Genomic DNA, 72,089 nt, shown 5'->3' with positions numbered 1-72,089 from the left:
AATACCGGATCCGGCCGGCCCCAAGTGTTCCGGCAAAACGGATCCGGCATTGTGGTCTGCGCATGCTCAGACCGCAAAAAATTTAGAAAAAAATTAATGCCGGATCCGTTTTTCCGGATGACACCGGATAGACGGATCCGGCATTTCAATGCATTTGTCAGACGGTTCAGGATTCTGATCTGTCTGACAAATACCATCAGTTTACATACGTTTTGAGGGATCCGGCAGGCAGTTCCGGCAAAGGGATTCCTCTGCCGCAAGTGTGAAAGTACCCTAAGCTGGATACTGCTGTTCACCATTGACTATAATGGGATCCAGTGGGATCCTGTTTTGTCTATAATGGGATCCGGCATGATCTGTCCTGCTTTCTGGCATAAGAGCTAGTTTTCATCCAGACAAAGACCATTACATGCAGCGTTTTATGTCTGGCTGAAAACCAGCACTCATACTGGATCCCATTATAGTCAATGTGGTCCAGATCAGATGAACTCCAGCAGAGAACAGCCTGCCAGATCAGTTATGGAGGTGTGATCCTACTCTTAAGGCCCCTTTCACACGGGCGAGTTTTCTGCGCGGGTGCAATGCGGGAGTGTGAACGCATTGCACCCCGCACTGAATCCGGACCCATTAATTTCTATGGAGCTGTGCACATGAGCGGTGATTCTTCACGCATCACTTGTGCGTTGCGTGAAAATCGCAGCATGCTCTATATTGTGCGTTTTTCACGCAACGGCAGGCCCCATAGAAGTGAATGGGGCTGTGTGAAAATCGCAAAGCATCCGCAAGCAAGTGCGGATGCGGTGCGATTTTCACGCATGGTTGCTAGGAGACGATCGGGATAGGACCCGATCTTTATTATTTTCCCTTATAACATGGTTATAAGGTAAAATAATAGCATTCTGAATACAGAATGCATAGTAAACTAGCGCTGGAGGGGTTAAAAAAAATAAAAAATAATTTAACTCACCTTAATCCACTTCGCGCAGCCGGCATCTCTTCTGTCTTTATCTGTGAGGAAAAGGACCTGTGGTGACGTCACTGCGCTCATCACATGGTCCGTCACATGATCTATCACCATGGTAAAAGATCATGTGATGGACCATGTGATGAGCACAGTGACGTCATCAAAGGTCCTATTCCTCAAAGAAGGAGACAGAAGAGATGCGATCAAGTGGATTAAGGTGAGTTAAATTATTTTTATTTATTTTTAACCCCTCCAGCCCTATTGTACTAAGCATTCTGTATTCAGAATGCTATTATTTTCCCTTATAACCATGTTATAAGGGAAAATAATGACATCTACAGAACACCGATCCCAACCTGAACTTCTGTGAAGAAGTTCGGGTCTGGGTACCAAACATGCCGATTTTTCTCACTCGCGTGCAAAACGCATTACAATGTTTTGCACTCGCGCTGAAAAATCACGCATTTTCCCGCAACACACCCGCATCTTATGCGGGCAAAAAACATGACGCCCGTGTGAAAGAGGCCTAAGGGCCCTTTACAAGGGCTGAGAATTGCACAGATTATTGCTAACAAGCATTCATAGTAATGCTGGTTATCAATGATCGGGCGGTGTAAATGAGCATACAAAAATTATCATTTACCGGAAGCAGATTGTGCGTGTAAACACGATCTCCTGCCGGCAAACGAGTCCTTATGGGGAAGAGTGATGGCATTAGTGATCGCTCCTCCTCATACTGTGGAGGAGATCACTGCATGTACATACAGCGGTCTCCTCTGCTAGTGATCATCAGCAGATTGCCAGGAAGGAATGCTTCTTTCCCGATAATCTGCTGTAATATTGCCCCGTGTAAAGGGACCTTTAGGTGAATGTTCTGAGAGGGAATGAAAAGAACATTCTATACATTGTGTGTACAGTGGATATAAAAAGTCTACACACCCCTGTTAAAATGGTCAGGTTTCTGTGCTGTAATAAAAATGAGACAAAGGCCTCATCACACGACAGTTGTTTTTCTCGGCCTCCGTTTCGTTTTTTTTTGCGGATAGGATGGGTCAGCAAAAAAAATGCTGATAGTTCATCCGTTTGTGTTCCGCGTCCGTTGTCCGTGTTTCCCCTTCAGCAAAAAAAATTGTGCATGTCCTACTTTTTTCACATTTGCGGACAAGGATAGGCATTTATTACAAGGGATCTGTGGAAAAAAATGGATCCTCCAAAAAAAAACGGATGCCGCATCAGTTTTTTTTGGCAGACGCACAATTTGCGGGCGCAAAAAACAACTGTCGTGTGCATGAGGCTAAAGATAATTAATTTCAGAACTTTTTCCACCTTTAGGCCTCTTTCACACTACCGTTTTTTGTTTCCGTTTTGCGGGCCGTTTTTTGCTTTCCGTATAAGGTCCGTATTCGGAACCATTCATTTCAATGGGTCCGCAAAAAAAAGGGAATGTACTCCGTATGCATTCCGTTTCCGTATTTCCGTTTTTCTGTTCCGTTGAAAGATAGAACATGTCCTATATTTGGCCGCAAATCACGTTCCGTGGCTCCATTAAAGTCAATGGGTCCACAAAAAAAACGGAATGCATATGGAAATGCATCCGTATGTCTTCCATATCCGTTCCGTTTTTTGCGGAACCATCTATTGAAAATGTTATGCCCAGCCCAATTTTCTCTATGTTATTACTGTATATGCCATACGGAAAAACAGAACAGAAACGGAAACACAACGGAAACAAAAAAACTGAACAACGGATCCGTGAAAAACGGACTGCAAAACACTGAAATAGCCATACGGTAGTGTGAGAGAGGCCTAAATGTGACCTATAAACTGTACAACTCCATTGAAAAACAAACTGAAATCTTTTAGGCCTCTTTCATACTGATGTGTGTGATCCGTGGCCGTATTGCGGCCCTCAAATCGCGGTCCGCAAATCCGAAAATATGTGCTTCCGTGGGGTTGCGTCCCGTACTTCCGTTCCGCAAAAAGTTAGAACATGTCCTATCTTTTAGCGGAACGGGCGGATCGCGGACCCATTAAAGTGAATGGGTCCGTGATCCGATGCGGCTGACCTACGGACGGCGATCGTGCATTGCGGCCTGCTATTTGCGGGCCGCAGCACAGGCACGAGTCACACACGTCAAGTGTGCACACCCTTAAACTAATACTTTGTTGAACCCACCAATTAAATACACCGGGTAGTAATAAAGTGAAAGGAGCCCTAACACATTTTACAAAATTCGATACCCAAACAATAGAACTACGGCTCCAATTATAAGTACAAAAATTCTCTTTATTAAATAAACACATTCACATTGTCATAAAAACAGCAGTAAACAGGTATGTTGTAGTGAGGAAAGACCCAAGGAGGACCGGGGGATCGACACACATGGGCTCACATAAGTTAGTAAGGAGCGTCGCAACAAAGCCAGAAAAAGTAACTCTGGATGGTTGGGTCCAATGAGATTGGAGCCATAGTTCTATTGTTTGGGTATCTAATACTTTGTTGAAGCACCTTTTGATTTTATTACAGCACTCAGTCTATTTGGGGATGAGTCTATCAGCATGGCACATTTTGACTTGGCAAGATTTGCCCACTCTTCTTTGCAAAAACACTCCAAATCTGTCAGATTGCGAGGGCATCTCCTGGGCACAGCCCTCTTCAGATCACCCCACAGATTTTCAATCGGATTCATGTCTGGGCTCTGGCTGGGCCATTCCAAAACTTTAATATTCTTCTGGTGATTCCTTTGTTGATTTGGATGTATGCTTTGGGTCGTTGTCATGCTAAAAGATGAAGTTCCTCTTCATGTTCAGCTTTCTAGCAGAAGCCTGAAGGTTTTGTGCCAATATTGACTGGTATTTGGAACTGTTCATAATTCCCTCTAGCTTAACTAAGGCCCCAGTTCCAGCTGAAGAAAAACAGCCCCTTGGCACGATGCTGCCACCACCATGCTTCACTGTGGGTATGGTGTTCTTTTGGTGATGTGCAGTGGTGTTTTTACGCCAAACATATCTTTTGGAATTATGGCCAAAAAGTTCCACCTTGGTTTCCTCAGACCATAACTCCTTTTCCCACATGCTTTTGGGAGACTTCAAGCCCGGCTTGGATGTTTTTCTTCATAAAAAAAGGCTTCCGTCTTGCCACTCTACCCCATAGCCCAGATATAAGAAGAATACGGGAGATTGTTGTCACATGTACCACACAGCCAGTACTTGCCAGATATTCCTGCACCTCCTTTAATGTTGCTGTAGGCCTCTTGGTCGCCTCGCAGACCAGTTTTCTTCTCGTCTTTTCATCCATTTTGGAGGGACGTCCAGTTCTTGGTGATGTCACTGTTGTGCCATATTTTCTCCACTTGATGATGACTGTCTTCACTGTGTTCCATGGTATATCTAATGCCTTGGAAATAGTTTTGTACCCTTCTCCTTTTCCTGCTTCCACCACATCAACTTCAAGAACGGACTGCTCACTTGTTTCCTAATGTAACTGACCCCTGACACGGACCCTTGTCACCTGACGATCTATGTAGTTCAGTTCACCTTGTTTTAATGTTATGGCCCATTGGCGTATATGGTTGTGGTGTGTACATGGGGTTACCAGTTGGGCATTGTATGGTGGGACTAAGGACTGTATTGCAGTAACTCATGAGCACTGTATGGCGACAACAACCACATCCAGGTGTAATATGGTGTCAGTGGAGAAATGACCTAAATTACTGCTAAAAAAACTCTGCCGCAGAGTTTACATTGGACCATTGCTAAATCCACAACAAAATCTGGAGACAGATTTTACCGCGGTCAGACGTAAACTGGATTCTCATCGCAAAGGGTAAAATCTTTTGCAGTAGAAATTCAAAGCATCATTTGACATGATGCAGAAAACTATCTTGAAATCTGGGCAGACTACATCAATAGAGAAATAGTCTACAAATAGCATCCAAAAGTGTTCAGTATAAAAGTAAAATAAATGTAAAAAAATATATATATATATATATATTAGGAATGTTATTGGATCGCGTGACATCCAGTAAAGCAAGGGTTAACATACTGATTACTTAAATGGACAGTGACATCATATTCTGGACTTTTGGCCCCTTGAGAGCAGAACTGTTTGTCCCATCCATGATTTACTATGTTTATGTATTTGCTCATTTAGAGATGACTCCTTATGGGCTCTGTCCAGGCCGTGCACCCGCCCAGTGTGGTCAGTGATGAGCGGGATGGTTAATAGGGACAGTCACAATTGGGCTGGGGCCACACACGTGTCATCCGACATAAGGATTGCACAACATCGCATCTAACGATCGTCAGTGGGGAGTCGTGATGTGGTTGGATTTTTGGTCGCACTACCGTAGACCACACTGCAAGACGCGGGCGACTGCGACTCACTTGCGACTTTTCTGAAATTTGATTGCGTTTTTACAGCCACGTCCAGCAGGACATGTTGACGGTTCCCTTTAAGAACTCATAAACTGGCAAACCCTGGTCTCCAGCGCCCCCTCCCTCCTTTCCGGTGGCACTTCCCAAAATGGAAAATGCACCTCTGTGCCAGGACTTGTCTTATCTTTGGCTCCTGTGAATGTGTTTCTTTAGCAGGGAATAGGAAGGCTTTGAGTTTCTGAAGTCACCCAGCAATTTGAGGAGTGTCGGAGCAAGATGTTAAATACTTCCCCTGTGCCCATCTTATAATGGGATGAATCAGATTCTGTGTGTGGGGCCTTCTGCTGCGCTCGGCCCCACATCTGTCAGGCTCAGGGTGAATAATGCTTGGTGTCGCGGGCTGGCGATGGTAACATTAGTTAACAAGATTATCACATTTCATAAAGCACAAAGACAAATAAGAATGGATGACGGCTGGAGGGTTCTTTTCTATAGGAGCCAGATTCAATCCAAGAGAAAATTAATTGGGTAACTTTGTAACTGAACTTGAGTGTAACCCTTTCCTCCTCGGCCTGGAAGCGTGGCACAGGCGCCGGGTATTTCTTTTTAACCATTTGAGGTTGCATTTTGGGGGGGGGGGGCTGGAATGAAACATATGGAAAATGAAGCTTGGGGCGACAGGCAAACTTTTGAATGATCTCTTTAAGTGGTCCTTATGGATGGGAAATTAGCTGATTTACATATATTTTTTTTACAGAGATAAACTCATCAGATAATACAGTTTTGCAAGAGATAAGCGGTGCAACATGTGTCTGTTAGCTGCTTATCCATTTACGCAGGAGACGTAATTGGCCATGCTTCTGTTGAGACAGGGAGAAGCAATGATGGAAAATATGTATTAAATGTAATACGTTCAACTAATGATAATTCAATTGACTTGTGTCTGGCCAGCTTGAAGGGGTCCTCTGGTAGTAAGATATTGATGACCTATTCCAGGATACGTCATCAAGATCTGATCGCTTTCGCAACCGATCAGCTGTTTGAAGAGGCCATGCTGCTCCGGTGAGCATCCTCACAGCATAGGAGGCACAGCGCTGTACAGTGTATAGCGGGCCATTGATTTGAATGGTATTGAGCTGCACCTAGATCATGTGACCCATGAACGAGACCTCTCTGGCCTAGAAAGAGCGCCGCAGACTCTTCAAATAGCTGATCGTCAGGGGTGCCTGGAGTCAGACCCCCACCCATCAGATTCTGAGCGATCCTGAGGACAGGTCACCAATAGCTTACTCTTGAAAAACCCCTTTAAAGGGGATGTCCCACCATAACAACTCTTCACCTATCCACAGGATTGGTTATAAGTATCTGATCATGTTGGGATCCCTTCCAATCATGAGGATGGGGGTCAACAAGTCTCCGTATAGGACTGCCGGAGATAGGCAAGTGCTGTACTCATACGTGTCTGACCATCACTCCATTCACTTGGGGAACTCAGGGCCACCCTCATGGTCAGTGGGGTTCCAGTGGTTGCACCAATCAGGTACTATACTGTGCATATATATATGCGTGAGGCAAATGGTGGCCACACCAGATACTGAATGGTTTTCTGCCCCCCCCCCCCCCCCCATTAAGACAAAACTGTGCACATTTCAGAGTTTCCTTTTATTGTGGGCAGTCTAAGGCACACCTGTGCAATATTCATGCTGTCTAATCAGCACCTTGATATGCCACACCTGTGAGGTGGGATGGATTATCTCGACAAAGGAGAAGTGCTCACTAACACAGATTTAGACAGAGTTGTGAACAATATTTGATAGTAATTGTGTATGTAGAAAATGTTTCAGATCTTTGAGTTCTGCTCATGCAAAATGGGAGCAAAACCAAAAGGGTTGCATTTATATTTTTGTTCAGTGTAAATATACACACACAAACCATATATACACACACACACACATATATATATACACAGTACGGACACACCTTCTCATTTAAAGAGTTTTCTTTATTTTCATGACTATGAAAATTGTAGATTCACACTGAAGGCATCAAAACTATGAATTAACACATGTGGAATTATATACATAACAAACGAGTGTGAAACAACTGAAAATATGTCATATTCTAGGTTCTTCAAAGGAGCCACCTTTTGCTTTGATTACTGCTTTGCACACTCTTGGCATTCTCTTGATGAGCTTCAAGAGGTAGTCCCCTGAAATGGTTTTCACTTCACAGGTGTGCCCTGTCAGGTTTAATAAGTGGGATTTCTTGCCTTATAAATGAAGTTGGGACCATCATTGGCGTTGAGGAGAAGTCAGGTGGATACACAGCTGATAGTCCTACTGAATAGACTGTTAGAATTTGTATTATGGCAAGAAAAAAGCAGCTAAGTAAAGAAAAACGAGTGGCCATCATTACTTTAAGAAAAATTGGGAAAACTTTGAAAGTAAGGGCTATTTGACCATGAAGGAGAGTGATGGGGTGCTGCGCCAGATGACCTGGCCTCCACAGTCACCGGACCTGAACCCAATCGAGATGGTTTGGGGTGAGCTGGACCGCAGAGTGAAGGCAAAAGGGCCAACAAGTGCTAAGCATCTCTGGGAACTCCTTCAAGACTGTTGGAAGACCATTTCAGGGGACTACCTCTTGAAGGTCATCAAGAGTGTGCAAAGCAGTAATCAAAGCAAAAGGTGGCTACTTTGAAGAACCTAGAATATGACATATTTTCAGTTGTTTCACACTTGTTTGTTATGTATATAATTCCACATGTGTTAATTCATAGTTTTGATGCCTTCATAGTCATGAAAATAAAGAAAACTCTTTGAATGAGAAGGTGTGTCCAAACCTTTGCTCTGTACTGTATGTGTGTGTGTATATACAGTCAGGTCCATAAATATTGGGACATCAACACAATTCTAACATTTTTGGCTCTATACACCACCACAATGGATTTGAAATTAAATGAACAAGATGTGCTTTAACTGCAGACTGTCAGCTTTAATTTGAGGGTATTTACATCTACATCAGGTGAACGGTGTAGGAATTACAACAGTTTGCATACTATATACTGTATATAGTGTATGTGTATATATATACCCAAATACTATATATATATATATATATATACACACACACACATTATACACACACTTTTACTTTTGTTATCTTCGGTCATGAAGCCTGGTTAGGTGAAGGGTCCATTACCTTGCTGCCCCATCCCAGGAGGACAGAGCTTCTTTTTTTTCTTTCATGTTTTTTTTATACAGGGAGAATTTCTGGGGGGAGCAGAAGACAGGTCTCCTGGATTCATCCTGATTCGCTTGCATGGCTGTATTTAGTTACAGCCAACAGACGCTCAGCTTTAGGACTTATTCACACGACCGTATGTATTTTGCGGTCCGCAAAAAATATGGATGACGTCCGTGTGCATTCTGTATTTTGCGGAACAGAACAGCTGGCCCCTAATAGAACAGTCCTATCCTTGTCCGTAATGCGGACAATAATAGGACATGTTATATTTTTTTGCAGAACGGAAATACGGACATATAGAAACGGAATGCACACGAAGTACCTTCCGTTTTTTTTTTTTTGTGGACCCATTGAAATGAATGGTTCCGTATACGGTCCGCAAAAAAAACGGAACGGACACGAAAAGAAAATACGTTCGTGTGCATGAGCCCTTACATTGCGGGGAAATGACCCTGACGTCAGAACGTGACCTGACCTTCCTCATTCACCCCTCCCTCTCCCTCCAGTATTCTGTTTGTTCTGTAACAGCCTGCTTATGAAGACTGGCAATACACTGCAGGCTTTTAAGAGAGTGGGTGTTTTGGATTGACAGCCAGGGGAGCCTTGGAAACGTGGGGCCCGGGGCTGCCGACCCAAAGGCCCCTATTATAATGATTCGCCATTGGTGAGCGGGCCTGCAAAGGTCCTGTGCGGAGGCATAATGGAAGCTGCGCAGCGGCGCGCCCGCGCAGCTTACAGGGAACACTGGTGACAACCCTTTCGGAAGCGGTCCTGATAGCAATATGGGTTGTCACCCAGCTTTCCCCAAACCAGAAAGTTCAATAGAATTTTTCAATCTGATAGAAAAGGGTACTATAGGGAATCAGGAAAAACGTCCAAATGGGTAGGGTGGGATAATCCTCTGCTGGATCTACTGCAATGGTTGTAGTCCTGGGTTCAAATCTGACCATGGGCAGCATCTGTGCAGAGTTTGTATGTCCTTCACATGATTGTATGGGTGTCTTCCGATTTCTCACATCTTCCAAAAACATACTTCAGATAAGGGTCAGTGAATGAAGACAATGTAGAGCACTGTGAAATATGTTGGTGCTATATAAAAGAATACAACAATAATTGTGTCAAATCCTGACCTCACTGGAAGATCCTCTGCTAGACCAGTCCTACTGTGGTTGCAGCTCTCCTGTAAGACTACCAGTAGCCCCAGTATGTTCCAGTACCCATAAGCCCTGCTGATGAGAACCTTCCCCAGCAGGACATGATGGCTCTTGCCTCCAGCAATGTTCTCCTCTCACAGGACAGATCTGGCTCATTTCATCTTCATTAGAGATGAGATTTGTTAAGTATGTTTATTGCAATAAAATAAATCACTTTCAGTCTTGTATTATTATCCTGCCAGTACTTTCCCAGTGCTGGGGCAGAGGCTATATATGGGATACACTTCAGACTGACTGGGAACAAAACAAATTTCCAAAATTTCCAGAATAGCATCCAGGAGGGGGTGTGGATCCCAGGTCACCATCCCCTGTGTCCTGTACATCATGCTAGTGGGAGCAGGGTGTGGGAAGCTGGAAGTTGCAGGTACATTGATACAATCTCAAGTGTCCCACATTGTGGTGGGATTCCTCCAAGCCTCCTTGTCTCCAGCTTTATTTACTACAATCAGGATGTTTGAGGCACTTTCCTCACTGGCAGCCCAGACACATGGAGGAAGGAGGGCAGTGTTTACTCTCTCAGACGGCACATTCATCCCCCAGTCATGGCCTAAATACCTTAATGGAGATATATGGGGAGATAGGAGCCCTGCTTAGGGAGTGTCACTCTCCATGGGTGACACTGCTATGTGATATGGGATGAAACAAGCTGGATTGTCTGGGGGTGAAGCTGCACTTCAGGGCATCTCCCTAATCTCATAGTCCTCCCCTGGTCACTTCACCAACCTAGCTGAAGGGTCCAGTGCACATGAGGCCTGGAAGTTCTGAGGTCCTGCAGAGCCAAACTGGGTTGGGGGTAAAGAGTTTTCATGGTGCGCTATTATTTTTTAAGCTTCATACAAGGACAGCAAAATACAGATACCTTCTGTGTGCATTCCATGTTTTTCTCAGTTCCTTCAATAGAAATAGCTATTCTCATCCCCAATAGGGACCAGGATAGGATGTTCTTATGTATAACAAGGTCTGCATACTATGGAAAAGCTCCAGTGATGGAAGTACGAGGCTGGGGGCTGCATAGAAATTCAATGACTGGAGGAGGATGGAGGCTGCATAAAATCTCAGTGACTTTAGTATGAGGCTGCAGGCTGCATAGAACCTCAGTTTCATGATTATGATGATGGAGGCTGCATAGAACTTCAATGAGTGGAGTATGATGATGGAGGCTGCATAAAACCTCAGTGACTGGAGGAGGATGATGGAGACTGCATAAAACCTCAGTGACTAGAGGATGATGATGGAGGCTGCATAAAACCTCAGTGACTGGAGGAGAAGGAGGATGGAGACTGCATAAAGCCTCAGTGACTGGAGGAGGAGGAGGATGGAGACTGCATAAAACCTCAGTGACTAGAGGATGATGATGGAGGCTGCATAAAGCCTCAGTGACTGAAGGAGGATGATGGAGACTGCATAGAACCTCAGTGACTAGAGGATGATGATGATGATGGAGGCTGCATAAAGCCTCAGTGACTGGAGGAGGATGATGGAGACTGCATAAAACCTCAGTGACTATAGGATGATGATGGAGGCTGCATAAAGCCTCAGTGACTGGAGGAGGAGGATGAGACTGCATAAAACCTCAGTGACTAGAGGATGATGATACAGGCTGCATAAAACCTCAGTGACTAGAGGATGATGATACAGGCTGCATAAAACCTCAGTGACTAGAGGATGATGATGGAGGCTGCATAAAGCCTCAGTGACTGAAGGAGGATGATGGAGACTGTATAGAAACTCAGTGACTAGAGGATGATGATGGAGGCTGCATAAAGCCTCAGTGACTGGAGGAGGATGATGGAGACTGCATAAAACCTCAGTGACTGGAGGAGGACGATGGAGACTGCATAAAACCTCAGTGACTGGAGGAGGACGATGGAGACTGCATAAAACCTCAGTGACTAGAGGATGATGATACAGGCTGCATAAAGCCTCAGTGACTGGAGGAGGAGGATGGAGACTGCATAGGACCTCCGTTTCATGAGTATGATGATGGAGACTGCACAGAACCTCAGTAACTAGAGTATGATGATGGAGACTGCACAGAACGTCAGAGAGTGGAGTATGATGATGAAGGCTACACAGAACTTCAGCGACTGGAGGATGATGAATGAGGCTGCATAGAACCTCAGTGACTTCAATATGATGATGAAGGCTGCATAAAACCTCAGTGACTGGAGGAGGAAGATGGAGACTGCATAGAACCTCAGTGACTAGAGTATGATGATGGAGGCTGTATAAAACCTCAGTGACTGGAGGAAGATGATGGAGACTGCATAGAACCTCAGTGACTAGAGTATGATGATGGAGGCTGCATAAAACCTCAGTGACTGGAGGAAGATGATGGAGACTGCATAGAACCTCAGTGACTAGAGGATGATGATGGAGGCTGTATAAAACCTCAGTGACTGGAGGAAGATGATGGAGACCGCATAGAACCTCAGTTTCATTAGTATGATGATGGAGACTGCATAAAACCTCAGAGAGTGGAATCAGAGAGTGGAATATGATGATGGAGACTGCACAAAACCTCAGTGACTGGAGGACGATGATAAAGGCTACACAGAACCTCAGTAACTAGAGTATGATGATGGAGGCTGCACAGAACCTCAGTAACTAGAGTATGATGATGGAGGCTGCACAGAACCTCAGTAACTAGAGTATGATGATGGAGGCTGCACAGAACCTCAGTAACTAGAGTATGATGATGGAGGCTGCACAGAACCTAAGTAACTAGAGTATGACGATGGAGGCTGCACAGAACCTCAGTAACTAGAGTATGATGATGGAGGCTGCACAGAACCTCAGTAACTAGAGTATGATGATGGAGGCTGCACAGAACCTCAGTGACTGGGGGATGATAATGGAGGCTGCAAGGAACCTCAGTGACTGGAGGAGGATGATGGAGACTGCATAGAACCTCAATGACTAGAGTATGATGATGGAGGCTGTATAAAACCTCAGTGACTGGAGGAAGATGATGGAGACTGCATAGAACCTCAGTGACTAGAGTATGATGATGGAGGCTGCATAAAACCTCAGTGACTGGAGGAAGATGATGGAGACTGCATAGAACCTCAGTGACTAGAGGATGATGATGGAGGCTGTATAAAACCTCAGTGACTGGAGGAAGATGATGGAGACCGCATAGAACCTCAGTTTCATTAGTATGATGATGGAGACTGCATATAACCTCAGAGAGTGGAATATGATGATGGAGACTGCACAAAACCTCAGTGACTGGAGGACGATGATAAAGGCTACACAGAACCTCAGTAACTAGAGTATGATGATGGAGGCTGCACAGAACCTCAGTAACTAGAGTATGATGATGGAGGCTGCACAGAACCTCAGTAACTAGAGTATGATGATGGAGGCTGCACAGAACCTCAGTAACTAGAGTATGATGATGGAGGCTGCACAGAACCTCAGTAACTAGAGTATGATGATGGAGGCTGCACAGAACCTAAGTAACTAGAGTATGACGATGGAGGCTGCACAGAACCTCAGTAACTAGAGTATGATGATGGAGGCTGCACAGAACCTCAGTAACTAGAGTATGATGATGGAGGCTGCACAGAACCTCAGTGACTGGAGGATGATAATGGAGGCTGCAAGGAACCTCAGTGACTGGAGGAGGATGATGGAGGCTGTATTGGATTAGAGGATGAGAGTGGATAGATATGTACATTATGCCTTTTCCCCAATCGTCCTCTGTGTTTGCCCTGTGACCTCCCTGACCATGTTACATGTAGAGCTAAAGTCGCAGGACCCAGTGGAGAATAGTCGCATTGTCGGAGGTGGATGAGACCGATCCCTGTGCCTTTCCCACAGATCAAAGTCGGAAACCTCTTGGGAATATAATCATGAAATGCATTGAATAGTAAATGCTATTATTGTAATTTGTGGGTGTCAAACATTTCTGCTGATGATGAGGATGATGAGAGTAATGATGAGAATGATGAGGAATCAGAAACTGGAGCCTAAAAATGCTGTGAGCTCATATACTGTATGATCTGCAGGTACAGAGGGTCAGGCATCACATCACCACATAAAGGTGCCTGCCTGTGCCCAGCCAGCTGTTCTCATGCTCAGCATGTTGGGAGTTGTAGTTGCAGGGGCGCATGTTAAAGAGGATTAATATAACTGTGAATAAGTGGCCCTTGCATCTCTAGCTGCAGTCTTTCCCCGCATATTGAGAGTTGTAGCTGGAGGGGCACAGGTTGAAGACTGGATAGTTTTGGGACTCCATGCTCCTCCAACTGTTAAAGAACTAGAAGTCTCAGCAATCACTCAGCTACTCACAAACAATATCTATTCTCTCCATCTAGTGATGTAGTGATATACTGTGTATATATATATATATATATATATATATATATATCAATGTTTTATTAGTGTGAATTGTAACAGTATATAACTACTATTATTATTATTATTATTATTATTATTTTTACACCTACGAAATAATATATGGTTTTATGTTTATTCTAATCAGTCTTATAAATAACATAAGCAGTTTAGACTGCAGACAGGTATAGTGATGTCTATTCCAGCTGCTGCTCTCTATGACCCAACTGCTGCGGGAAATACAACATCCAGGTATTCAGGTCCCATAACAAGTGCAGTGTCTGTGGGGTGTACCATATGCAGGACACTATGTGTACCAGTGTGCCTATTCTGTAAATCACACATCCACATATACACAGCACAGCAGAACCAGGAATGTAGGTATATTATGGGATGCACACAGTGTATGTGTACAGTATATACTGCCCTGCTCTGCACCTCTCCCGGCTGCATTATACCATACTGAATTACTGGGATAGTCTGTGTAGGAAATGTATAACAATAATGTAAGTGCCAATATTATGCAAACTATCAAAACCACCACCAAATAGCGAGAGAGAGAGAGAGAGAGAGAGAGATATTAGATTGATAGATAGATAGATAGATAGATAGATAGATAGATAGATAGGCATGAGATAAAAATATAGATATAATCACATAGAGACATTTTTAAAATGACATTTGCTTAATGAAACAAATAATACAGATCGGTCCTGTGTTCTACATATTTGTATTTTCATTGCAGGACTGAGGTTATATTAAAAAAAAAAAAACACTGTAAGGAATAATGGCTGCTAAGATAGATAGATAGATAGATAGATAGATAGATAGATAGATAGATAAATAAGTGGGAGATAGATAGAGATATTAAACATTTACTATTATTATTATTATTATTATTATTATTATTATTATTAACGCCTGACGTTGCATTGTTCAGGTATAGAAAAATCACATCTGTATTTGTGTGACTCCTACTTATAATTATGATGGTAATAATAATAATAATAATAATAATAATAATAGTAGTATAAGAAGTAGTAGTAATAGTAATAGCATCTGTAGGAACATATGGCGCAGAATATCAATGGATCTGCATGCTTTACATTCCTCAGAAATAGTTGTAATATCACTTTTTATGTGAATGGGAGATCAGTACACACACCTGTATACATCACATAGATGCACACCTGTCTATATCACACACATATGCACACCTATATATATCACACACATATACACACCTATATATATCACACACATATACACACCTATATATATCACACACATATACACACCTATATATATCACACACATATGCACACCTGTCTATATCACACACATATACACACCTATATATATCACACACATATACACACCTGTCTATATCACACACATATACACACCTATATATATCACACACATATACACACCTATATATATCACACACATATACACACCTATATATATCACACACATATGCACACCTGTCTATATCACACACATATACACACCTATATATATCACACACATATACACACCTATATATATCACACACATATACACACACCTGTCAATATCACACACATATACACACCTGTATACATCACACACACATATATATATATACATATATATATATATATATATATATATCTAATGCTCCAGGCAGCTGTCTCCAGGCCTCTCCTGACACTTAGGGGCTTTTCTGTGGTCTCTTTCCTGTCCCTTCCCCCTCTGTCCCAGGGAAATTGCTAGACATGTTGCAATAATGACCTGGCATTGAGGCTGGCAGCCTCCTGCTGAAAGGCCCGGCCAGGACATAGCTGTCTCCCTAATCAGCCTCCTCCACCCCCTGCTCTCCCTTTACCTCCATTCTCCAGCCTCAGAATAGGGAACACACTGGTCACATTCTCCATCCCTGGGCTCAGCAGAGGCTTAATAATAACCTTGCTTCGGGAATCAATGGGGTATATAGAGGAACGTCAATCTGGCCTCTGTGGAGGGTTTTGTCCCCAGCACACACCTATTGTCCCTGAATGCAATAAAAAGCCATTCTCCTTCCCACCTTCCTAGCCGCTCAGAGGCTTCCATTCACTGCAGCCTGCCCCTACAATGGCACCTCCCTGGGCCTTGTTCTTCTGTGTCCTCCATTCACACAGGCTGGCACACTCACAATCAGCCCGAGTGTGGCAGCTCTGCCCTCTCCTCACACTACATGACAAGAGGGACACAAACCCCCAACTCTGGAGAGGAGCAGCCCAGGAGGACTCAAGGGCACTACATTCTGCTGCAACTGCACGAAGGAGGCCGGGGGCTTCCTCACTGTCATGAAAGTCCAAACACAGATCAGATGACCAGGCTTCATGTGTCTCCCTGAATATATATATATATACTGGCTAGTAGTCTATTCACCTGGTATGTGGCATCACATATTTCTCTGGTATACCCAGTGCTATTCTCTCTGCTGTGTCATTTCGTTTTGTGCAAATATAAATATTAATAATATATAACATAAGTATATAAATATTTAGTATAAACAGATTGGTCATATGGATGTCCCTGCAAGACACAAGTATAGGAGTTTAAAAAGATACATATTAGATAGATAGATAGATAGATAGATAGATAGATAGATAGATAGATAGATAGATAGATAGATAGATAGATAGATATTAGATAGATAGATAGATAGATAGATAGATAGATAGATAGATAGATAGATAGATAGATAGATATTAGATAGATATGATATAGATAGATAGATAGATAGATAGATAGATAGATAGATATTAGATAGATAGATAGATAGATATTAGATAGATATGATATAGATAGATAGATAGATAGATAGATAGATAGATAGATATTAGATAGATAGATAGATAGATATTAGATAGATAGATAGATAGATAGATAGATAGATAGATAGATATGATTAGATAGAAGATAGATAGATAGATAGATAGATAGATATTAGATAGATAGATAGATAGATAGATAATAGATATATAGATAGATATGATTAGATAGAAGATAGATAGATAGATAGATAGATAGATATGAGATAGATAGATAGATAGATAGATGATAGATAGATAGATAGATAGATAGATAGATAGATAGATATGAGATAGATAGATAGATAGATAGATAGATAGATAGATATTAGATAGATAGATAGATAGATAGATATTAGATAGATAGATAGATAGATAGATAGATAGATAGATTTACTTTCGTGTATATATAAATATTAATCATATATAACTTTGGTAAATATTCAGTATAAACAGATTGGTCTACACATAGAGGGGAATTAGTTGGGCTGTACTCCCCGTCCAATTTGTGAGGTGCTTCAGTGGAGTGGATATAATCCAAATAAACAATGGTAAGAGATGTACCACTGCACACTCAGGGTTAACATGCAAGTAAAAAAAAAATTATTGGGACATATCCTCCAATGAACACATAGGTAGATAAGGAAAAATGCCTATTTGTATGACTCTAAATCTTGACGTTTCGGTCAGTCCAGACCTTGTTCACAGAAGAGAGTTAGAAGAGAGTATGGAGGACCCCAGTGGTACAGCTGGATGCCCTGCGGGGGAGGTTGTAGGCCTCCATACCCTCCTCTCACTCTCTTCTGTGAACAAGGTCTGGACTGACCGAAACGTCAAAATTTGGAGTCATAAAAATAGTCATTTTTCCTTATCTACCTATGTGTTAATTGGAGGATATATCACAATAATTTTTTTTTACTTGCATGTTAACCCTGAGTGTGCAGTGGTACCTCTCTTACTATGGTCTACACATATAGACAGATCTATGGATGTCCCTGCAAGACATACGTATGAGATAGATAGATAGATAGATAGATAGATAGATACATTTATAGAGTCGCATAGGTGTAAACTCCCCGACAATGTAACCTTACAGATGGAGACTTGTACCCCTGGTCGCACAGTGCCCCCTGCACACACAGACACACACAGTGGATATTGCACCTCGTTTATTCAGGGTCTAGTGCATTCACCTGGAGATTGTCAGGAAGTAGAAGGTGCTCTGTACAGTAATAAAACAGGCTTTTGTACAATTAGTGTTCGTTCTTTTCTATGATACAGACAACGGTAACAGAGAATAATGTACACATAGGGCCCTGAAACCTACTGCTCTCCAGCTGCTGGGTAACTACAACTCCCAGCATGGCCTGCCTGTGCACCCAGGGAGCTGTAGCTCCCCACCAGCTTGGAGAGTCACAGGTGACAGATCAATGCTGCATAATGTAACTCAAACAGGAATATACTGATAAATAAGGATTTCCAGCAACACACAGGGAAACAGGGGGCAAGGGCTTACTACTGGTACATACACAGATATGGATGTAGCAGAGTTGACTTTGTCACTTAGCCCTGCTTGTCGGCATACATATGGTAGGTTCATATATGTTTATGAATTTAGAATCGGTCAATATATACATGGGGGGGGGGGGGGGGGGTGTCAGAGTAGTGGTCTGCAGCTTGAGTCACAAATTGCAGGCCACTTCTATGGGGGAGGGGTATATATATATATAAATCTTCTCAAATCTTCTCATGATCTCTGGAGGAATTGACTGCTTGTACTTGTGGAATACTTTGGCTGCAGGCAAATCTTCAACTACTGTAAAACGACTACAAGTCCCAACATGCTCTGCTAGGAGTAGTAATCCAGTAGTCTATTGCTGTCTTAACATAAATAAGTGTTTATTTGACCAGAATGCTGACATTGACAGGTGGCACCTTCTGAAATCTGGGGTAGGATGGGCACAGAGGGGGTTGCACTTCTTTACTATGCCTGCAGTTATTGCTGTCTATACATCATGTGCAGTCTTGGAGCAAGAGATATAAAGGGTTAAGGCTTCACCTGGATCCTGGTGTGGTTCATACAAGGCTCTTTGCAATATATCTGATATGCTGGTGACACTCCACAGGCCACACAGCAGAGAGCACTGGATCCCGAGGATCTCTCCTGTGATCAGATAGATAGATTTATATATTTCCTATATCCAATAATACATCATAATGTCTGTCCCAGCAGTCCTACCAGGCACAAATCCCTTGTAGTGTCCCTTGGCAGGATGGCAGGGATGCCCCTGTGTGGTTCTGTGGCTGGGAGGCATTGCCCAGCTGGCTCAGGTTGCCCATGTTTACAAATGGATTAGTCCCTGCATTGTGCTGGATGGAAGGGATGCCCGAGTAGTTGCAGCTGTAGTTGCTGTTGTAGGAAGAGCTGTTGTTGTAGCTGTAGGTAGGGTAACTATTATAAGAGTAGGGGCTGGCAGCTACATTATAACCACTGTTATAGCTCTGGCTGCCAGCAAGGCAGGGCTTGCCATCCCTCACCAGCACTGGCACTGCCACCCTCCTGGGTGGTGGAGGTGGGTGGTGGCTGCCCATCTCCAGTGACTTGTCTTGCCTTTGTCTTTTGCACTTGTATCTCCTGTTTTGGAACCAGATTTTCACCTGGGTAGAGGTGAGTTTCAGGCTGTTAGCCAGGTGTTCCCTTTCTGGGGCTGACAGGTATCTTTGCTGCTTGAACCTCCTCTCCAGCTCAAAGACCTGGGCCTGGGAGAAGAGCACCCGGGGCTTCCTGCGGCTCCTCTGCTTGGGCCTGTCCAGGTCCTCCTGCTTGTCTTCATCATGGGGGGATTTCTTCAGAAAGCAAGCTTCTGTGTGGAGAAGACAACCATGAAAACCCTGCTACACTATACAGATATATATATATACACACTACAGACACTGAGGCAATAATGTATCCAGATATACACTGCAACATAGCAATCGTCTGATATACAGAGGGCTGGATAAAGGAAGTGAAAGCAGAACGTGAAGTTTGTGGTCCTCATAAAATGTTGTTATTATTGTTTTCACTCTTTGTTGTTGTTTGTTTTGTTTTTTTTACTTTATTACAATGTATTATTATTATTATTATTTCTTAACTTTAACTTTATAGTATTAACATTTTATGATTATTAATAAAAATACATTTTATTTTGATATTGTTTTTTATACATATATATATACGCACACACGCACCTGTATAGTAGTATATCATATTTGCCATAAATCTTTATTATAGTTCTGTTGTTATTTCACTATTCTCTTTCTCTGCACGCACACACCTTTGTATTCCTATATTATATTTGCTATATATATATATGTTATAATTATGTAATTATTAAACTTATTCTCTCTATACATATACACACATCCATTAGTAGTCGTACCTTTAATAATTATGTCGTAATTTCACTTATTCTCTCTCTCGATATATATTATATTTGTTTTATATCTTTATGTTATTATTCCTCTTATTCTCTTGCTATATACACACGTTTTATATCATTATTATAATGTTACTATTGCTACTACCTATCTACAGGCTTTTGTCTTTGTTACTCTTTTTTTTATATTAAATTGCACTAATATTGTTTGTATACTACTTTCTATATTATTTTACAGTATACTACATTTTTACTGCAGAAACCTGACCTTCCCCTCCCCCACAGGACTGGAGCACTTTATCTAGGGTTTGGGTTTATAATAATTCAGCAGAACACAGGACGATACATTAGAGGTGACAAGTCCCTAATAATGACTCTGCAAACAACAATTAGTAGAATTCATCTCCTCCATGCTGCGCTTGTCTGGTTGAGCAGCACAGAACAAATAGACACAAGGATGAGACTGATCCAGAGTGTCCGGGTGGTAGTACCACAGGCCTCATTATAGCCACAACTCTGCTACTGATCATAATACTATTACTACTGACTCTTCAACACTGCCGCAATTATACTTATTTGATAACAGTATTACTACTAAAAACAATAATGCTACTAATGTAAAAAGTACTACTATTATTGCTGCTGCTACTCCTCATATAATAAATCCTATCACTTCTTATAGTACAAGTAATACAATTTATAATGAAAGCGATTATAATGTTATTACCGATAATGATAATAATATTAATACCATTTCTAATTTATTAAAAATTCAAATAAAAAATGAATACTACTTCGATGACTCGATGACCACTGTTAATATAAGTACCACTGCAACTACTAGTACCAATGTTACTATTACCAATACTACTACTACTACTACTAATAATAATGCTATTACCAATATTAATAAAATTACTGCTACTAATATTACTTCGATAACTACTACTACTACTACTATAATAATAATAATAATAATACTATTACCAATATTATTATTACTTAAGTGAGTAAAAAAAATATATTATTTTTATTAATAAAATAAGTACTGACGGTAATATGACTAGTATTATGTTTACTTATATTATTACTACAAATATAACTAAGATTATTATTACTTAGCCTGTTACTACTACTACTACTACCAGTAATAGAACAGTAATATCCTGAACAGTTATGATATATTGATGGATTGACTCACTGTGACCCCTGTCTTCTTCCTCCTCATCCTCCTCTTCTTTCGGGGTACAGTTGTCCAGAGCTGCATGTACATAGGCTTCAGGAGAGATCCCCACCTCTCCATGGCCCTCTGCTGTCCTTATAGAGTTCAGGTAGGAGATTTTGTCATTGCTGTCTGTGTAGACAGATCTGTCCCCCAGCATGCATGCAGCCTGGCTGAACTCAGCCTCCAGATCCTGTGCCAGGTGCCCCCTGGAGTGGGGTGGCTGCTGCCCCTGGGGCTCCCTGTTGAGAATGTCCTTCACAGAGAATGGTGTGGAGGTGACTGGACTTGGTAACATCATCAGGTCAGGTTTTATAAAGTCCAGATAGTGGATAAATCCTGTGCTGGGGATGGACGATCCAGGAGACACTGCTGCAGTCCTCACTCTACATAGCCTCCATTAGCCTGGCCTCTGCTTCTCTGGGTTTTGTTACAGGCAGGGTTGGGAATAGCTGAGGCATGGGGTACTGCCTGCTCCACAGACCCCACCCTTTCTGGTGACGTCATCCCAGGAGACTGTCAATCATGCAGGCCTTTAAAGGAAAAAAAAAATCTAAGAGTTGGATCTGTGATTGGTGCTTTGCTTCTAGAACCTCCTCCTACAACAACTGTGTCCAGGAAGAGTCCTGTGTGCTGAGGAAGGATCCCAGGAGGATCAGGCCTGGAGACCAGGCTCCAAATACTAACCTTGTGTGTGAGGATGATAGGAGTATGTACACAAGTAGCAGAGTAAGTTCACAACTCACTAATATCTATCATCTCTCTGCACTTTTCTACAGGACAGCAGGTAAAAGATGTAACCATAACACATACAGTAATAAAAAAGATAACGTCAGCTCTGCTACATCTGTGAGTGTGTGAGTGTGTGTATGTGAGTGTGTATGTGAGTGTATGTGTGTGAGTGTGTGTGTGTGAGTGTGTATGTGTGAGTGTGTATGTGTGTGTATGTGAGTTTGTGTATGTGAGTGTATATGTGTGTGTGTGTATGTGTGTGTGAGTGTGTGTATGTGTGTGTATGTGTGTGTGAGTGTGTGTATGTGTGTGTATGTGTGTGTGAGTGTGTGTATGTGTGTGTATGTGAGTGTGTATGTGTGTATGTGAGTGTGTGTATGTGTGTAGTAATTGCATTATATCCATAGGAAGGTTGGATGTTAAATCCCAATTAGGTTCTACCTATTTATCTCATTATCTATCTATCTATCTATCTATCTATCTATCTTCTATCTATCTATCTATCTATCTATCTATCTATCTATCTATCTTTCTCATATCTGTATCTATCTATTACCCCTTCAGTTCGACTGTTCATAGAAAGAAGTACTGAAGTCATTACTTTTTCCATGCTATCTATATAATTATGGTCCTTTATATATTTCTGTTCTGTAAATAATAGCACACATGACAATAGGCAAACTGCTCCCAATAGTAATACAATAATACTACATCTAGTAATCACAGCATAGCCATTACTGCGATTTACCTCTGTTAATAATTTTAAACTAGAATTCATTTGTTTTTGCATTTTAATACTTTTTTCCGTATTTGTATTTATAAATAATCATTACATTTCAGACAAGTTATAGTGGACATACAAGGAGAATGCCGTTTTGCCTCTTACTGGATGCAGGGATGTGATGTGCGGCCATTATTGTGCTTTATGTAACAAGGAATCTGTTTCTATTTTACATTAAAATGCGCTTTGTGATTTATTTGCAGACTGTGCACTGTATACATGTTATATGTGCTGTGGAACATTATCTATGGCTAAATATCTATCTATCCATTTATTATCTATCAATCTAATATCTATCTATCTCATATCTATCTATCTATCTATCTATCTCATATCTATCTATCTATCTATCTATTATCTATCTATCTATCTCATATCTATATATATATCTATCTATCTATCTATCTCATATCTATCTATCTATCTATCTCATATCTATCTATCTATCTATCTATCTCATATCTATCTATCTATCTATCTATCTATCTATCTCAAATCTATATATATATATTATCTATCTATCTCATATCTAACTATATATATATTATCTATCTATCTATCTATCTATCTATCCATTATCTATCTCATATCTATATATATTATCTATCTATCTCACATCTATCTATATATATATATATATATATATATATATATATATTATCTATCTATCTATCTATCTATCTATCTCATATCTATATATATTATCTATCTATCTCATATCTATCTATATATATATTATCTATCTATCTTTCTATCGCTTCCCTGTCCTAGTGATCTGGACTTGGTTAAAGATCTGATAAGATATAAGTAGCTGCTCTGTAATTACAACTTCTGTGTTTTCACTGATCTATCTGGTACCAATCAATATCCACTGATATTATGATATTAATCCGATTGGATTTTATGGCATGGAATAAAATATGAATTCTACCTAAATATATATATGTACTTACATGATTCGGGGATGCAGCAAACAGAAATGACCCCCCTCTTTCCACCTACCCATTCGTCTGCAGAACAGTGTGTTTTATATATATATATCTAGTATAATAGTATAATAGTATAATAGTATAAATCACCTTGGCTTGCTAATTGCGGCCCTTCACTGAGCAGAGAAGAAGCAATGAGTCCCTCCTGCTACAACCCAAGTTTACACAGGTGAGAGAGCAGGGTGGTCCATGTAACACATCAGGTGAAGAACTAGAAGAATTATTATAATGGCAGCTGATTTACTGTATATTGGTATGGGGACTGAGCTGTCCTGGCTTCATCTGCTCCACCCCTTGTTGTTACATAGATACAGAGATGTAATCTGGTAATTGGGAACTCTTGTATGGTCTTGCTTATTGCCCTCTGGCAGCTAGAAGGTTAACTGTTAATAGCTGTAATAATCATTTCCTGAATAATTATGTCATTAGGGAAAGAGCTGAGATATAAATCTAAATTACTGCAGGGAACATGACCAGAGGTAGAATTTAGTAAATGTAAAGATGAGGAAAGGAGGTTGTAATTATACACGGTATGAATCTATCTATTATATATCTATCGATTATCTATCTATCTATTATATATCTATTATCTATCTATTATCTATCTATTATCTATCTATCTATCGATTATCTATCTGTCCTTCACAGTATCTATCAATTCTCTATATCATATCTGTCTATCTATCTAATCTATTCTATATCATATTTATCTATCTATCTATCGATCTATCTATTTATTTGTCTATCTATCTATCTATCTATCTATCTATCTATCTATCTATCTATCACGTCTCTTTAATGCTATCACAATACTCATTCTGACTTATCATCTGCTTTTATGGCACTGCATATCAATCTCTTTAGCAGATCCATGTTCCCTGCAGTATGTTCCATAGAGCATAGATAATCTGCAGTCAGCCTGGCAGACCTCTCACTGGAGATCTGTGAAGCTGAGCCCCTTCCTCACCCTCTATACATAGCAGAGAGGAGGAAGCTGGTTATCTGGGTCTGTAGGGTCCTGATCAGCCCTGTCCACAGATCAGGCCTGACAGCCTTGCCTGTGATGATGCCATTATCTGCCGCTCACTCACACAGATTGGCTGCAAGAATGTTAATTGCAGTTGGAGCCCTCACTATCTGCCCCCATTGTGGAGATCCTGCCATATACAGTAGAGCATTGTCCATAGGGCAGTAATTATATCTCCTGCTCACACGGTGTACGTCCAGTGCTCGGTGCAGCCCAGGGATTAGCTCTGTCTGTGTCTTAAGATTTTATCATCAATGTTTACAAGCCTAATGCAGGGGCTGCAGCTCCTAATCACATCATAATGGGCAATTACTGGTCTGACTGTTCACTGGATACAAGGAGAAACACTAACCTGCCCCACAAGTACCTACCCCCACCACACAAACATCTATATGGATCAATATTTACAAACACACATTTATCTGTATCCAAATATAAACAATACATTGCCAATATACAAATATATATATATATACACATCCAGAAAAATAGACAAATATGCTTCCAGAAATATAGACACTGTCCATAGATCACATACACATGCAAACACGAAGTATACAGCGCACACTTATCTGCACCCAAACATATACATATATACGAACACACAAACACACACACTTATATATGTATCCAGAAATATAGACACAAATACAAACCTATGGCACATATCACATATAGATACGAACACAGAATATAGCACACACTTATGTGAACACACACACATATATATATATATATATATATATATATATATATATAGGTATCCAGAAATATAGATACACTTATATAAATCTTTACATGTGTGCACACAGAATATACGGCACACACTTATCTGAATTCAAATTCGCACACACATATACATTTCCAATATACACACACACACACACACACATGTGTATCCAGAAATATAGACACATACAAACCTAAACACCTATTCACATATCAAATACAAATACGAACACAGAGTATACAGCACACACTTATCTGACTATATATATATATATATAAACACCTGTATATATCTGGATATATCATAATATACAAACTCACATCTCATAGGTAGTACATACACATATATACAATAAATATAATGAATATTGTATTAAATTAAATGATATATAAACATATACACAGTCATATACAAAGACTTGCGCGCACTCACACATACACACACAGTAGACAAACACACGATTATAATAAAATCTGCTGACATTTAAACGTTTTATATATATATATATATATCTCCCCTTTGGTAATGAGCATACTGGGATGTACTGGGACACAGCTCCCCGGTGCAGGTGGAATGAGAATCCATCAGTGGTCTAGAACCTGTGGTTGCTGTGAAACTACAACTCCCACCTTGCTGGAGAAATGACTGGAATCCAGCACAGTCCTATATGATGATAATCTGGGGGGATTTGTATAGAGAGAAGTGCAGTGCCTTGTACATTATATGGTAATGAAGCTGTGTCCTCATACTGAGCAGTGACATGAGGTTCTGTCAGTGCACTGTGACATTATAGGACTAGGCTGCTGTCTGCTGGAGTGACATTTCTGTAATGCAGTCCTATCTGCTGTCAGGACTGTGCATTACCTGTGTGCACACCCTGCCTGCACTGTAATGGAAGTGAAAGCTTGGAGGTAACTATACATCTACTACTGTATATAGCCTAAATATAACTTGATCTCTTCCTCTGTGTTGGTGGACAGGCTGGGAAGGTGTGCTGGGACCAGTGGTTCTACAACCACTTATCCTCCTGTGCATTAGTGCAATATTCTCATCATCACTTTGTATAGTTTGTATGGTATGGAGGATAAAGGAAGCTCCAGCTCAGCACTGAGAGGTGTGTGCAGACGTATCTGGACCTGTAGTAAGTGCCATGATGGGGGGAGTAGTGTCTCTATGTGATAACAATTACAGTGTTATCAGTGTGACATCCTCTGGGGCGGCCTGGCCTTCCTCACACATCCAGCCAGTTCCTGTAATGCATAGCCATATGTATACAGGCCCTGGGATAACCTCAGTGCAGCCTTTAGATTGTATTCGATTTATCACCATATGGATGTTTTCTCCATGCACAGGGTCGTATCAAGAAACCAAATAAATAAATATATACTTCGATTCAGATTTATAGGGAATCTGTAAATAAATAATGTTGCATACCTAATCGGATGTCCCCTGTACCGGGAAATGTAATTGATTCTTTGTCCTGATGCTGAAAAATAGACTATAGAAAAATAACCACCTGTATAGAAGCAGGCTACACCGAGCTCTACATCCCGCTGATCTAGGATCCACAAAAATGGGGTCATTCAATAATTTTATAATACAATAAAAATTGTTAGTTATAATACTTCCACTACTACTACTACTACTACTACTACTACTACTACTACTACTACTACTACTACGAGTACTACTACTACTACTACGAGTACTACTACGAATACTACTACTAATAATAATAATAATAATAATAATTATTATTATTATCTAGGAAGTAACTAGATAAAATATAAAAAGAAGAAAAGAAAAAATGGAAGAGGTGGCAAGACATTTTTTCTTAAAAAAAGCACTTAAAAAAATCATTATAATTGTTATCATCACGGTAAATATTAAGAATTTGCAATAGCTCTGTATGCCAGTTTCAAACAAGAAATATCCATATTTATATTGTATATTATATTTATATGTATTTACTTTTGTGGCTAATAGTTGATGAGAGTTGATATATTATTTGTATTAGCAATAATAATAACAACAAATACTTCTAATTATATAGGACATATATATATATATATATATATATATATATATCCTCTGATCGGACCACCATCATCACTGTCCTAAAAAATTGTTTTGTGCATTCTAAACAGAGGTATTCCGCTATTATTATTAGTGTTAGTATTACTATATCATTTATGACGATGATGGTGAACAATAATTTTTATTGGCCTGATATCATCTGATTATTATTTTTAATTAATACTGTATATGATATGATGAATATATAGTGTCATAATAATAATAATAATAATAATAATAATAATAATAATATAGTATGAATATGAAATCATGATGAACGATCATTTGTATTATTGTATAATACAGTATAGCATAGTGTGATATGATGATTATTATATATTAGTCCTGTATACATGAATAGGCCTGGGAGTGTAAGGCTATGGTTGTCAGGAGCAGAGTAGAGGAAGTGGGTGTCACCTGGTGTCAGCAGGAAGATGTATGTATTTGTCTATAACTTGCATGCTGCCTCTCCTGAGGTGTGATATATCACTGTACTGTCAGCGCAGACATGAGGTAGAGCCTCTGACAAATACTAGATTGTATCTCTATTTTTTTGCAACAGATTTATGTGTTTATAGGGAAACCAGCTGAATCTTTATATGTGGAGGAGCAGAGACTGGATCCAGCTATCTGTCACTTCTCAGCAAATAGTTATATCACCTAATACTCTGCTGGTAACTACAAGAACACCAGGAAAAATCGAAATAAAGTGATTGAAATAATTATGTAGATTCTGATAAGATAAGAACAACATCAACAATAATAAAATAATTAAATAGTCTTATAATAACATAATATAAAAGTATTACACTAATATGAGTACTTAAAGGCCCCCCACTATGTGATTATTGCAACTACTATTAATACTACAAATCATTATAGTGTTAACAGTGCTAAGATCAGATACACATTAAGGGTGTATTCACACAGAGACTTCAGTCTACTCTGAATTGGACTTGTAGAAATCTACTTGCTTGTCTTGCCACCAAAACAAGCTGATACTATATTTCATAGGCTTAAACATTTGCAACAAATTTCAAAATTCTGAAACACATGAATTCAACCTAAATGCTATTACTACATCTGCCTTTCCGCTAGGGTATATATATATATATATATATATATATATATATATATATATATATAGGCTGTTGCAAAAACTTTATGAATGAATAGTAACCCCCATTCATCTGGATGGGATTGCTTCTCCAGCAAGCGCACAAGTTTTATGCAAACCTCATTTCGATGAATGGGAGATTAGCAGAAACTTCTATAACAGATCTGACAAGTGTGAAATTACCCTGTAATATACAAAACAATGTATAGCTGCAAGTACTAGTACTACTAGTTGTATAATAATAATAATAATAATAATAATAATATTAATAATAATATTATTATTATTATAATAAATAAGGATTAGAATAAACAATATTATACATATCAAATGAACACTACTACTAGTACTACTCATAACAACAGTATATACTACTGCTACTAGTACTATTCATCATCATAATATATACAGGTGAAACTGGAAAAATTAGAATATCGTGCAAAAGTCCATTTATTTCAGTAATGCAAATTAAAAGGAATTGCATTCATTCAGCTTAAAATTAGAATGTTGTGAAAAGGTTCAATATTCTAGGCTCAAAGTGTCGCACTCTAGTCAGATGATTAATCCATACCCCCTGAGCAAAGGGGACCTCAAAATTTAGACTTTTGGGTGTCATAAGCTGTAAACCATAATCATCCAAATTATAACAAATAAAGCCTTGAAATATCTCACTTTGCATGTAATGAGTCTATCTCATATGTTAGTTTCACCTTTTAAGCTGCATTACTGAAATAAATGCACTTTGCACCATATTCTAATTTTTCCAGTTTCACCTGTATAACACTAATCACCATAACAATTAAAAACAGAAGCACAACAAATTGACACTAAGTTAAAATGACTACTTCCAGGATCAGGATGACTAATTATACTACTACCTGTACAAGCAGTGAGAATAATTCCTAACACAATTCGACATAATATACACTAATACTACATAATACATAATACTACATAATATACACTAATACTACTAATCATTATCAATAGAATAAGGTGATTTACATCCGCCTTAAATTCGTTGCTTTTTAAAAAGTATAAATAATAATTATACAAAATAGCAGCTATTTTTTCTTTGCTTGGATAATCTTCACATCTTTATGCTGCTGTAGTCCTGAGAACAAAGGAACTACATTTAATTCAGAAGGATGAGAATTAGAAGCGATTATGAAATCTACAAGGAGACTACATTGTATGGTGTTTTTAGGAGCCATGCTGTACAATGGGAGTCAATGCAGGCAGTAATATTATAGAGAGAGATATTGTTCCTACCTGGGGACTGGATTGAGCATTTAGTAGAGAATTAGGGTACATTTACATGAGAAGGATACCCTGCAGATTTTCTGCTAGTTTTTTTTAATAGTACCAGCAATGTGGATGAGATTTTAAGTAATCTCATGCACACAATGGTATCTATCTATCTATCTATCTAGGGAAAGATAAAGTGCAGGAAAAAAAAAAATATTTATGTTAACTATTTAAGTGCTGCAGTAATTGAATGCATAAATATTAACCCCTTATACACCACATTATTTTTATGATTAATGGTTTCTTATCACCAGTAGCAGTACAATAAACTGGTTTCCTGGGAGGTGGTGACATAGTTTGGGGACAGTAGTGGTGGGAAGCATTAGCAGGGAGGGAAAGTGCTCCTGATCCCGGGTGACCATTGTCCGGCTATGTCTGAGCTGGGGCTGTGTTGTCAGGAGCAGGCGCCAGAGACAAATACCTGCATGTTACCTGCTCATTGTTACTGGAGCTAATTATCTGCACATCTCCTCTACAAGTGCAGATAACGTGTCCTCCCCTCTGACCTGTCCTCACAGCTATCTTCATCATCATCATCATCATCATCATCACCCTCCTCATCATTAGCCTGGCTAATAGCACCTCATTTACAGCTAGTTACCAGTTACCGCTGCAACTAGTTATACTGCTACACCAAGGCAAAACTACTACTGCAATGGCCACCCTAATGTGCATTAACCTGGGTTATGACACCTATTTTACACCTAGTTACCACTACTACTGCAGCTAGTACTATTACACTTTAATGACTACCAACACTACTTCAACACTACTACTACCACTATCATCACAATCATCATGCTAATATAAGCTAATATACATGTAGGGATCTCTGCAACCACAACGGCACCTACTAGTATTTCGTGAATGTGAAAAAAGCATGTAACTTGATCATTTCAATTTCCTATTAGCAGTGGTTCTGTAAATCATTAGTATAGTAACTAATAAGAAGCAGAACCAGCTTTATAGACTGTACTAGAATTACAGCACCCGGGGATATAATCCCTGTTTATAGAACTAGCACTAAGATAATATATATATACACATTATCTATCTATCTATCTATCTATCTATCTATCTATCTATCTCATATCTATCTATCTATCTATCTATCTATCTATCTATCCCATATCTATCTATCCCATATCTATCTATCCCATATCTATCTATCTATCTATCTATCTATCTATCTATCTATCTATCTATCTATCTATCTATCTAGAAAGGAAAAGAAGCCAGCAGCACTCCAGATAATAGAAGAAAACTTGTGGTTTATTGGGTCAATAAACCACAAGTTTTCTTCTATTATCTGGAGTGCTGCTGGCTTCTTTTCCTTTCCATTTACTGGACCTAGGTGCTGGTCCGCATTGGCCAGTCGTGCACCCCTCGTTTCTACAGTGTGCTGCCTCCTCACTTTCCCATATCTATCTATCTATCTATCTATCTATCTATCTATCTATTATCTATCTATCTATCTATCTATCTATTATCTATCTATCTATCTATCTATCTATCTATCTATTATCTATCTGTCTATCTATCTATCTATCTATTATCTATCTATCTATCTATTATCTATCTCATATCTATCTATCTATTATCTATCTCATATCTATCTATCTATCTATTAACTATCTCATATCTATCTATCTATCTAATATCTATCTATCTATCTATCTATCTATTATCTATCTATCTATCTCCTATCTATCTATCTATCTATCTATTATCTATCTGTCTATCTATCTATCTATCTATCTATCTATTAACTATCTCATATCTATCTATCTATCTATCTATCTAATATCTATATCTCTCTCATATCTCTATCTATCTATCTATCTATCTATCTATCTATCCTATATCTATCTATCTATCTATCTATCTAATCTATAATCGCAATGTTCACAATGAGTGGTGATTCTATTGCTACAATAAACAATTATAAAATATAAAATGCATAAAAAGACAAATAGTATATAAACCCCATAAATACAAAGCAGTAGCAGTAGTGGTAATAATAATAATAATAATAATAATAATAATAATAATATACAGCACTCACTATGAATATTTTATTAATTAAATAATACATTCTACTATTTCGAGTAATAATAAAATAATAATATGCATTTAACCTAATACAATACCAGAGTTAATTTATGAAGCGTTGAGAACCCTGATGATGTTAACAATATTATCAATAATGCTATAAGCCTGCTACTATGGTATTTATATGGCGCACATTATATATGGTCAATAACATGCTGTTATTTAATGAGAATGCAAATAATAATAATAATGCAGATACTACTAAAATTATTATTTTTTGTTACTAATAATGATATTCTATGTATAGGTAAAGTGGTGTTTATACAATAAAAAATATATATCATGTGACATCGTAAGGGATACTAATTTTAATAATAATCCAAATAATAATTTAGTAATAAAATGAGACTTTTATTGTGACTTATTTTTTCATTATTGATTAATAATAATAATAATAATTATAATTTTATTATTATTATTATTATTATTATTATTATCATTCAGCTGACGTGGTGCTGTTCTCCAGCTGCAGCCTGTGCCGCCCGCTATTTCCCGGCAGGCTGCAGATAACAGCAGATCCCCGGCTTCCTGCTGCCACATCTCTAATATCTCTACCACAGGTTGTGATCGGGGCACAGTCACTGCAGTCCTTATATCAGACCCTGCATCATTCCAACTCAAAGTGATCGCCTATGCAATTTACTACAATTAATAACAGGAGTCTTTATATTGTACAATGTGTTCCCTGAAGCAGAAGAGAAATGGATTACTACATAAAATAAAAAAATAAAAAACCTTCTCTCCCATTCTATCCACCATCTGTCTACCTATCTGCACAGTGATAGAACTACTGATTTTTGAATAGATGCATTTACTATATTATATTTTCGCATAGGTTGGGAAATATGTTATTTTTTTCTATGTATATATGTATGGACTGATAAATAAACAGCTAGATAGATAGAAGATAGATAGATAGATAGATAGATAGAGATAGATAGATAGATAGATAGATAGATAGATAGATAGATAGATAGATAGATAGATAGATAGATATGGATAGATTGATATAGATCGGTAGAATAGATAGTTTCAGATAGGTAGCTAGATGGATAGACATTAGATAGATAGAATATATATAGACATATATAGATGGATAGAGATATGAAACAGATAGATACAGATAGAAGATAGATAGATCGATAGACATTAGATAGATAGATATATATAGCTATATGAAACGTAGATATGGAAAATATGTATATATAATAGATCTAGATAGATAGATACAAAGATAGATAGGCTCTATAGTTGCAGTTCTGCCTTCTTGACATTAAACTCTTTGCAGTTAAGGAACAGATGATCCTCTGCTCAGTGACATCATCACGATGACGTCACTGTGCTACTGGATCCTGGCCTTAACAGCAGAACTATGTGCTGGATATAGTCTTTCTTTCCTCCAGAATCTTCAGGCAGATACTTGCTATCTTCTGCATGGCCTGGATGGGCCTGTGATGCCTGTGCTCCTCTCCTGCCATTCACTGCAGGGTCTGCACCACAGTGCTCCTGAGAGTCTACAATTCCAAGAAATTTCTGGAAATGTAGAAAGTCCATGGTATCCATGGACTTTCAGTTTCTCAAACTAATGACCTAATTTTCTCAGACGACTATCAAGTGCGGTCCTCACAATACTGGCTTTGACCATTATTTACTCCCTGGTCATCATCACAGCAATGCTTAGAATTCATGGGAGTAGTAGTTATAGTAATATAATCTGTGCACATTTCTAGCTAGGAATTGAAATGTCTTTACCTCTTTCCTGTCTGGAGCATTTTTTGGAGAGTCCCCAACATAACCGAAGTCTTGAGGTCAATAATGGAGATCTATAGGTCAGTATTGGGGGACCGAAGGAGTCTATTCCAGATCTTCAGGGTGGCTTCTTTCTCCTTGTCTTCTCTCCCTGCTTCCAGGCTCTTTGTGAGAGCAGTGAGAGCTTCCCAGGCCTAGGATCTTCACTCTTATCTCCTTGTCAGGAGATCTTGGTTCTGTCTTGTCTCTCTTTAGTGCAAATATCCCCTTCTGCTCTTAGACAATCTGCTCCAGTCTACTCAAGAGGAGTCAAGGAATTCTGTGCAATACAACATAAATAATAACCCCCCCCCCCCCCTCCGGTATATAGAACTGTGTTATTACAAGGGCTATGAAATGATCTAATGGTGTTTACACCTTTTCTCAACCAGTGCCCCAGACAAGTACAGGCCTCTTATACAAGGAGAATATTGCTGCTCTATAACAGCCTGCAAGGTAACATCAGGGGAGTTTATTAGATGGAGTATGCTGAACTAACTGTAATCACACCCACTGCCAAAGCTTAAAAAATGTAACAGAAAATAGTAACAGATAATAATAATAATGACAGCAGCAGCAATATCAATACTCTTAATAATACCAATATTACTACTAATTAGTGATACTAATCTAGTAATAACATATTAAATTACATTACTCCTGCTAGTAATCATACAATGGTACTACTAATACTCCTACTACTAATAATTACAACAGTACTACTTCTAAATAGTAACAATAATTTAATAATAATAATAATAATAATAATAATAATGTACAAGACTAGCACTAATATATATACAATGCTACTAAATCTATTAGTAATAATAAAACCAATGAATACTACTAAATAGTAATAATAATAATAATAATAATAATAATATTTCAACACTACTACTAATATTAATACAATGCTACTCCTCTTATTACTAATAATAATAATAATAATAATATATAGTACTACTACTGATAATAATTGATAAACTAAAAATAACTACAACTGATAATACTTTTACTGTAAAAGAAATAATAAAAATAAGAAATAATGCAAAACTGCTACATAGAATGTGGATGCACAATCCATGTTTCTTTTTTTGGGGGAAATTCTATTAATTCAAAACTATTACTATTACTACTAATTACTACTACTAATAATACAGTAGAAGTACTATTGCAGGCTCCTTCACATATGTCCGATGATCCAGTTCAGTTTCACTCTGGTGCAGAAAACATAGGAGGGAAACTGAAGCTAGGGCTGATCCCATAGTTGTCTATGGGATTGTTCATATATATGCAGCATATCAGTTGTCAAACAGCACCGGACAGAAAAAGCATTGCATGCTGAGTGGAGCTATCAATCTATAGATGTCAGACCTAAGTGAACATACATATATGTTGTGTCCAGCTCCAAAAAAAATCCAAAAAAAATCTGGCTGGACATAATTGATATATGTGCACCCAACCCTAATAATACAGTAAAAATTCCAATAAAACTCCATATAATTATAAAAATAATTATTTATATAGCGCTGTTATAATCCTAAGCGCTTCATAGATATTATCATCACTCACTATCTCCAGTTCCTATCAGTATGTCTTTGGAGTTTGGGAGGAAACCGGAGAACCCGGAGGAAACCCATGAAAACAGGGGGAGAACATACAAACTCTATGCAGATGTTGTACTTGGTTGGGTTTAAACCTAGGACCCCATCGCTGCAAGGCACCAGAGCTAACCACTGAGCAAGTTAAGAGGACCTTTAATCACAAAATGCAGAGCAATCATGTTATAGAGCAGGAGGAGCTGAGCAGATTGATATATATATATATACAGTACAGACCAAAAGTTTGGACACACCTTCTCATTCAAAGAGTTTTCTTTATTTTCATGACTATGAAGGCATCAAAACTATGAATTGACACATGTGGAATTATATACATAACAAACAAGTGTGAAACAACTGAAAATATGTCATATTCTAGGTTCTTCAAAGTCGCCACCTTTTGCTTTGATTACTGCTTTGCACACTCTTGGCATTCTCTTGATGAGCTTCAAGAGGTAGTCCCCTGAAATGGTCTTCCAACAGTCTTGAAGGAGTTCCCAGAGATGCTTAGCACTTGTTGGCCCTTTTGCCTTCACTCTGCGGTCCAGCTCACCCCAAACCATCTCGATTGGGTTCAGGTCCGGTGACTGTGGAGGCCAGGTCATCTGGCGCAGCACCCCATCACTCTCCTTCATGGTCAAATAGCCCTTACTTTCAAAGTTTTCCCAATTTTTCGGCTGACTGACTGACCTTCATTTCTTAAAGTAATGATGGCCACTCGTTTTTCTTTACTTAGCTGCTTTTTTCTTGCCATAATACAAATTCTAACAGTCTATTCAGTAGGACTATCAGCTGTGTATCCACCTAACTTCTCCTTAACGCAACTGATGGTCCCAGACCCATTTATAAGGCAAGAAATCCCACTTATTAAACCTGACAGGGCACACCAGTGAAGTGAAAACCATTTCAGGGGACTACCTCTTGAAGCTCATCAAGAGAATGCCAAGAGTGTGCAAAGCAGTAATCAAAGCAAAAGGTGGCTACTTTGAAGAACCTAGAATATGACATATTTTCAGTTGTTTCACACTTGTTTGTTATGTATATAATTCCACATGTGTTAATTCATAGTTTTGATGCCGTCAGTGTGAATCTACAATTTTCAGTCATGAAAATAAAGAAAACTCTTTGAATGAGAAGGCGTGTCCAAACTTTTGGTCTGTACTGTATATAGATTTACATCTTTGCTCTGTGAACAGCTATCAGTACAGCAGGGAGTTGTTAACAGTGATGGATAAGTGTGCATGCAGAGATAGATGTCAGTCACTGATAACACCTCCACCCTGTACCAATAACTGTTCACAGGAGGTGGAAAAAGCAAATGTATAAATTACAGGTTTTACAGAATCTTTTACCACAAAAAATATATCAATCTGCTCAGCTCCTCCTGCTCTATAACATGCTGCTTTCAGATTGCATTGCATTTTATGGTGAAAGGTCCTCTATGGAAAAGATATGTAACCTTTTAATGATGAACAGGATGTGATCAGAGCCTTACTCCAAAAAGTACTTTCACAGAACTATTTTTCATATTACCACCCCTCCCATGGTCTCCAGGGTGCACAGAGTGTATTGATAATCTAGCAATGCCCGATCCCCTGCTACATTTTATTATGACCTGTATACACTTGAAAAAATTGCTCTCTTCTGGGCAACAAGGCATTCAAGCAAGCTTGACCAGACAAATTCTGCCATAGAAGATGAGAATAATACTTTTCATTCCACTCACTCCATGACATATATACCGTAGTATCCAGTTCACATGTACCGCTATTGAAAAGGCTTCTGTTTTGCATTTTCTAGTTATGTCTCATTACAAGCGCTACATTTGAGTGAAAAGTGGGATCTGAGATCTGATAGGTTTACATAAATGACAGCATTATTTAGTATTTTAATAAAGACTAGAACCTTATTTTACTGATTCTGCGCTCCAAATCACTTATTCCTGATTTTGGCTGCCTGCATCACCATTAGGGGGAGCTCTGCAGCTTACTGCATACAGCTTTATTACTGCTTTCAATCCCTGTGCAGTATCATTTCTGTCATAGGGTACACCAGTACTGGATGCTGGATGTCTCCCATCCATGTCTCCCATTTATGCTAGATGTCTCCCATTAATGTCTCCCATTTATACTGGATGTCTCCCGTCCATGTAGCGGTTTCCTCTCTGGCTCTTTCTGGGTATAGATGCAGGACCGCTGCACTAAAGTGCACATAGGCTAGATCAGGGGCATTGTTAGGTTAAAACATTCGGGGCCTGGGTCCCTGATGTTTTGTCCCAGGCCCCGAATGTCCTGCCAGATAGATACCAACTGTATTGCTGCCCTCAGGATGGCAATACAATTTAATCTAATGCCCTGCAAGAGCTGAAGGACCTTTGATGACATCACAGTCCATGTGATCAGTTCTTAATGCAGTAGCTGAAAAGGACCTGCGATGATGTCACCATCATGTGACCAGTACAGGAGAGGACGGCTCAGCAGTGAAGAGAAGTCCTGGGAAGAAGCTGTGGTGAGGTCTGCTACATGAAGAGAGGTAAGTGAAGGGGTAGATTACTCAGTGTGAGTGGCAGAGCAATGTTGGGAGTAGTAGTTATTTACATGGTACAGTGGGTGGAGTGATGTTATTTACATGGGACTGAAAGTTTTGGGGGGTAATGCTATTTACATGGAACTGCATTTTGAAGGTGGCTGGGGAGGGGGTGATTTTATTTACATGGCACTGTATGTTGAAGGTGTCGGGGGGGGGGGGGGGGGGGGGGCGGGGGTATGATGTTATTTACATGGGACTAAATATTGAGGGAGTGATGTTATTTACATGGGACTGTATATTGGAGGAGACAGGGGAGATGGTGTGATGTTATTTACGTAGGACTGTATTTTGGAGAGGGCTGTAGATAGAGAGGGGTGTTATTTTCATGGGACTGTATATTGGAGGGGGCTGGAGAGATGGTGTGATGTTATTTACATGGGACTCTATGGTGGAGGGGCTGAGGAATTATAATTTTTGAGGACAGTAAACGGAGGAATATAACTACAGGGGGCACTGCAGGGAGCATTATAAATACTGGGGGCACTTCAGGGCGAGCATTATAACAGTAGGGGGCGATATAAATACTGGGGCACTTCAGGGTGAGCATTATAACAGTAGGGGGCATTATAAATACTAGGGACATTAGGCATTCTTATTACTACTGTGGTAGGGACTTATAGATCCACATTATTTCTACTAAGAGCACTGGGGGGGGGGGGCTTATTACTACTGAGGGGTCTGTAGAGAGTTTTATTACCACTGGGGGAACAATAGGGGGGCCTTATTTCTACTGGGGGCTCTGTAAGGGCATTATTAATACTGGAGGGCTGTTCTACTAATGGAGGCACTCTTGTGGAGCACTATCACTTTTTGAGGCACTGTAGGGGGCAGTATTACTAGTGAGGGCATTCTAGAAGGGAATTACTATTGGTGGGACTATGAGGAGCACTATTACTATGGGGGGCACTCATTTTCCTTCAGCATAGTATTTGGGGGTATTGGGGGGTACAGCGAGCAGCAGGATAACACAGTGGGGACTCCAGGTTGGGAGATGATAGAAATGTGAGGAAGCTAAGATGTCCGTGTGTCACACTGTACAGAGATGAGGCATGACTGAGAGAAGTTGTACGGACTAAATGGAGAAGATGATGACAGAGAAGATCTACAACAGAGGAAGCGTCACCTGGGAGGCACTGGATGTGAGAGGTACGTGCTGCTGTATAGCAAGTACAACAAAATGTCTTCAGTGCTAGTGTTTTCCAGGGGGGAGGGTTTGGTTGGGGGAGTGCGTTTGGTCGACTCAGAGAATTTGGCCATATGCATTGGGGCTTGGGCCCTAGATCTTTTGAGACCCTAGCAACGCCCCGGGGCTAGATAGAAATACGTCACTTATGTTTGGCTCTGGTATAAAACAACTGTCTGGACACAACTGATATATTTTAACTTAAATTAGGTTCAGTAGAACTGTTTTGAATTTTGTGGCTGCAATCTGAACCCATGGTTGGCAGCAGCACTGGACAAACCTTGCTAGCTACCAGAACCCAAAGCGCTGGGTTGGCTATGGAAAAGTAGAGGAACTATACACACAAATGGTTCAAGGAGATTACCACCCTTTTCAACAATTTACTATCTTATGAAAAGGTTCAAATGAAGAGCATACCCTCTAACATTGTTGCTCTGGGTTAATCTTTGACCATGTCCTGGAGGCATACCACCTATTTGGACTGGTGAACTGTTATGTGACTTTAAATGCTTGCTATTTGCATGTTGCATTGTATCCCCCTGCACCTACGTGAGCCATGTACTTGCATTCATGTTCATACCCATGTTATTTATGTAATGTGTAAGTGTTACATGCGTGCTGTGTGGATCTTATATTGCTGGGACATAAGGGTATGTACTGCACTATGGAGGGTAAAATGCTCTGTATGCACAGGCCCTGGACATAGCTGTCAATGGTGATAAATGCCACAGGTAGGTTGCAAGAGTATAATGCCACTCTGGGGAAGTCATGTACCTTGGGCAGGATGCAATGGACCTTGTAGATTAGCTGCACTGTATGTACTGTATTATAGTGCACGTGATATACTGATAGATAATCTGTGTGGGTTCAAAGACCATTTGGGTTGCCTGTATTAAGAGAACTGAGAGCACTGGGTAGAGAGATTATGAATAGTAGTCTGCAGACCTCATAGCTGGTAGCAGGCAGGGGTGGATGAATGAGCTGGTGCTGCTTCTGGAAACAAAGCCAGCATGAATCCTTAGAGTAACTAGCTAGATAGAGGAGGTTATTGGTACTACTGTAGTTATAAGCGTAGAACACCAAAGAGATTTGGGTGATTGATACTACTGTAGTTACAAGGGTACAACACCGAAGGGATTAGCTAGGGCTTTTGAAGCCAAATATCAAAGAGGAGTTGAGTCCAGAGCTGAGGGGTAGAAATAAGCTGCCTTGTATGTGCAACTTGATAGCAGCAAAGGCCTGTACAATAGTTCTGTGTCAAGATCAGCCAACCTGCAGTCTGTATGCAAAGAAGGGCATACCTAGTGATGATACCGCGTGTGCTTGGGCGCCATGCTCAAGTCTCCTCCCCGCACGTTTGTTGGCTGCTACGCAGCCAATAAACGTGTAGGTAAGTACTGCCACTCACTGTAATGCCGTAGCCATGTTGGTTACTGGCATTACAGTGATTGGCTGGCCGGAAACCCATACAAACATGGGGAGAACATACAAACGCTATACAAATGTTGTCAAGTATCTGAACCTGTATTTTGATACAATAATTTATGCTAATAAACAACCTGACACGTACTAAAGTCGAGACCAATTAAGCTTTTTGGAGGCGTATACCTCCGACAGATGCCAAAGTGTAGGCATACAGTGGCACCTGCCCCTGTTATGTTCTCATTGTAAAAAGAAGTGCCCTGTGTCCCCAATCCCCCTCCACACCCAGCACCCTACACTCCTGCATCTTGACTTTAACAGATCTGTCCCCTATATGTATATCGGCATAGGAAGTATCAGCGTCGGTGCATTACTACTTCGCTGCTGGTTATCCATCAAGCTGCAGACGTGGGCAGGATTTCTGTGGATTCTGCTGGGAATTTTTCTTTCTAAAACCGTGTTTACAATCCACAGAAAACACACACGATGACGCAAGCCTCTGGAAATACCAATATTCTGTAACATCTGCTTCTGACCACCCCTGTTATTGCGTGAAGTGGGGTGGGGGGTAATTAGAGGCCCCAAACCCAATGTGTCCGGTACTTCATTAATGTCAGTCTGCAGTAAATAAGCAAATATTTCCCTGAGCATGAACTAGCCCTCCTTCAGAGGAACGGTCTGGACCATGCGGCCGCCCGTATGGTAATTACCCTTATTAATGGTTATTTCATTTATATCATTACATGAAGCCGCTTCCCTCTGTTTACAGCCTGCTCGTCTCTCCACGGCACAGTTGGAGTGTTTAGACAGGAGGATTACTGTAATGAATGTGCTATGTTACTAGGAGGGACCAGGAACAACCCAGATGTGACCGCCATAGGTCTCTGCCCCATTCCCAGAGAGATCTGTCTTCTTCTTGTTTATGGGTCATCCTCAAAAGCAGCTTCTTAGGGGAACTTGAACCTGTCCATGGGCTTTATCCATTTTTGGAGGGATAATTTTTATAGGGGCTCGTAAAACATATAATAAAGGGGTTTTCTCAAAGTCCTCACGATGGGTCATCGACATCAGATGGCTTGGGGTCCGACACGTGGCACCCCTGCTGATCAGCTGTTTGAACAGGCTATGACGCTTCAGTGAGCGGTGTGGCCATCCCCTAGGCCAGTGACGTCATGTTCATCCATCACATGGTCTATTTGCAGCTTAGTCCCATTCAAGTAAATAGGCTGAGCTGCAATACCAAACACATCCACTATACAATGTAAGGCGCTGTGCTTTGTATAGTGTAAGGAGGCTGCAGCACTCACCAGAGCACCGCAGCCTCTTCAAACAGCTGATCAGAGGGAGTGCTGGGTGTTGGACCCCCCACAGATCAGATATTGATGACCTATGACGTATCCTTAAAACATCATGCTCCATAAATAACAAGGAAATCTTATTACAATTATGGGAATAGCAAAAATAAATATTTGTGGAATAAGATAATGTGCATTTTTTTTCCTTTTGTACTTTTGAAACTTTCTTTTTGTCATTAATTTGGTGCATCGTCTGCCTGTCTGCTTTGGGTTTATGCTGTCATTATTTTACAAATCACGGAAAAAGGCACAAAACACTGCACGATACGATAATATGTAAATATGTGGATGTGCATGGCTACATTTATAAAATCAAATAAATAATGCACTAAAACAATAGATGTAAACATAATATATGGACTAAGCCCTCACTCTAATAATAAAATCTGAGACTCTCAGCCAATATATTTTGATCAAAACACCTCTGTGCCCGCCTATGCTATCATTATTTTAGACAACACTAAGTGGGCATTCACACAACCGTATTTGTGCTCGGCATCTGATCTGCATTTTTTATGGATCGGATGCAGACCCATTAATTTCAATGAGGCCGGACAGCACACCGTGTGCTGTCTGCATCCGTATACCCATTCCACCGGCTTGCAAAAAAAAATATAAAAAAATATATATATACACCCTGTACAGAATTATTAGGCAAATGAGTATTTTGACCACATCATCCTCTTTATGCATGTTGTCTTACTCCAAGCTGTATAGGCTCGAAAGCCTACTACCAATTAAGCATATTAGGTGATGTGCATCTCTGTAATGAGAAGGGGTGTGGTCTAATGACATCAACACCCTCTATCAGGTGTGCATAATTATTAGGCAACTTCCTTTCCTTTGGCAAAATGGGTCAAAAGAAGGACTTGACAGGCTCAGAAAAGTCAAAAATAGTGAGATATGTTGCAGAGGGATGCAGCACTCTTAAAATTGCAAAGCTTCTGAAGCATGATCATCGAACAATCAAGCGTTTCATTCAAAATAGTCAAGAGGGTCGCAAGAAGCGTGTGGAAAAACCAAGGCGCAAAATAACTGCCCATGAACTGAGAAAAGTCAAGCGTGCAGCTGCCAAGATGCCACTTGCCACCAGTTTGGCCATATTTCAGAGCTGCAACATCACTGGAGTGCCCAAAAGCACAAGGTGTGCAATACTCAGAGACATGGCCAAGGTAAGAAAGGCTGAAAGACGACCACCACTGAACAAGACACACAAGCTGAAACGTCAAGACTGGGCCAAAAAATATCTCAAGACTGATTTTTCTAAGGTTTTATGGACTGATGAAATGAGAGTGAGTCTTGATGGGCCAGATGGATGGGCCCGTGGCTGGATTGGTAAAGGGCAGAGAGCTCCAGTCCGACTCGGACGCCAGCAAGGTGGAGGTGGAGTACTGGTTTGGGCTGGTATCATCAAAGATGAGCTTGTGGGGCCTTTTCGGGTTGAGGATGGAGTCAAGCTCAACTCCCAGTCCTACTGGCAGTTTCTGGAAGACACCTTCTTCAAGCAGTGGTACAGGAAGAAGTCTGCATCCTTCAAGAAAAACATGATTTTCATGCAGGACAATGCTCCATCACACGCGTCCAAGTACTCCACAGCGTGGCTGGCAAGAAAGGGTATAAAAGAAGAAAATCTAATGACATGGCCTCCTTGTTCACCTGATCTGAACCCCATTGAGAACCTGTGGTCCATCATCAAATGTGAGATTTACAAGGAGGGAAAGCAGTACACCTCTCTGAACAGTGTCTGGGAGGCTGTGGTTGCTGCTGCACGCAATGTTGATGGTGAACAGATCAAAACACTGACATAATCCATGGATGGCAGGCTTTTGAGTGTCCTTGCAAAGAAAGGTGGCTATATTGGTCACTGATTTGTTTTTGTTTTGTTTTTGAATGTCAGAAATTTATATTTGTGAATGTTGAGATGTTATATTGGTTTCACTGGTAAAAATAAATAATTGAAATGGGTATATATTTGTTTTTTGTTAAGTTGCCTAATAATTATGCACAGTAATAGTCACCTGCACACACAGATATCCCCCTAAAATAGCTAAAACTAAAAAAAAACTAAAAACTACTTCCAAAAATATTCAGCTTTGATATTAATGAGTTTTTTGGGTTCATTGAGAACATGGTTGTTGTTCAATAATAAAATTAATCCTCAAAAATACAACTTGCCTAATAATTCTGCACTCCCTGTATATATATAGAACATGCCCTATACTTGTCTGTTTTGCAGACAAGAATAGGCATCAGTTACATAGTTCGGGACCTACAGAAGGGGAATATGCGGGATGCACTCAGCTGGTATCCATGTTTTGTGGATCCAAGAATTGCAGTCCTCAAAACGGATGTTATAATGTGAATTCCCCCACAGTCTGCCCCAACTTGTTCCACAAGTCTAGTTACACACAAGAGCTGCCTGTGCTCACCCCCAAGCAAGGTCCTGTCTAAAAAATTTACAAATCTCTGTCCAACTCATGGGATGGGAGGGCTCTCCAGACCTAAAAGGCCCCCTGCACATGAACGCGTGCTTCCTGTTGCCGTATTGCGGACCGCATTTGCGGATCCACAATACACAGGTGACGTTCCGTGGGCATTCCGCATCACGGATGCGGACCCATTTACTTGAATGGCTCCGCAAATACGTAGATGCCCAATGGTGCGGAACGGAAGCACGAAACGGAACCCTACGGAAGCACTACGAAGTGCTTCCGTGGGGTTTCGTCCCGTACTTCCGTTCCGCAAAAAGATAGAACATGTCCTATCCTTTTGCGGAACGGCCGGATCTGCTGCGGCTACCCTACGGACTGTGTTCGTGCATTGCGGCCCGCATTTTGTGGGCCGCAGCACGACCACGGAGTTCCCACGTTTGTGTGCAGGGGGCCAAAGTGACGGTGCTTCCAGGGATCTGACAGAGAATAAGCATTTGGACGATAACAGTGTTTTTGGCCAATGCAAATATTCGCAGTCAGTCTGAATACACTTTCATACTTCTATACTCGTTGCTAGTGTACTATACAGTGTACGTTTTCAATAGACGGTGTCCGCTGCGGACCGTGACATTAGCTGCGCCACATCTCCAGTGTAAAGTGTGCGAATCCCAAAAATATCTGTGACATACAGTGTACTTTTTCCGTAGATGGTGTGCGCTGAGGACAGTGACATTAGCTGTGCCACATCTCCTGTGTAAAGTGTGCGCATCCTAAAAATATCTGACATCCAGTGTACTTTTTCCGTAGATGGTATCCGCTGCGGACAGTAACATTAGCTGCGCCACATCTCCAGTGTAAAGTCTGCGCATCCAAAAAATATCTGTGACATACAGTGTACTTTTTCAATAGACAGTGTCCGCTGCGGACAGTGACATTACCAGCGCCACATCTGCAGTGTAACATGTGCACTTCTAAAATTTATCTGTGACATACAGAGTACTTTTTCCGTAGACGGTGTCCGCTGCGGACACTAACATCAGCTGCGCCACATCTCCTGTGTAAAGTGTGCGCATCCCAAAAATATCTGTGACATACAGTGTACTTTGTCAATAGACGGTGTCCGTTTCTGACAGTGACATTACCAGGGCCACATCTGCAGTGTAACGTGTGCACTTCAAAAATTTATCTGTGACATGCAGTGTACTTTTTTGCGTAGACGCTGCGTACAGTGACATTACCGGTGGTACCTGTCCTGTATAACGTTTCCTCATCCCAAATACCTGTGACATTATCTGCGGGATATCTCCTGTGTGACGTTTCCACATCCCAAATATCGTTTTAAATTTGTTTGCACATACACTTCCAAATCCTACGCTACTGTACGTGTGACATACTTTCAATCATATATAATATTTAATATGAAGTAGTGAGCAGTAAGGGATGGGGCAGTGGGCGTGGTGAAACTATGTCTGCTGCCAGAGTACAAGAAAAACAATCATCGACGATACCTAGCTTCATGTCCCAGTTTGCAGGGCGGCGCAGGACACGACTCTCGAAGTCAGACCAGTGCAACCAGGTGGTCGGTTGAATTGCAGCAGATAATGCTTCCAGTCGCTTAAGCACCACCCTGTCTTCCACCAAGTCCAGTCTCAGTAGCCAAGAGTCTGCTCAAAACAATCCTCACCCTGATCCTCCTTCCTCCCACCATGGAGAGTCTGGGCAAACAAGTGATCCCACACTCGGATATTCCGAGGAGCTCTTTTCAGTGCCATTCCTGGATTTGTCCCTCTTGCCAAGCACGCTTCAAGAAGGACAGATCTTGTGCACTGATACCCAAACTCTTGAGCATCCACAATCACAAGAAGATGACAGTGGGCAATTACTGTTTAATGAGGTGGATGATGATGAGAAACAGTTGCCAATAACTCAACGGCAATTACTGTCTCAAGAGATTGATGAAGAGGATGAGACACAGTGGTCAATCACTGAGGTAGTGGTTAGGTCAACAAGTCAGGAGGATGAGCAGAGTGAGGAAGTGGAAGAGGAGGTGGAGGAAGATGAAGTCACTGACCCAACCGGGGAAGGTGGAAAGACGAGCGAGGACAGCAGTACAGAGGGGGAGGGATCTGCTGCACCGCAACAGACTGGAAGAGGCAGTGGGGAGGCAAAAGGGAGAAGGCGGGCCACACCAAACAGGCCCACAACTGTTCCCCGGTGCACACCCTTGCGGAAATCTCCCTTGCCAAGGGGTAGGTGTTCCACAGTCTGGCGCTTTTTTGAGGAAAGTGCAGACGAAAAAAGAATTGTAATTTGCAACCTGTGCTGTACCAAAATGAGCAGGGACGTGAACACTAGCAACCTCACCACCACCAGCACGATCCATCACATGGCATCAAAGCACCGTAATAGGTGGGCCGAACGCCTGGGTCTACAGTGTCTGCGGGTCACACCACTACCTCCTCTTCCCCTGTGTTAAGTGCTTGCCAATCCCCTGTCCAAGACGCAAGCCCGGATGCCTCCCGCCCTGCACCTGGACCTTCGCAAGCACCATCAGCGACCACATCCACTTCTGTGTCCCAGCACATCGTCCAAATGTCCTTACCCCAGGCATTTGAATGCAGCTTTCCAAATTAATGGCCCTGAAAATGTTGCCATTTAGGCTTGTGGACACTAAGGCTTCCGCAGCTTGATGTCGGCGGCCGTCCCGCGTTACGCAGTCCCCAGCTGCCACTATTTTTCAAGGTGTGCCATGCCCGCCTTACACAAACATGTGTCCCGTAACATCACGTGTGCCCTGACCAACCCAGTTACTGGGAAGGTCCACTTAACCACGGACACATGGACAAGTGCATTCGGACAGGGACTCTACTGTACATTTCCCTGACGGAACACTAGGTGAATGTTGTGGAGTCCGGGAGCGAGTCATACCCTGGGATGGCACAGGTGCTACTGACGCCAAGGATTGCGGGCCCTACATCGATCAGGGTTTCCGCCAACACCTACATTAGTGGCTTCAACCCCCACTTCTCCTCCTCCGCCTCCTCCTCCACTTCCACTTCCACCTCCGAATTATCCATGTGCAGCACCAGTCAGTCATCAGTCGGTAGCTTGAAGCAGTGTAGCACTGCAGTGGGGAAGCGTCACCAGGCCGTGCTGAAGCTGATCTGCTTAGGGGACAAACAGCACACCGCCGCAGAGCTGTGGCAGGGGATAAGAGACCAGACTGAGCTGTGGCTCTCACCACTCAACCTAGAATCAGGCATGGTTGTGTGTGATAATGGCCGTAACTTGGTGGCGGCTTTGGAGCTCGGCAAGCTCACACACATCCCATGCCTATCCCATGTCTTAAACTTAGTGGTTCAGCGGTTTCTCAAAACCTACCCCAATTTGCCTGAGCTACTGGGGAAGGTGCACATTTCCGCAAGTCATCGACAGCTTCAGCCGGTCTGTCAACACTGCAGCAGCGCTTAAAATTGCCAACTCACTGGCTGTTGTGTGACGTGAGCACGCGCTGGAACTCGACGTTCTACATGTTGGCCAGGCTTTGTGAGCAGCAGAGGGCAGTAGTGGAATACCAGCTGCAACATGGGCACCGCCTTTCCAGTCAACTTCCGCTATTCACAAGCGAGGAGTGGGCATGGATGTCTGACGTCTGTGAGGTTTTAATAAACTTTGAGGGCTCAACACAGATGGTGAGCGGCGATAACGCTATTATCAGCGTAACCATCCCACTTCTTTGTCTACTCAAACGCTCGCTGCTCACAATTAAGGACGACACTTTGCATGTGAAAGAGGTGGAAATGGGGGAAGACATTACACAGGGTGATAAATAGACCACCCTCAGTTCGTCTTCTCAGCGCGAATTGGATGATGAAGAGGAGGAGGAGGAGCAGGAGACGGTTGCCTCCGCTACAGAGGGTATTACCCATGGAAGTTTAATTTCATCTGTTCAGCGTGGGTGGGCAGAAGAGGAGGAAGAGGATGAGGAGATTGATCCTCCTGATGACGACAGTGAAGTCTTTCCTGTTCGGACTCTGGCACACATGGCTGACTTCATGTTACGCTGCCTTTCCCGCGACAGGCGTGTTATACGCATTTTAGACAGCATGGATTACTGGTTGTTTACCCTTCTCGACCCCCGCTACAAAGAGAACTTCTCATCTTTCATTCCTCTGGTGGAGAGGACGAGCAAAACGTTCCAATAACAGAAGATCCTAAAAAATTGCTCCAAAAGTTTCCATCTGACAACGGTGGCGGCAGAGTCCGTAGTTCCTTGGCCAACCGAGGAGGGGAGACAAGGGGAACACACAGCAGTTCCAACAGAGGCAGGGCAACACTCTCCAAGGCCTGGGACAGTTTCATGACACCCCGCCAGCACCCTCACCCTGATGCGCGGCCTAGTGTCACAAGGAGGGAAACATTTTGGAAGATGGTGAAGGAGTACATAGCAGACCGTGTCAGCATCCTCAATGATCCCTCTGTGCCTTACAACTACTGGGTGTCCAAGCTGGACACGTGGCACGAACTGGCGCTCTACGCTTTGGAGGTGCTGGTCTGCCCTGCTGCCAGCGTTTTGTCTGAGCGGGTATTTAGTGCTGTTGGTGGCATTATAACAGATAAGCATATCCGCCTGTCAACTAAAAATGAACAAGGCCTGGATTGACCATGACTTCTCGACTCCACCAGAGGAAAGCTGATGAACATAAAGGCACTTTAAATGTGTTGTTTATAATGTACTGAATACACTGTATTCCCATGCACCCCTTCCAACACAAACAAGGGTATATGGTTGAATCTTCCTTTTGTCATCCTTCTTCTCCTCTTCCATCATATCTACAGGCTTATTCGTCGCATATAATGCCCTCGCATATATGCCCTTTGCATATCATGTTTTACAGGGTCAGCTCACCAGCAGGCCCTTGCATATAATATTTTACAGGGTCAGCTCACCAGCAGGCCCTCCCCTACAATGTTTTACAGGGTCAGCTCACCTGAAGGCCCTCGCATATAATTTTTTTAGAGGGTCAGCTCACCAGCAGGCCCTCGCATGTAATGTTTTACAGGGTCAGCTCACCAGCAGGCCCTCACCTACAATGTTTTACAGGGTCAGCTCACCAGCAGGCCCTCGCATATAATTTTTTAGAGGGTAAGCTCACATGAAGGCCCTCGCATATAATTTTTTAGAGGGTCAGCTCACCAGCAGGCCCTCGCATATAATGTTTTACAGGGTCAGCTCACCAGCAGGCCTTCACCTACAATCTTTTACAGGGTCAGCTCACCTGAAAGCCCTCGCATATAATGTTTTACAGGGTCAGCTCACCAGCAGGCCCTCACCTACAATGTTTTACAGGGTCAGCTCACCAGCAGGCCCTCGCACATAATTTTTTATAGGGTCAGCTCACCAGCAGGCCCACACCTAAAATCTTTTACAGGGTCAGCTCACCTGCAGGCCCTCACCTAATTATACCTAATAGGTAATTTGTGCGCATGATGCCTTGCTTGGATGTGGTAGCCGTAGCCGTTTCTCAGGCTCCCTCTTCGGAATCGAACCCTGATTCCCCGTTACCAATAGTCACCATGGTTTGCACTGACAATAACATCGAAAGTTGATGTCCAGACATCCGAATGGCTCGTCGCCGTCACAGGGACGTGCGGTCGGCCCCAGGTTATCTAGAGTCACCAAAGCGGCAGCAGGCCCTCACCCATAATGTCTTAGATGGTCAGATCAGCCGGCCCTTACTCATAATTTTTCTGAGGGTCACCAGCAGGCCATTAATTATAATTTTTCAAGGCTGTGTATGATGCCCTCCTTTATGCTTAACAAAGTGTAGGAGTCCCTTGTAATTATTTGGCAGCACTTGCACTTTATATACAAGTAAATATAAAGGAAAGAATGTTTCCTAACAATTTTTTCCTCTAAATCGATTTTTTCTTCAGTTTTGTGCGAACCATTTCGGTGGTGTTTCCATCAATTTCTGACCTTTTCCTATGAACTAGGCACCCTCCCCTCTTCAGAGCAGTGGGCGCCTGGTTTAATGCTCGGGTTCTCCCATTGATGTGTTCGGCCAGGGCACCCTAGCACTTTGGTGCTCGATCAACACTATTCTCAGTGTCTCTCCAAAGTCTCTCTGCAGAACCTTGGGTAAGCAATGAGGTGCATAGTAAGCTTCTGCAATTCCTGGACTGGGGGTGCAGATTTAGGATAGGGCTGGCCAAACCATCTCGAAATGTGGAAGGATGAGATAGCAATGTTCCCTCTCACTGCTGTAAGGTCTCTCTGCCATAAACGTGCACAATACCTCCCTGACTGACTCCAATGCATGGCCTTGTGGTTCTAGACCTTCTAATTTCCTTTTCTTTGGAGGACTTTGATGGCATAGCTGCTGCCTTGTCTGTAGAAGTCCCAGAGATGGATATACTTTGAGATATGGCCTTGTTCTGAGGAGCATACACATGTAGGTCTTCACCATAGCTTCACCAGGTGCATCTCCTGGCAACCTAAGACAGTCAGACAAGAAGTTAACCATTAATTGTCCATACGGTGTCATTAATCTACATTTTTCAAACCAGCACCTGGATCTGAATACTTTTGTAATTGCATGTAATTAAAAATGTAGTAGCCACTGAGCTATTCAATGACATCTATCTGTGTAGTGTCTCTTGCTAGTTGCACTTTTTCTTATTTCTTGTAAACCTCACTGAGGTGGTCACACTTGCTCTGTTTGAATCTTTAACGGACACCAGCCATACGTTCTGTTAGAAGCTGTGGCAGTTAGAGGAAAAGATTGCAGGAGAAAGGACACAACCTCTGAGAATGGACTCTCCCTTGAGCTGCAGCAGAAAGGGCATCCCCCCTTAGCTGCCAGCCTTATATAAATATAGCATAGCAACTGGAGCAGTGAATGTGGATATCCCAGATCGATGTGAGGCACAGGGCTGGTTCTAGCTTTGTTAGAAGGAGATTGTCCTGTACTATATGATGTCTGATTTTCAGTTTTTACATCAATCACGGGATAACCCCTTTAATTATACAAACATAGAAAATCACAACATTTAACTTAGCAATGTACAGTATTTTTCTGACTATAAGAAATGGGGGAAGTGGCAGTGTGTCTTATAGTCCGCAAGCTAATGATCGCTTCCATTATGGAAACAGTCATTAGCATGCGAGAGGCAGCGCTGCGCTGGGTGTACTCATCTTCGCTGGTCTTCTTCCGAGTTCTGCTGTGGTGTCCTGAATGTCCACAGTGGCAGGACGTAGTGCACAAGGTGCGCACTATTACCTGACGCTGTGCGCTGCCAGGTCACAGTACACAGCGCACCCTGGAAGAAGTGATGGAGTGGGGAGTCCTGGGTCTGCAGCGCTGATCTGATCTAATGTCTGATCTGAGGTCTGATGGGGGCTGGGGGGCGCGATCTGAGGCTAATTGGGGCTGGGAGGTCTGAATTGAGGCTGACAGGGTTTGGTTACAGATCTGATCTGAGTCTGATGGGGGCTGGAGGGTCTGATTGGGGGCTGATCTGAGGCTGATGGGGGCTGGGGGGTTTGATCTGAGGCTGATTGGGGCTGGGGGTTCTGATCTGAGGCTTATTTGGTCTTATCTGAGACTGGGGGTTTGATCTGAGTCTGGTGGGGTCTGAGGGGTCTGATGGGGGTATAATCTGAGGCTAATGGAGGCTGGAGGGGTCTGATGGAGGTCTGATCTGAGGCTAATGGAGGCTGGAGGGATCTGATCTGAGGCTAATGGAGCTTGGGGGTCTGAGTTTAGGGGCTAATCTGAGGTCTGATGAAGAAGGGGGGTCTGATGAGTATCTGATCTGAGGTCTGATGAAGAATGGGGGTCTGGTTTGGGGGTCTGATGAGGGTCTGCTCTGAGGTCTGATGGAAAATATGTATACTCCTATAGTCTGTTGCGTCTTGTAGTCTAAAGAATAGGGTAACATTATAGAAGTTAATCCTTTCTGGTCACCCTTGCTGGGGTACTTCACATACCCTTCCAGTCCCTGAGATGTCAGAGCCAGCAGCAGGTTCACTGAATAGAGCAGCCCCGCCCACGATGGACCAAAAACCTTATTTGCTAAAAACTAAAATGAAGCATTTCTTAGAAATAGAGGACCGGATTTTCCCACAAAATTCATGGTTATATTTCGGCTGACTTACTCTACCTTTGGTATGCTTAATTTGAAACTGATTCTGGAGGTGAGAGACTACTTTAATTTTAAAAAATAATGTGTAAAATGTTAAAATTCCCTAATAAGAAGAAAACAAAAAAGGTAAATAGTTACAAAAATAAACATTAAAAAATGTTGCAAAAGGAAAGATAACAATTTAAAAAAAATATAAAAGTCACAAAAGAGTAAAAACATAGACGTGTGGTGTCCCTAACTAACCATCTGTACAATTAAAACAGCAGGGCACAACAATGTGGATTTACTGTATGCGGTGGCCTTTGTAGAGGATGTCTTATGATGACAGCCTATTTCCATATACCTTTTTGGGCTATATGAATTTTTAAATGTGGGGGGTTAGCTTCATTTAATAGGAGAGACAACCATTTATTAAAAAGCTGGGTGACAACTTTTATGGGTGCTGATAATGGTTGTCACCTTTATGGATCTGGATCAGTGAGAAGTGGGGATAAAGGCGACTCCTGGACTTATACGTCCAGGTATTCCCTAAGGCCTCTTGCACGCGACCGCGTGTCCCCCGTGGCCGTATTGTGGCCCGCATACGGCTGGTCCGCAATACACAGGACACCGGCCGTGTGCATTCCGCATCACGGATGCGTACCCATTCGCGTCAATGGGTCTGCAAATCCGGAGATGCGGTGCGGAATGGAACCACGGAACGGAAGCACTATGAAATGCTTCTGTGGTGTTCCGTTCCGTTTTTCCGTTCCGCAAAAAGATAGAACGCTGAGATAGAATCGCTGACCCCATTCAAGTGAATGGGGTCGCGATCCGCCTGCGGCTGGCCAACGGGCACGGGCAGCACACGTTCGTGTGCAAGAGGCCTTATACCTACTACAAGGGGAGGCGCTCGCTATCTTACAGATTTCCATTCCTGTGGTTAGCGTATGAGCTTGTGAAATGTAGAAGGTGGACAGAATGTAAAGGTGAAGGGCACGAAGTGATGGAGGGGGGACATGACAAGGGTGAGCAATGCAGCTCGCTGGATCACTGGGAGATTAGGGCCATGAATACAGACATTAAAGTGAACAGCACTGTTGTTTTGAATACTTTGCTTCCTTGTAAGTGACACTGGCTTTTAAAGCCGGCCATGCAGAGACACTAATGGCTCCATTAGTCCCTGGGGTTGTCACCTATTCCTTCATGATTGCAGTTAAAAGAAACCTTTGTAAATTAGCCATACTAATACCTACAAACAAACAAAGCAAAGCCCCCCCAGCCTGTCTGCAGCTCCAAGCCTGGACTTTTCCCATAGCATCCTGCTCTTCCTGCCTGACTATGGCACTACCCTACTCTCTCCCCAATCTCCTGGGGCATCCTGCTTCAAGCCGGGCCATCCCCCCCCCCCCCTGCAAAAACTCTGGCTCCAAGTGGCTTTACCTATTGTTTTGTGGCAAAGAGGATTTCAATCAGAGACAACCAAACAGAAAAATCCTGGAGGATTACGCCAGTTTCTTTGTAAGGTGATAACAATCCTCATCATCCACAAACACGCGTTATTTCTTCCTTGTTTGCATCATTGTAACTAGGGTTGAGAGAATCGAAGTATCCGAAGTGGACTTTGATCCGAATTTCAGGGAAAATTTGATTAGTCGCGTAGCCGAATTTCCTCGTGCTTCGTGGTAACAAATGCATTTTCCATGAAATGGGAGGAAGGAATCATACTCACCTCATCCACTTGATCGTGTAGAGGCCGCCGCGGCCAGCTTGATTGCGAAAAACTTGCGCGCTGTAACGTATGATGTCACCTTGCCAGCCGGCGGTCATGTCGCTGAGCGAATATTTCGCGCGGTGTCTTCAATCAAGAGGGCCGCGGTGCCCTCTATGCGATCAAGTGGATAAGTTGATTATTTTTATTTTTGTCCAACTAGATTAACCCCTGAAAGCCCTCAATGTTCATCTCAGATGTTGCGATCAGCACTGAACGCAGCATCTGAGGAGTTCAATGACGGGGAAGGGGGGGGGGGCGATTTCCCATCATTGCGCCCGCTAATTACAAAGAAATACGAAGCTAATTTCTTTGTAAAATTTGGCTAAGCAGCTGAATTTAATTTTTGATAACTTCACTCATCACCCATTGTGACTAACAGTGCCTAATAGGGAGGGGGGGGGGGCTGCAACAAAGTATGGGAGCCAAACAGCAATACCCCATATGAACTTTATATGGCAGCCATGTAAATTTTAAGTATTCTCTAGAGATGTAAGCGTGACGTGGCGGAGGGTTCATGCACAGCACCAAGCTATGGATATGTGTGGTAAGTGTTCATCATAATATGGAGCACACTCCACACTATAATAAGGACCTGTTGGGGCTTTAAAGGGGTTTTCCAGTTTGCATCCACATCCTTGTCCCATATCCATATGTGCCGCATTTGTCACGGAACCATGAACCAGACGTACAACAAGAGATAAGTGAAAATAAGAAGGCTTTATTGAAAATAAAGCTGTAAAGCAAAAGTCCAAACGGATGGCGAAACCGAAGCAGAGTCTTTGCGAAGCCAGAGGTCAGGAACCAGAAGGGTAGTCAGACGAAGCCAGGATCAGGAACCAGCAGGGTAGTCGGACGAAAACCAGGATCAGGAACCAGCAGGGTAGTCGGACGAAACCAGGATCAGGAACCAGAAGCAGCAGCAGTCTAGAAGCATGGAACACAGGAGGACCAAGCAAGGAACTGAAGCCACAGACCTCCTATATATATGAGCTAGGCATCCAGCTCCTCCCAGTGGGAAGGAGGAGCCGCAGGTTGGGAGGCTACAAGAAACCCAGAAACCAAGATGGCCGCCAGCACATGTCAAACGAAGGAGAACAGCAAGAAGGTAAGACCATGACAGTACCTCCCCCTCAAGGGCCCCTCCTCCGCGGAGTAAAGAACGGTTTCTGAGGGAAGCGTGCGTGGAAGGCTCGGAGCAAGGCAGGAGCATGGACATCTGCGGAGGGAACCCAGGAACGCTCCTCTGGACCATAACCACGCCAATGGACCAAAAACTGCACCCGACCGCGGACCAGGCGTGAGTCCAGGATATTGCTCACCTCATACTCCTCACGATTGCCCACTTGGACCGGACGAGGCCGAGGAACCGAGGAAGTGAAACGATTACACACCAGTGGCTTCAACAGGGAGACATGAAACACGTTGGAGATCCGCATGCCAGGAGGAAGCGCAAGGGCATAGGCTACCGGGTTTACCCTGCGAAGCACTCGGAAGGGACCAACAAAGCGAGGCGCCAGCTTGGGAGTGGGCACTCGAAGGTTGAGGTTGCGGGTGGACAACCATACACGGTCTCCGACCTGGTAGGAAGGAGCAGGCACTCGTCTGCGATCAGCCTGGAGTCTCTGGCGCTGCGCAGAGACCTCAAGGGACTTCTGGATCAGTACCCAAGAAGCACGTAGGACGGAAAGGTGATCCTCCACAGCCGGAATATCCTGGGGAGAGAATACCTCCGGTAACACGGCAGGTTGGAACCCATAATTGGCCATGAAGGGAGACGTCCCAGAGGAAGAGTTCACCGCCGTGTTCCTGGCAAACTCAGCCCAAGGCAGGAGGTCAACCCAATTGTCTTGGTGATCGGAGACATAGCAACGAAGGAATTGCTCCAAGGCCTGATTGGATCGTTCTGCGGCCCCATTGGACTGAGGGTGGTAGGCCGAGGAGAAGGAGAGATGAATCCCCAACTGGGAGCAAAAGGCGCGCCAGAACCTGGACACAAACTGACTCCCCCGATCCGACACAATCTCCTTGGGCAAACCGTGCAACCGGAAGACCTCCCTGGCAAAAATCGTGGCCAACTCTTGTGCAGAGGGTAACTTCTTGAGAGGAACACAGTGGCACATTTTGGAAAACCGATCCACAATCATGAGAATGACCGTATGGCCTCGGGATGCAGGGAGGTCCACAATGAAATCCATCCCCAGGTGTGACCATGGGCGCTCCCCGGTGGCTATGGGTTGCAGAAGGCCCAACGGAAGGTGCCGAGGGGACTTACTCTGGGCACAAATGGAGCATGCCGCTACATATGCGGCGATGTCGGAACGTAGGGAAGGCCACCAGAACAGACGTGAAACAGCCCAGGACAGCTGATTCTTTCCAGGATGCCCCGCGGTCTTGGAGTTATGGTAGGTTCGCAACAACCGAGTGCGCAACTCCTCAGGCACAAAACATCTGCCGTTGGGTCTCCCAGAGGGAGCACCAGATTGAGCCGCCAAAATCTGCTCACCCAGGGGAGAGGTCAGGCTGGTGCGAATGGCGGCCAAGATCTGATTCGGAGGTATGACCGAAGTCGGAATCGACTCCTCCCTGGACAGCTCGGAGTACTGCCGTGATAAGGCATCCGCCCTGATGTTCTTGGAACCGGGTAGGTAGGAGACCACGTAATTAAAACGTGACAAGAACAGAGCCCATCTGGCCTGACGTGGTGTCAATCTCTTGGCCTCAGAAAGGTAGGTCAGATTCTTGTGGTCCGTCAGGATGAGGACCGGAACCACCGAACCCTCGAGCAAGTGCCTCCATTCTTTAAGGGCCTGCACGATGGCCAATAACTCCCTGTCACCAATCTGATAGTTGCACTCCGCGGAAGACAGTTTCCGGGAGTAAAACCCACAAGGAAGCAGAGGACCCTCTGGTGTTCTACGCTGAGACAGAAGGGCGCCTACTCCCGTCTCAGACGCGTCCACCTCGAGGACAAAGGGCAACCCAGGGTTGGGATGCGACAGAATCGGAGCCGACACAAAGGCGGACTTTAGAGCCTCAAAAGCTCGGATGGCCTCGAGCGGCCAGACCTGGGAATTACTGCCCTTCCTGGTCAGATCCGTGAGAGGCTTGGCTAGCATGGAAAAGTCCCTGATGAACTTCCGATAATAATTGGCGAAGCCCAAAAAGCGCTGCAGGGAACGAAGACCACTGGGCTGGGGCCACTGTAAGACAGCCGAAACCTTCTCAGGATCCATGGAGAACCCCTCAGCGGAAATGATGTAACCTAAGAAGGTTACCTGGGATCGGTGAAATTCGCATTTCTCAAGCTTACCGAACAGCTTGTTCTCTCGTAACCGTTGCAACACTCGTCTGACATCCAGAATGTGGGCCTCCATGGATTCAGAATATACCAAGATGTCATCCAAATAGACCACCACACACTGCTGCAACAGGTCACGGAAAACATCGTTGATGAATTCCTGAAAGACTGCGGGCGCATTGCACAACCCAAAGGGCATAACCAAGGATTCATAATGACCGGTCCTGGTGTTAAACGCGGTCTTCCACTCATCGCCCGCCTTGATCCTTACCAGGTTATATGCCGCCCTCAGGTCGAGTTTGGTAAAGACCGTGGCCCCTTTAAGGCGATCGAACAGCTCGGAAATCAAGGGTATCGGGTAAGCGTTCTTGATCGTGATGCGATTGAGACCCCTGTAATCGATGCAAGGCCTCAACTCACCGCCCTTCTTTTTCACAAAGAAAAATCCAGCCCCTGCCGGGGACGAGGATTTGCGAATGTGTCCGCGTGAAAGCGCCTCCCTCACGTACTCCTCCATCGCCTCATTCTCCGCTACCGACAGTGGATAGACTTTGCCACGAGGAGGAACGGCACCAGATTGTAACTCTATGGCACAATCGTATGGGCGGTGCGGAGGTAGGGCAACCGCGCGCACCTTATCGAATACATCCCGGTACTCCTCGTATTCAGGAGGCAACAGAGAGTCCGAGGAAGTACACAGCAACTTGACAGACCCATGGATGCAACTAGCCCCACACTGCGGTGACCACGAGAGGATCTCGGCCGATCTCCAATCGAAAGTCGGATTATGCTTCCAGAGCCAGGGGTACCCCAAGACCACCGAGTAGTGTGGAGACGAAATAACCTGGAGGCAGACCGACTCTCTGTGAACGGCACCAATGGCTATCCCCACTGGAAGGGTCTCATGAGTCACGTGTGGCGGCAGAAGGGGTCTGCCGTCTATCGCCTCAAGAGCCAGTGGGGAACCTCGAGCCTGCAGAGGAATGGAATTGGCGGCAGCGAACACATTATCAATGAACAAACCACCAGCACCAGAGTCCACCAATGCCTGGGTCGTCACCGAGCCCCCGACCCAGGAGAGGACAACAGTGATCAGTGGTTTGTCAACACGGGAAACCGGGGACGAGGAGACTCGACCCAAGATCTGCCCCCAACAGGATCTCAGGTGCGAGCGTTTCCCGGACGGTTCGGACATGCCAACCGAAAATGCCCACCGAGACCACAGTACATGCATCGGCCCTCGCGTCTCCGGAGTACCCTCTCCCCCTCGGACAGGCGAGCAAACCCCAGCTGCATGGGTTCACCCCCAGACAAGTCATCCCCAGGAGGCGTGGGAGGAGAGGGAGGCACGGGTGGGACAGCAAACGTAGGCGCCAATCTGTTAGAAAACCTCCGCAGGCTCTCCTTAAAGGAAGGTCTCTCCCTGAGTCTGGTGTCAATCAAAATCAGGAAAGAAATAAGAGACTCGAGCTCAACTGGTAGGTCCTTAGCTGCAACCTCATCCTTCAAGGCATCCGAGAGACCTTGAGAGAAAGCAGCGACCAGAGCCTCATTATTCCAGCCCACCTCTGCTGCCAGGGTACGAAACTCAATGGCGTATTCAGCTACGGATCGTGAACCCTGTCTGATGGACATAAGGAGCTTTGCAGCAGAGGCAGCACGAGCCGGCACATCGAATACCTTCCGAAGAGAAGCAACAAAACCGGAAAACTCGGCAACCACCGGATTGTTGTTCTCCCATAAAGGGCTGGCCCAGGCCAAGGCCTTGTCCGAGAGCAGCGAGATCAAGAAGCCCACCTTTGATCTCTCAGTGGGAAAGGCATGTGGCAGCAACCCGAAATAAATGCCCACCTGGTTAAGGAAACCTCGGCACTGAGTTGGCTCTCCCCCAAAGCGCTGTGGAAGAGGGGCAGAACCGGTCATACCCCGAAACACCGCAGGTGCAACAACAGGTGTCGGGGTAGACTCTGGCGCAACAACCGGAGCGGCAGTAGGAGCAGGCCCAGGAGCGACAACCGACCCATCGGCAACGGGAGCGAAATGAGCCGTGCGTTCAAGCAGGGTTTGCAACGCCACAGCGAACCGACCCAACAGGTGATCCTGCTGATCAAGTCTGGCAACCAGCGTGGGTAGCGAGGATGGCCCTGTACCGTCAGAATTCATGGCTTGGTCCTAATGTCACGGAACCATGAACCAGACGTACAACAAGAGATAAGTGAAAATAAGAAGGCTTTATTGAAAATAAAGCTGTAAAGCAAAAGTCCAAACGGATGGCGAAACCGAAGCAGAGTCTTTGCGAAGCCAGAGGTCAGGAACCAGAAGGGTAGTCAGACGAAGCCAGGATCAGGAACCAGCAGGGTAGTCGGACGAAAACCAGGATCAGGAACCAGCAGGGTAGTCGGACGAAACCAGGATCAGGAACCAGAAGCAGCAGCAGTCTAGAAGCATGGAACACAGGAGGACCAAGCAAGGAACTGAAGCCACAGACCTCCTATATATATGAGCTAGGCATCCAGCTCCTCCCAGTGGGAAGGAGGAGCCTCAGGGTGGGAGGCTACAAGAAACCCAGAAACCAAGATGGCCGCCAGCACATGTCAAACGAAGGAGAACAGCAAGAAGGTAAGACCATGACAGCATTGCTGAGGAAAATTATGTATTAAATGCAAATGAGCCTCTAGGAGCAACGGGGGCGTTGCCGTTACACCTAAAGGCTCTGCTCTCTCTGCAACTGCTGCACCCTCTGCACTTTGACAGGGACCTGCACTGGAAAAGTCATAACGCTTAGCGGAGAGGGTGTGGCAGTTGCAGAGAGAGCCGAGCCTTTAGGTGTAACGGCAACGCCCCCGTTGCTCCTAGAGGCTCATTTGCATATAATAAAACATCATTTTTCTCAGCAATGCGGGCACATATGAACATGGGACCAACACAGATGCCTTCAGCTGCCAAGTGCACATGTAACAGGTCAGCCAGTGTCATAGGGACAAAACTGCTGACAGATGCTCTTTAACTCTTGACTTTACATAATCAAGAGGATTTATCTTCTGAGAATCCTCCCACATCGCATCCAGCAGCTCACAATACTCTAAAGGCATGTTCACACAGCAGATCTTCTCATCAGAAAAACCCCCCATGGAATCTACGACAGAAATACAAGCCTGACCCTTGGTTTTCTGCTGCTGCAATTTGAATTGCCACATGTGGCTATTTACCACGTGAGGATGAGGGGGCGAAAAGCAAAAATAAAAAGGGAGCCCTCTCTTCTCATGCCAGAGAACGCTAGTACTCAAGGTGCTGCCATCTTCGCAGATTTCTGGGACTTTCTAAAAGCAAGACCGTCTCTGTTGCCCATAGCAACCAATCACAGCACAGCTTTCATTCAGGATATTCCTCTTGGAAAATGAAAGCTGCAATATGATTGGTTGCTAGGGGCAAACATGTCGGCATCATAAATCTGCCCCAATAGCCGTATGATTACTGTAGGCTGACATTACTAGGAATAGCTCGCCTTCACCTTTCTTTCTGCACTCGTAGGGGATAGAGGACATCTTCAAGGAGCAGAGTGAATTGTAGTGGCACTTCAAGTGGTCATAAAAGATGCACTTGAGGATTTATGAGGGCAATACCAGTGTTTGTATAGTCTGGAGGCTTTCAGTACCATGCAATTGTAGGCCCTTGGATTAGGGCACATGCAGTGCGTTCACTACAGAGGGAGCTCGGCGATATATTATGGTCCATTATTACGTCCTCTGGGGTATCTAAACCAGCAAGGTGGCCCAGTGCAAATTGTGGGCCAGGACCATGCGTCCTTTATAATACCAGTGTTTTCTCGAGGGCCCCCTTAGGCACCAGGTATACTGGTGCTACACGATTTAATGCAAGGTCCATAACAAGTGCCGGTGATATAACAAGTGCCGATCGGTGATATAACAAGTCTTAGGGGTAAATACACACAGCAGCGTGGTTTATGCAGATTTTCTGCACAAATTTGCATGTGAATGTCGCTACCTTTCCTCATCAAATCGCAGCAAAATCCGCACGTGCTACTTGCAGATTCCGTCACAGATTTTAACGCGTATTTTCCTCAGATCTCAAATCTGCCCAGAAAATCGGCATTATCAATTGACATGCAGGAAATTGCAAAATCCGCAATACACAGGTCAATGTCCACGCAGAAAATGTCTGCACTGTGTTAGGTGAGATTGTGAAAATGTCATCTACCGTAATTTTCGCCCTATTAGATGCACCTAAGTTTTAGACAAAGAAAATAAGCAAATATATAATCAGACTTCAGTTCAGACCCAACAATGTTAATTAGACCATTGATCAGACCACCAATGTTAATCAGTCCTCAGATCAGACCCCTAATCTTCATCAGACCTCAGATCAGATCCCCAATGTTAATTAGAACACAGATCAGACCCTTAAAGGGGTATTCCCATCTTCACTTTTCATACTTACCTTCGTTGAGCGCGACGTTCACTTCCTGGATTATTCTCCCGGCCGGGCCGCGCTTGCGCAGAAGACTGAACATTTTCTCCCGGCCGGGCCGCGCAATGTCCTGAACGCGCACGCGCCATGGTGAATTATTCCTGGCCTGTATAGTACAGAGCCGGCGTGCGCGTTCGCGGCTCTGTACTATACTGGCCAGGAAGAAGTCATCATGGCGCATGCGTGGTGGCGTGCGCGTTCAGGACATTGCGCGGCCCGGACGGGAGAAAATCTGCAGTCTTCTGCGCAAGCACGGCCCGGCGGGATTTGACAGGAGAGGTGGCCGTAACCAGGGGAGACGAAAGACAACGATCAGGTAAGAGGGGACTTATTTTCTCAAAAAGGGTGGGAATTGGATAATTAAATGTATTTACAAAAATGATCACTGTCAAATCATTAACAGATTTAACAGTGATCACAATGATCACTGTTAAATCTGTTAATGATTGGAATACCCCTTTGGAATACCCCTTTAATGTTAATCAGACCTCAGATTAGACCCCCAATCTTTGTTAGGCCTCAGATCAGATACCCAATGTTAACCAGACCTCAGCTCAGACCCCTAATGTTAATCAGACCTCAGGCCAGACCCCCAATGTTAATCAGACCTCAGATCAGACCCCCAATGTTAATCAGACCTCAGCTCAGACCCCCAATCTTTATCAGACCCTAGATCAGACGGCCAATCTCGATCAGACCTCAGATCAGACCCCCAATATTAACCAAACCTCAGCTCAGACCCCCAATATTAATTAGCCCACAAACCAGACCCCTAATGTTAACCAGACCTCAGGTCAAACCCCCAATTTTAATCAGACCCCCAATGTTAATCAGACCTCAGATCAGAACTCCAGTCTTCATCAGACCTCAGATCACACCCCCAATCTTCATCAGACATCAGCTCAGACCCCCCCCCCAATATTAATTAGACCACAGATCAGACTCCTAATGTTGATCAGACCTCAGATCAGACCCCCAGCCACTGTTAATCAGACCCCAGATCAGACCACAATCAGACCTCTAATGTTAATCAGACCTCAGATCAGACAAAAATAAATAAATCAACTCACCTCTCCTGCTCCAGACACTCCTGGGATCCAGTGCTCTTCCTGCTGTGCTGTGACCCAACGTCACACAGGGTGAGGTCACAGAGCGCACCAACCTCCTCACGCTGTGCGCAGGTCACAGAATAGTGTGTGGCACTGGCAGACAAAGACCAGGGAGCGGCGAGTACAGAGCCAACACGAGGAGCACTGTATTCACCGGTCCTACTGTACTTATGAGTTCTTCCTTAATGGAAGCGCTCATTAGTATTCTCCCTGTAAGACGCACTGAAATCCTCCCCCTACTTTTTTTGGGGAAAAAGTGCGCTTTATAGGGCGTAAAACACGGTACTTAGGTGGTCCTGTACTACACTGTGGATTTTCTGTGTGTAATATGTACTGTGTGCATGTGGCCTTAGGGTGGTTTTTACACATATGTTTTTAACTGCATTTTTGTGTTTTTTTTTATTACACAATATAGGATTCATGCAGTTCCTATGATTTCTATGCCTCTGAAAATCCCTGGACTGTAGGGAAGCCTGTACAACCAGTCTAGCCTGTCATACACGTACCATGTAACTCATGTAATTGGACACTACATGTTAAAAAGTAAGTATGTAAAGTTCTTGATTTTTCAATATAGGTGGGCAAATTAATGGAGGTCCTCACATGACCAAGTAACGCTGACCATATTCATTAGATACATATGGGCCACATCCACCAATTTGGGTAGCACCAGTCAACCAGCTAATGTGTATGGGGACTTCCTGAGTTAAGGGTCGGACTGTTAGATTTCAACATGCCCGATCCTTTTGCTTTAGAGGAGATAATTTGCTTGTGGTGGCCTACTCCACTCTTCTTGTTGAAGCACGTGCCCTCCCAACCAAGCTGAGAATGCATGTGCATGGAGGAATCAGGAGAGATAGGTGTTGGGTGAACGAGTATTTGGTCCATAGGCCTCTCATGTGTATGGCCGGCCTCAAAAACTGGATCTAAATCCCATAGAAATGTTGTAGGGGGATTAAGGGCTCATGCAGATGAACGTAAGGTCTCCATGCCCTTATATTGTGGACTGCCTGTTTACGGGTACTAGCCGTGTGCACTCCGTGGTATTGATGCAGACCCATTGACTTGAATAGGTCCGCGATCCGCCAGATACGGCCGAAGATAGGACTTCACCTATCTTTTGCGGAGCGGAGGCACAGATCGGAAGCCCACAGAAGCCCTTCGGTGGGCATTCTGGTCTGTGCCTCCGCTCCGCAAAAATATAGAACATGTTCTATCTTAGGCGGTATCCTGCGGATCGTGGAACCATTCAAGTCAGTGAGTCCGCATCCGTACCATCCGTACATTGTGGGCCGCTATTTGCACTCCTCAGCATGGACACTGAGTCATTACGCTCATGTGCATGAGCCCTTATAGTGAGCTGGGCATGAAAGCAACTCCTCAAACATCACACAGCTAAAAAGAAAAATTCTCCACGGTGTAGGGAAAACTATCCTCCCAATCAGCGTAGAAGACTGGTAGACAATAAGGCCTCATGCACACCATGTCCTTTTCCATTCTGTATTTTGCGGAACGGAATGGCCGCCCCTAGCAGAACAGTCCTATCCTTGTCCGTGATGCGGACAATAATAGGACATGTTATATTTTTTTGTGGAACGGACATACAGAAATTGAATGCACACGGAGTAACTTCCATTTTTTCTTGCGGACCCATTGAAATGAATGGTTCCGCATACGGACCAGCAAAAAAAACAAAAAACGGAACGGACACGGAAAGAAAATACGTTTGTGTGCATGAGGCCTTATCAGAAGTTTCAGAAGGGGTAGTTTCTGCGAAAGGGGGAACAAGGAGATACTTATTATTTCTGCAGAAGAAAAGGTCATTTCTGTGAATCCCCCCCCCCCCCAGATTTTCATCTTTTTTATATAATTACTATATCTTTATACACTATGGGAATAAAAATCTGCATTGCTAATCCATTACTTTTCTTTCGACCTACAAGTCCATGCATACCCCCCGTAGACATGTTCCTTTGCTATTTAGAGGGCCGATCCCTTCCTTCTCCTCCATGATATGTAGGATCGTGGTGTAAATGTTACATATTTCGGTTTGGGGGAGGGGGCGGACGTAGAAAATAGCAAATTCCGGAGGGGGTAAAAAAAAAAAATATCTCCCCGTCGCAAGCACAATTTTTACAAGGAAATTTGTTAGTTTTTTTCTTCTTCTTCCATTTCTAATTGCGGAAATCTTCGCATTGTTAATGGAGTAAGCAGCAGTTATGACAAATAATGGTGTTTATTTTACAGCCATAAAGCAGACTGCGGGCAGGGTGAGAGGTGCAGGGTTTCAGCTTTCCAATAAAGTCTTTTACTATGTAAATGTGTGTCTGTTGGGTGGGTCATCCTGAGTGCTGCTTGTCCAGGGGAGATGGGAAGGGTCCCTCTGCCTCGCTCCATCTGCTCCTCTCTGCTGAGTTCCCACATAAATCAGAGAGTCTGCGTTCCCTGTAAAAGGGACATTATTCATCCCCGGCTGGGGCACCTCTTGACAAGGAACGAGAAACAGAAGTTGGTTCTAGATAAACCATTAAACAAAAGCATTTACACAAGAGCGGCTTTAAATATTCTAATAGTGTATATGGAAGAAGTGCTGAGTGCTGGCTTTCTGTCACCTGTGACCTCCCGGCTTTACTCGGGGTCCGCACAGACCGAACATGAAGAAGGATGCAGAAAAAAATGGGTATGTTATTTTTTTCTCTCTCCCAGGAACAGCGCCACTCATGTTGTCAGGCTGTGTCTGGTATTGCAGCACTGAAGTGAATGGAACAGATGGAAAAAGATGACAGTTTTATCAGTTGAATTGATGTCATCAATAGTTCAGTTGAATTGATGTCATCAATACCTTGTCAATGGGACATGTCCCTACCCTATGACAATATGCATTTCCAGGAGGAATAAAAGAGAGATGGCACAAGATTCTCATTTACAAAATGCAAAATTTACATTGCAATAGACATGTCAATAGGTCGTCTTTTAAGAGAATCTGTCACTTCTGCTGGACGGTCTTTTTTTTCCAGTAAATACTTGCATTTCCCATATTTTAACAATGTTGGAGCATCTTTTCTTATAACTATGTGTTGTGCTGTTCCTCTGTTATTCCTCCTAGAAGCTGGTTGTTACCAGTTGGGGGGGGGTGTCCCTACAGTGCTGTCACACTGTCCAATCAGGGAGCATCAGACTATATAAGAACTTGGAATGGTAAAGCTCAGTTGTCAATTTGCACAGATATTTCTTGAAGGAATAAGTCAGGAACAATGTTCCAGAATTGTTATTTCATAAGGAATACCAGTATTGACTAAAACAGACCTGCAAGGAGAAGGGACGGGATCCTTCTAAGCTGCCCATAGATGCGCCCGTTGAGTTGCGGCATCCACACTGTCAATTGCAGTGATTTTGTGATGCAGTTTTCCGGCACACAGAAAATATAAGTGAAGCACATACAGGGTATTGGGAACTTAAAGTGGCCCTGGAATAAAAAATAAATAAAAAAAGTGGCCCCATGTTGTAGGTGGGTCCAAATTGACAGAAGGCGGGGCTAATACAAGTAGGCGGGGCCAACGATACCATATTGTGGCACAAAATACCGCCCCAGCAGAACCAAATACTACAGTGCAGCACAAAATACTGCCCCAGCAGGACAAAATACCTCCTCAGAAGGTGCCCTCTGTGGTGGCCAGTGCCAGCTGCCACATTCTGTCCTCCTACTCCAATTGCCTCAGGATGGAAATACAGTTGAATTTAGGAATCCGGAAGGCACCTGTGGCCACCGGCCAGGTGCAGAACTACTTGACTGTGGGAGCATCAAATCATTACTTATCTGGCTGACAGCCGTGAGGAGGGCTCAGGTGGCCCCCCTGGCATCGGCCCACTGGGAAATTTCCCTGTGGAGTCTATGGCCAATCCGCCCCTGGCCTGTCTCCGTACAGCATTAAAATGTATTGCCTCCGTAGAGGCAAAACTGGTTTCACCTGAAGTAGCGCGAGACTTCGGTGAATGAATTCGTTATTCATTTCTACATCCTAAAAAAAATGTTACATTCGGAATCCAAAGTCGAGTTTGGTACTGGCTGGTACCTTTCTTACCAAACCCAACTTTGGATTGCTATTTTAAAATGTTGTTAAAGACGCGACTTCGGGTGAAACAATTTTGGCCTCCACGGAGAACATACATTTTAATGCTGTACGGAGACAGGACTCTGACAGCCTTAAAACGAAGTGTCGACTTCGGATCTATTCATTTCAATGGGACTGAGTTGCTCCTCGGCCATGTGACCAATGGATGTGACATCACATGGAATAGACTACGCTATGGCGCCGAAGGCATCGGAGCTCGCAGTGGCGCCACGGCCATTCACTCTATTCCATTCAAGGAGAAAGCTGTGGTGCTACTGCGAGAGCCGCTGCCTTGTCAAACTACTGATTGGCGGTGGTCCCGGGTGTCGGACCCCCACCGATCAGATACTGATGACCCCTTTAACACTTGTCTAAATGATTACTGTATCAATGATAACAAGTGGTGTCTGATCTGCAGGCAGCATGTTATGGAGCAGGAGGAGCTGGACATATTAATATATGGTTTTCTGGGAAATTATTCAGTATAACTTGTAACTTATTCATTTAAATCCCTGCTTCTTAGCTTAGGAGTCCAGTGGGCGGTCCTATCAGTGATTGACAGCATGCCCTGTATCAGTAAGCACATAGAGACAGCTGGCAATCACTGATAGGACCACACATTGGACTGCTAAGCTAAGAAAAAGCAGGGATCTAAATAAAGTACAAGTTATACAACACTCTATATCAATCTGCTCAGCTTCTCCTGCTCTATAACCTGCTGCCTGCAGATTAAAGAAGCCCTGCCATCTGTAACACATGTCCCCTGTATACTTGTACTCCTCATGAAATAACAATTCTGGACCTTTCTTTAGATCTCTGCATGTTGCAGTTCCTCTAATAATTCTCCTGGAAATGTAGGAAGAAATTGACCGCTTACTGTTTCGCATGTCTCTGCATAGCCTTGATTGGAAAAAGACTGTGTAAGAACAACCAACCCCCCCCCCACCCCCAAATTAGTAACACCCAGTTGTTTGTTCATACATTTCTAGGAAGAGTTAGGCCTCATGCACACGACTGTATGACTTTTTCAGTATTTAGCGGGCCGCAAAAAACGGATCCGTAAAAAATACAGATGACGTCTGTGTGCATTCCGTTTTTTGCGGAACGGAACAGCTGGCCTTTGATAGAACAGTACTATCCTTGTCCGTTATGCGGACAATAAGGGCTCATGCACACAAATGTTTTTTGCGTTCCGTATACAGGCCGTATTTTGATTCCGTATAACTGTAACTGTAACCATTCATTTTAATGGGTCCGCAAAAGATGCGGACAGCACTCCGTGGCCCCGCAAAAATGATGAGGCATGTCCTATTCTTGTCTGTTTTGCGGACAAGAATAGGCATTTCTATAATGGGCCTCCTGTTCCGTTCCGCAAATTGCGGAAGGCACACGGGCGGCATCCGTTTTTGCGGATCCGCAATTTGCGGACTGCAAAAAACGGCACGGTCGTGCGCATGAGCCCTAATAGGACATGTTCTATCTTTGAACGGAAATACGGAAACGAAAAGGCTCACAGAGTACCTTCCGTTTTTTGTTGCGGATCCATTGAAATGAATGGTTCCGTATACGGAAACGCAAAAAACGGAACGTAAACGGACAAAAAAAAAAAGGCAAGAGGCCTAACAGAGAAACGGCACAAGGAAGAGTTCTAAGAACTTCTTCAGAATAGTTACATTATGGAGAATACTAAGATTCACATTGTATCCGGGACCAAATAAACATAACCTGAATTGTGCTCGGATCGGCTCATGCTGAGAGGGTCCCCTACCTACGCCTATACTCCACCCCCCCAACCTAGAAGCAGCAGAGTTATGCCGGAACTGCTTATCGAAGGGTAGCCTAAAGGGGGCTACCCCAATAATGAGACCTGAAAGAAGGGAGGGCTCCTGGGTGGTTTGAAATCGTTCGAACCGACAAGTGGGGGGAGGAGGGCCAGGTTTAAATAGTGAACGCCCCGCCTCCCCTCACACAAATACGGCACTCTTAATTGCCTACCACTTGTGCTCGGATCGGCTCATGCTGAGAGGGTCCCCTACCTACGCCTATACTCCACCCCCCCAACCTAGAAGCAGCAGAGTTATGCCGGAACTGCTTATCGAAGGGTAGCCTAAAGGGGCCAAAAGAACCATGCATAGGAGTTAGAAAACTTGATAACAGAAACTACAGACCAAAACTCGAAAGCCAATGATATTTCGTATAAGGATCCGGGATATTACGTATGGAACACACGGAACTGCGACGACCCAACCGTTTGATGACATGTACTGGCACCTTATGCATGGACACCGCCGCTGCCGCGCCCATGCGGAAGGAATGTCCTGTGATCCAGCGAGGACCGACCCCTGGACCTGTCAACTAACCTGAAAGTACGTAAGAAAGGCCGCGGTGGTTAGCCGGGCATTGACTAGTTCGAGTACGGGAGAACATGCCGCTTGGACTAAATACTACGCAGCCAAGCCTCCAAGGCCTGCACCGGACACCATCTGCTGTCCGTGGGAAAGTATCTGACCGCCACTGGTTGCCCCGGCCGTGACGTCTTGGACGAGGCCAAGGTGAGGACATAGATGGACCCGCGCCGGATGAGCTGACCTTTCCGCAGGCACCCAGCCAGCGTATTGGTGCCCATGAGCTCGCCTGACCTGAGGAATCCATGAAAAGCCAGGTACAAGGCTGTTTCTACCAGAGCGCTAACCTGCGGCCCGAACGGTTTGCCCCTGCAGTTTGCCTGTCACGGCCTGAACAAGCTACCGGTAAATGGCTGACGCCCATGTCGTTTCACAACAGACATCTTGCGCAAACCCTTCAACGCCGCTTTGATCGGGTGGGCGGAGAAGAGTGACGGTAGGTCCGGATGTAGCCTGCACCAATGGTGCTGAATACCTGCCATGTATAGTTAACAATGCTATAGGACAAGTTTAATTGAGAGTGGCAAAACCCAGACGAAGCCCAATAGGTGAGTGATAGGTCCCCGGCCAGCGGCCGGGTAGGTGTTCTCATATCTCTGAAACAGGTGCCAAGCTGTCTTGTAAGCCCTCAGAGTATTACTGGCCAAGGAATTGGCCATCAGTCTCTTAGCTATGGTGAGATGGGAGACTAGTCCCAGCGCAGCTGGGCCTGGTGAGGAAATTTTTTTTTTTTTTTTTTTAATCTCCATGCGTGAGAGACTCTAATGGCGGAGTCATATGTGTAAAACTAAAACGGAGAAGCCATGCGTGAGAGACTCAGATGGCGGAGTCATATGTGTAACCTAAAACGGAGAAGCCATGCGTGAGAGACTCAGATGGCGGAGTCATATGTGTAACCTAAAACGGAGAAACCATGCGTGAGAGACTCTGATGGCGGAGTCATATGTGTAAAACTAAAACGGAGAAGCTCTGCGTGAGGGACTCTAATGGCTGAGTCATATGTGTAAAACTAAAACGGAGAAGCCATGCGTGAGAGACTCAGATGGCGGAGTCATATGTGTAACCTAAAACGGAGAAACCATGCGTGAGAGACTCTAATGGCGGAGTCATATGTGTAACCTAAAACGGAGAAGCCATGCGTGAGAGACTCTAATGGCGGAGTCCTATGTGTAAACCTAAAACGGAGAAGCCATGCGTGAGAGACTCTAATGGCGGAGTCATATGCGTAACCTAAAACGGGGAAGCCATGCGTGAGAGACTCTAATGGCGGAGACATATGTGTGAACCTAAACGGAGAAGCCATGCGTGAGAGACTCTAATGGCGGAGTCATATGTGTAAACCTAAAACGGAGCAGCCATGCGTGAGAGACTAATGGCGGAGTCATATGTGTAAACCTAAAACGGAGCAGCCATGCGTGAGAGACTAATGGTGGAGTCATATGTGTAAACCTAAAACGGAGAAGCCATGCGTGAGAGACTAATGGCGGAGTCATATGTGTAAAACTCACACGGAGAAGCCATGCGTGAGAGACTCTAATGGCAGATCTGTATGTGTAAAACTAACACGGAGAAGCCATGCGTGAGAGACTCAAAAATGTATATATTATTATTATTATTTTTTTTTATATATATACATACATATTTTTTTTTTTTTATTTTTTTTTTTCACTATCAACCACTTAAGCAGCTCCCGTATGGGCACAGCTCTGAGTACGAGCATGAAGAGCATGGTATAACGCAGATCACCTGCACGGACTAACTAACATCTTGTGCCTAAATAACCCCCTTGGAACCTAATGTACGGCCGGCAGCAGGAAGCCAGCCACCGCCTATGATCTGCTCCCCCTGACCGAGCCTAGTACTCCTTCCCCTGATCCCTGCCTACCTAACGGCACGGCGGCCCGTGCCAGA

At 43.3% G+C, this 72,089-nt stretch overlaps 1 protein-coding gene across 2 annotated transcripts; it reads right to left on the bottom strand.

The window, feature by feature from the left end:
* Positions 1–18,665: 18,665 nt before the first annotated feature.
* NKX2-3 (NK2 homeobox 3) lies at positions 18,666–34,376 on the bottom strand. 2 transcript variants are annotated; one of them, XM_040437899.1, is made up of 3 exons: positions 34,248–34,376; positions 21,603–22,156; positions 18,666–19,846 (listed from the first exon to the last, which is right to left on the bottom strand). In XM_040437899.1, exons 2-3 carry the CDS (start codon positions 21,922–21,924, stop codon positions 19,218–19,220), a joined length of 951 nt encoding a protein of 316 aa, XP_040293833.1. In that variant the 5' UTR covers positions 21,925–22,156; positions 34,248–34,376; the 3' UTR covers positions 18,666–19,217. The 2 variants fall into 2 exon arrangements, with proteins under 2 accessions (XP_040293833.1, XP_040293834.1); XM_040437900.1 differs by having other exon boundaries at positions 18,666–19,843.
* Positions 34,377–72,089: the final 37,713 nt, after the last annotated feature.

This window comes from Bufo bufo, chromosome 6 (genome assembly GCF_905171765.1).
Source record: "Bufo bufo chromosome 6, aBufBuf1.1, whole genome shotgun sequence".
NCBI classification, from domain to species: domain Eukaryota; kingdom Metazoa; phylum Chordata; class Amphibia; order Anura; family Bufonidae; genus Bufo; species Bufo bufo.
The sequence above is the reverse complement of the archived record's forward strand: the minus strand, read 5'-3'. Positions and strand labels throughout refer to the sequence as shown.

What these genes read in the sequence shown, in the direction of transcription:
- NKX2-3 (XM_040437899.1), bottom strand. Translation starts at nt 21,924, where the DNA reads ATGATGTTACCAAGTCCAGTCACCTCCACACCATTCTCTGTGAAGGAC. An exon ending in GGAAGAAGACAGGGGTCACA is followed by an intron (nt 19,847 to 21,602) that starts GTGAGTCAATCC and finishes TTCTCCACACAG; the next exon opens with AAGCTTGCTTTCTGAAGAAA.